Source organism: Clarias gariepinus, chromosome 3, assembly GCF_024256425.1.
Source record: "Clarias gariepinus isolate MV-2021 ecotype Netherlands chromosome 3, CGAR_prim_01v2, whole genome shotgun sequence".
Classification (NCBI taxonomy): domain Eukaryota; kingdom Metazoa; phylum Chordata; class Actinopteri; order Siluriformes; family Clariidae; genus Clarias; species Clarias gariepinus.
In genome coordinates this window covers 13,562,964-13,624,980 of record NC_071102.1, presented here as the reverse complement: position 1 = coordinate 13,624,980, position 62,017 = coordinate 13,562,964, and the positions used below count along the sequence as shown (strand labels likewise).

Genomic DNA, 62,017 nt, shown 5'->3' with positions numbered 1-62,017 from the left:
GCATGCCGGATTGCACATGTACGGGCGGCGTAGTGGTTAGCACCATGGCCTTGCACCTCCAGAGTTGAGGGTTTGCTTCCTGCTCAACTCTGGAGGTGCATGGCCATGTACTCTGGTTTCCTCACACCGTCCAAATACATGCAGATTAAGTTAACTGTCGTTCCCAAATCGCCTGTATTGTTTGTGTGTGTGTGGGCCCTGTGATTGATTGGCCAGGGTTTATCCTTCCTTGTGCCCTCAGACTCCTGGGATAGGCTTCAGGCCCCCGTGACCCTTTATACAGGATAAGTGGTATAGAAGATTAATGATGTTTTTTCCCCCCATGTGTGTTATTTATTTATTTTTAAAAACATTTTCTTATTTGTTATTTACTGGCGCTCTAACTGTATGTTTCTGTTTTGTGAAACAAAGTTTAAGATATAGACACAAGCAGAAAGTTTCTGCAAAGAAGAGACATAATGTTGCACTTGAATAATATGCCTAATATGTAGACATAATGTTGCACTTGAATAGGCCTAATATGCCTAATTCTTTAAAGTAGAGTAGATTAAAGTTTAGGAGAGTAGTTTACCCAGGACAACAGTTTGAATGATGGTGATGATCAGATTTAGCATACATTAGAATGAATTTATCTTTAGAATAATCACATCATACATGTTTTAAAAAACAAAATGCACTTTATACATGTTTTACATGTATACATAAAAAGGGTTAGAGGGTTAAACCAAAAAATAATTTATATGCATTTTTACAGTCAAATGGAGGGGGCGTGGCTTTCTAGAAATTACAGACCTTGGATTTAATTCATTGAAAACGTCTTTAGTGATATTACACATTTTTCTCACTTGCTACCCACTATTATTTTACTTCTAGAATCTAGTCCTCACTCACTCTTTATACTGTTTTATCCTGTATTTAGGGTCACGGAGGGCCTGAACCCTATCTCAGGAGACCTAGGGCACAAGGCGGGGTACACCCTGGAAAACATGTAAACTTCATGCGCACAGACTCAAGGCGGGAATTGAACCTGGAGGTGCAAGGCAACTGTTTAAACCCCCTTCACTAAATTCAAATTACAGATTTACACCAATGTGATCATTATAGATTCTTTCTAGAGTAGTATTTCAATCATAGTACATCCATACTGTATATACTTCACATCATTTATGTCACATATTCTAACCACACGCAGTAAAGCAATGGTCATTCTAGTTATTATTTTTCTTAAGTTTTTTTGCCTCAAAACATTAGGGTTCAGCTCTTTGTTTAATACTTCACAGTATCCTAAATAATATGTTTCCTATCGTTCTCCCTTTGTTTATAATATTTGAATATGTGCATATGTGTGCCCTGTGATGGGTGTATTCCTGTCTCATGCCCAGTGTTTCCGGGATGGGCAGTAGATCCACTCCAGATCCGGGTTAACCAACATTAGTGTTCATTTCAGTCAGTGATTACTAACATCACTTTGCAACACAGCTGAGAGCAGAATAATTACCTCAGGAGAGACTTAATTGAGGTAAGTGGATCCCAAAGAGTAAATAGCAGGTTTTAAATCTCACACAAGGGTCTAGTCATTTCATTGAAGTTACCTCGCAGGTATCTTGGGATATAACATCATGCATGATCACTCAGGAAATGAAGGACACACCAGAAGCGTTGGTATCGTATTTCGTTGTCTTTTTTAATTACACAGATACATATCTCAACACAGACAATAACCTGATTTAGAATTTTTACAGCGTCACATATCCAACGAAGCGCACAGTAAAGGAGTAGAGGGGCCAGCAAAAAGGAGGAGGAGAGCATGCAAGAAAGAAATCAAAACTTCTCCTGGCACAGTTCACTTCATCTAGAGACTGATAACAGGAAGCAAAAAAAATAAAAAGTTCTTCATCACACCAACCTTTTCCTACAGAAACAACGTTCTCTTTTCTGTACCAATGTATTGCACAATACAGTAAATAATGCTTCCCTAAACATGTCAAACCAAGCCTTCATCTTTAGGTATCTTTACAAAAAAAAAAAAAAAGAAAAAAACTCTAGCTATTTTAGCATTGGGGAGATCAAGCGTCCACTCCGGCTTTGCTTACAATAGCATTCTCAGTCTCATTTAGTGTAAGGTTTATATTATTACAGGATGAGCTATGGATGTCCACTGGTTAAGGGCCTCTGCTACAGAGTCCGAAAAGCTTCTGCATTTTCCTAGCAAAACATTCCACCTACTGTATACCCTTACGGATGGCATTATTAAAGTAGAAGAAAAAAAAACTCATCAAATGTCTCGTTTTAAATATATATGCAATGTAAAATGTATCACTGTTTGAGATTTATGCCTACAGAGCTCACGTGATCTTCTAGATTAAGGTGTGTTAATGTTTGGTTTCCATTTTTGCGGGTCAGAAATCTTTAGACTGGAATGTCTCCTAGCCTCGATCCCCGCACAAATCCGCTCAGAGAAGCCGTGCCTCTTGCTGTGCCCAGAAAAACACAGATATATAGACATACAAATGGTGGAAGATCCATCATCAAGCTCTTCCTTTTTGGTTCAACTTTGGTTGGAGACACAACGGGACCCAGACGAGATCATAAAATGGCACAGGGTGAACTTCATATGAACTAAATGTGGGCTAAGCAGACATGCAAAGCATAGAGTAGGAGTGAGAGATATATGTGTGTGTGTGTGTGTGTGTATGTGTTTATATGGGTGTGTATGTGGGTCCTCTGGCTTTATTCTGCTTGTGTTAATGGATTAAAGCTCTGAAATATTCAAGTACGGTGAGATCATGGATATCTGTCTCTCAAGCACACACTCAAGTCAGTGAGGTTGGCTGATGCTAGACGTGTGTCTGTTCATAATATCGTGATAACTGAATAAGCTTTTATCATTCTTTACAATATCATAAGGCTTATATGTTAATAAAACAGACACACTTACCTGTACTTATTAACACTGAATCTTCACATTTATCTTTATGCCTCATTACAAATTTGTCTTGACTGTCTATGATACCGTCTGCACTGACCGACCTTAGTGCACACAGTGAAATATAGCTGTATACTATAGGCACACGCCTAGCTGTAGCTTTGTATTTTCAGCACCAGGCTGTTGTGTTGTGTGTTCTGTCTCGTGCTTGGAGTGTGTGTTTATTTCTAACACTTTGGTTTAGAGGCCTTAGTTCACACTAGCTCATGTTCAAAAGGCTGTGATTAACCAGCATGCAGAGGTGCTTTGGTCTGTTATTTTGGATAACTATGGGAGTATGCTGAAAGGTTAATTAAAACTCAAAAAGCTGTTTATAAAATATTGCATGACCTGAGCTATGTTCAGGCAGACAGAACAGGTCAGATCCAAACCTTAAGCCACACTTTACTCTTTTTTTAAAAATCCAGTCAGACTGGATGTAATATGAACTACGAGGGGCATTCAAGTCAAACCTGAACTTCGATGGATATTGCCAAATCCCCAGTACAGTCCTTACCTCGGTTTAAAAGGTTTTCCATAATTTTTGGGGGATTAAAGTAGTTCCTGTGAGGCCAGCGGTTCAGATGTGGGGCAGGCAGTCCGATCATGCCAGAAAACCCTCTTACCTCAATGTTATCCAAGCAGAGGATTGTAATAAACATATTAATTCTGTGCGATCAAAAGTCCCGGTTTGACCTGAACACTCCTTACACATATTTAATCATTCCTATCTGCATATACGGTGCTAATGTTTAGATTTGCCCTGCTGTGTGAACATAGGCTTTCACTCCGTTTGGTCTAAAAAAAAGTAACTAATGTCTCTTTACAATGTCCTTAAAATGACATAAGCATGCTGAATGCAGATTATTTCTTCATATGGCAGCTGGTTTGCATGTCTGCTAGTGGCACGGCTCTCTGAGCACACGTAGATCTCATTCTCTTGGACAGGAGGTAGCTAATCAGGAGACGCAAGGCCAAGGATTAACAACCAGGGGGGACGAGAAAGTCACGTGTCTCTGTAGAACTGCGTAGCGTCATCATACACAGGTGAAAGGCTAGGAGAAGGTGAAAGGCTTAATATATTATTAATTTAGAAACAAGAAAATAGATTGTTCAATATTTAACGCTGCGCTTAAATTAAAGAAGCTGACATCAAGAAAACAACAACAAAAAAAAGCACCGAATAGGACAATAGGACACTGAGCAGGAAACCTTCAAGTTTGGTCCGTATTAGAGGTATGACACGTGGACAGGACGTCTGAGTGCACAAAATGTTTTCGGCCCTGTCCAGCCGACTCGCGTTTAAACCAAATTCTTTCAAGGTGACGGACTTAGTTTATTTTCTATTATTTGGCGCATTGTGAGATCATTACATGGCCCTTTATTAATCAAATAAAAAGATTCCACATTCGTTTGGAGAGAAAGCTGATGACTGCATCAGGATGGAAAAAAAAACATAGCTACGTACCGCAGTATAGACAACGAATAAAGGAGTGTTAGCTTGACTCTGGTGTCGGGTTTGGGGTTTAGTTTTAGAGGCTGACTCAGTGAGAAAGTTACACTGAAATCCATAGGAAGCCTGCCTACTGCATCACGGTTAACAACTGCGTTCACGAACACACACTTTGAATGTCTCGTAGCGTTTCGCTTTCAGCCCTCTGGCGATAAACTTTACAAGCAGTGATGCGTAGCGGTGATCAACTCCGACATTCACCTCCTCCGTTTCACCTACGTGCTCCTGATTTCACAGAGCCAGCAAATGTACAAGCTGCTGCTTTAATGCCAGACGTCAAAAAGGTAACGTTAGGTCAATTATAACGATGATGTCATCCAGTCAATCCAGCTTGTGACTGGCTAAACATAAGCACGGTCCTTTTTAAAGCATGAGACTCGGCAAAATCAGGACTTACTGTCATCTACATCTATAGATTACACAATATACAGAGTAAAACTGATGGGACAAAAAAAAAGAAAAAGAAAGAAAAAGCATGGGTCTGATGGAGTAATCACAATTGCTTTGATTTGGAAAGGAAAAGAACTGAGAAAGTATTTGTAGACATTATACTTTGTTATTTGGCAAACACATTTTTCTTTTTTGGACCTCTTACTTTTAAATACTATATACATTCACATTAAGTTACGGATGTTATTTTAAATAGATTTATATGTAGATTTATATTATAAGGTACCCTAAGGGTGGTTTCTGAGGTTCCGTTCAGTAGCTGAATTCTCTTCTCATATTGCACCTCCGTCCTCTCACCGTCTCGAGACACGAGCGATATAAATACACGAGGAGTTTCTACTCTACAGATTTCTCCATTCTCAGAACGTCTTTACATGTCCGGCCCAAACCGATAAACGAAAGAAGACGAAGAAAGAACGGTAATAAAACAAGCAAACGAACAAATAAAGTCAGGCAGCACAGGTAGACATCAGAGACAGAGACATAGAGAACCAGAAAGCAGTATCTACACAATTGATCCCTTCTTAGATATCTGCTCAGAGAGGGACGAGACGAAAGGACAGGTAGGCAGGAGGTAGAAAAAAAAACGGAGAGAAAGAGAGAGATAAAGATATATAGAAGAGAAATCAAGTCCACACTGATTTTTATGAGACAGGTTCTTTTTTTTTTTTTTTTGGATTTTTTTTTTGTTTGTTTTTTTAGCAGTCTGCTCTTCATGCTTTGGAAAAGAGAGAAAGAGAGAGAGAGTGAAAATTACAGCTCGGTGTAAAATTGGGAGAGTTTTAGAAAAAGAAAAAAACAAAATCGGAGAATTGCTTGAAAAGGCTCGTCCTTGGAGTGCGATCCTCGCACAGACGTTCTCGGTTCTTTTTTGAAGGTTGGATTATATTTTTGGCATTCGCAGTGCCAATTTTCCTTTTGAGGCCAAGAGCGCGTTCATTCCCATACGTCTCGTTTGGTCCACTCGTCCTTGCTTTCTTTCTCTCTCCGCCTATATATGTCTTTTTGCTTTGAGCAGAGGCGGATGACATGTCACTTTAACGTGTTCCTTGGGGTTGGAGCAGGGGATTGTGGGTAACTGAACCAGGAAAAAGGAAAGAAAAAAGGGGGGGGGGCACAGTGAGAGGAGGGAGGCAGGGATTGAATTCGTTCCTTTGTTTCCTTGCTGCCTCTCCACAGAAACCAGACTTGGGTTTGAGGAGGTTTTGCGTCGTTCGCGTTTGGTTACAAGACGAGTGCTTCTCCGTGAAACTTTGGCAGTGTATTAAAAAGGTTTGGATCATGTTTTTTTTTTTATTATTTATTTGGGTTCGCGTCAGAACAGAGAGGTGAGTCCGGCGTAGGTTTTTCTTGGCTCGCTAGCAAGGTAGTTATCAGGTCTTTATTCTTTTTTATTTATTTATTTATTTATTATCATTATTATTTTTGGATTTTCTTGTTAAAGCCAAAAACAAACCGGTGAAAGAAGATCGTTCATGGTTTGAAGAACGGAGTGCTGGGATGGGAGGGGAAGCCTGTCGAGTCCCCTTCTGAACAAACCCAGGAGACAGGAGACAGGAGAGAAGGGCAAAAGTGTGTGCTAGACCAGCAAAAGGAACTAACTCTTACTCCTGTATTTAAGAAGAAAAAAAAAAGTCGCATTGCTCTCTGCAGAAGAGGATGGAGTGTCTCAGGTGTGAACTGCCTCCATGCATGCTGGGTTGACCATTATATATACAGGGCTTAAATTCTTCATAAAGCCATTCATTTCTTGCAGCCTTATTTTTAAATAAGACACGCTTAAAGTCGCTGACTGCGTCCACGGTAAATCAAACCCTTCAGTTTTTTAATAAATATTAGCGCTAGGGTTAAATGAGAGCTTCAGGTAGTCGAGAAGAAGTGGGGAACTTGTGGAAGAAGTGCGAGGAAGTGTGGTGAACATTACTTTCTTCTTCTTCTTTTGGGTGCAGGTGCAGCGGCAGCAGCGGTAGCGGTAGCAGGGAGCCTGACCAGACTGGGGAAGGGTCAGAGGTCAGCGGGAGGAGGAGTCCAGAAGGGCAGGTGTGGCTGGGGTGGTGGAACGCGACACGCTGCTGGAGCTGGAACTGCTGTCTTTAGGGCTTCCTCCTCCGCCGCCCTGGCCAACCAGAGACAGAGGGCCCGGAGTGGTGCTTTCGGAGTGTGTGGGGGGAGCACTGGAAGAGGATGAAGAGGAAGAAGAAGAGGAGGACGACGAAGAGGATGGAGTTCCCAGAGGGACGCTGCTGCCTCCCGGGAGCCCTTGCAGCGTCTGGCCGCACACGTGGTGGTGTTTCTCCCAGTCCTTGTGCTGGCAGAAGGAGCCGCAGTACCGCGCCGTGTTACAGCCGCTGCACGTCTCGCTTGCCTTGCGGCCGCAGTTCCAACAACTCTGGGATAACGGAGGAAAGAAAAGTGTGTGTTAGCAAAGCGCATGCGGTATATTACATCTAAAACAGCCCTGTCTTTCCCACAGTACCCACACAAGTTATATAAGGGCCCTAGACTACTCGGGGCTTGTTTTTAAGCAGCTCATTGCCTTTCTGTCAGCCTGAATCCGACTGCACTGCCTAATGCGTAACAGCTCGGTAGCTGGAGTAAGTGTACAAACATATGTGCTGAAACACTCACCCACTCACTCACTCATCATCTATACAGCTTCATCCTGTATAGAGAGTCACAGGGGGCCTGGAGTCTATCCTAGGAGACTTAAGGTCATGAGACGGGGTACACCCTAGATAGGGTGCCGATCCATCTTGGGGCACACTCACATGCTCATCCACACACTATACTATGGGGAAACTTGGAGAAAATCCACCAAGCCCCACGAGAACATGCACACAGACCCTGAGATGGGAATCGAACCCCGACCATAGAGGTGCAAGACGTTAGTCCTAACCTAAGCCACTGTGCCGCCCTCTTTTGGTACAAAACATTGAAAAATTCATTCAACATAACTTAAATGTTTTCCAGCCTCACTGTCTCTGCGTTTGTACTCTCGGCATCAGTAGATAAAGCGGAGGAGTGGCACACTCTCATAGATTGAGAGGGAATGAAGTGAGCGTGCGATGGAGAGAGTCCCTGTGAGTGTTAGATGCCTTCTTCATCTAACACACACTTACAGAGCCTCTCTTCATCACACATGAGTGTACGAGCTATTTTCAGGACAGTGGAGAGCGTGAGTGGTCATGCTGTGTGAAGTGGGTGCAGGTAGCTATGATCTACAGGCAGGAAGTGCCCCAGTGGGGCCTTGCCGATTATGTCTTTGAGAGAGCTCGAGAACGAGACACACCTCGCTGGAGTCCTCTTGCTGGTTGATGACGGACAGCGCGTCCTCGGAGGCCTGTCTCTTAGCCTCCGCTAGCGCTCTTTCCATCTTGGAGCGCTCGGCTGAGATCATCTCGTGAGCTTTCCTCTCAGCATCGGAAACGGCTTTCTGCAGCTCAGACATGGCCTGTCTCTTCACCTCGTTCACTGCCTCCTCTGATGGGGCGGGAACAGAATGGGGGTGAGGGGGGAAAGACAGACAGAAAAAGACAGATTAGCCCCTGCAGATATCTCCTCCATTCCCCCCTTTATTCCTCGTTGAGAATATGTAAGCTCTCGGCTTGTTTTCTCATTCTGAACAGATGTACATCATCCAAGATTTAAAACATTCTGTCAGAAAATTCTTCTTAAATAATTAATCAGGTTACAATACTTCCTGCGCTGACAACAGCAGATGTTTCCGAACTCCCTCACTTTGTTCGCAAACTTGTCTATTAACCGAATTTACAGCAGTGACTGATTTTTCCCCCTCCATGAGCTGAAAGGGAACTCCCGTGTTGAAATATGCAGACCTCAGATAAGACCCAGAAGTGAGGAGGCGGTGCTCTCCAGGCGTCCTCTGTTCTACAAACGCCATTGTGCATGAGTGAGCGGTGCGTGTGTACGTTTTTTAGGACAGGCAGGTGTGTTTGGACACAGTCGGAAATAGAAGCCCGGCTCATTAGGGGCGCGTACATCACTGTTCATGGCCGTGATAATCGCTCTCCTGCTCCCCAGCCGCTCCTCATTTACACACGCTGGGTCTTATTTTAGCTCGGGGAGAAACGACCATGTTACAGTGAACGAATGTTGTGTGTTGTTGTTTTTTTTTAAGTGTGTTATGAAGGTTTACTTCTTAATGCAGTCAGTTATCACATACAGTATACCGAGATGCACTTATTTGCCTCAAGCAGGTGCTGGATTAGCATAATCGTAATGTGCGCCTTTTGTAGAGTACGTCTGATATTTTAGCAGTTGCTTGCAAATTCGTTGCGTCTTATTCACCCGGGCTACTCAATACTGTACATCAGCAGACTTAACGTAAATGATGCTGTTTTTTAGCATTGCGTCTAGCTGATCAGGCACGGGTGTCTGTTTCGGGCGATGTCAAACCCATGCTCCTAAATACCATGAGAGTAGACTGTGAATTAGATTAAGCAAATAAGTTACGTACGCAAGTGCGTGCCTGGAGTGCATTATTATTATTATTATTATTATTAAATAGCTTTACGCACCTTTATGGTTTGTTTTGAAGTCAAGATTTAAGTTAAATAGTTTAATGTTCATGTACCCCACCCACAAACCTATGAAAAATGGCATTTACATGTACAAACAGGTGACATATTAAAAATAAATAAATGAAAAACCATATGAGTACAGATATAATACTGCGTAATCCAATTAAGTAATTAACATCCTAAAGCTATAGCAGCACGGCGGCTTAGTTGGTAGCACTGTCGTCTTGCACCTCCAGGGTCCGGGTCCGATTCCCGCCTCAGGTCTGTGTGCCTGGAGTTTGCATGTTCTCCCTGTGCCAGGTGGGTTTCCTCCGGGTGCTCCGGTTTCCTCCCACAGTCCAAACACATGCAGATTAGTCTAATTGGCGTTCCCAAATTTCCCATAGTGTGTGAATGGGTGTGTGTATGTGTCACGCCGTCCAGGGTATATCGCCTCATGCCCTACAATAAGTCCCCTTGAGATAGGCTATAGGCCCAACGCGGGCGGCCCTGTTCACAGGATATAGCGGTATAGACAATGGCGTGAGTGAGTGAGACATCCTAAAATGTCTGTTCATCCGGCTGTGTCTCAATAAGTGACTAAAGTGATGTATATCTAGATACCCGTGTGTTCTGGTCACAGTCTGTTTATACACACTTGTCACATCCCAGTCAATGTCCTGCCCCCCCCAGGCTATGCACTGATTTTCATAACCTCTGTGTTTATATGTGTGTGTTTGTGCCACAGTTCTCACAGCTGGAGAGCTACTTATTATTCCGTTCGTCCTCTCCGTGCCTTTATACGCACTCTCATCTCTCTGTTTTTCATCCTGTCTCTACCTTCATCCGTTGTTTATTTTTCACTTCTTTGTATCAGCCACAACCACGATACCCACTTATCAGACTCGGCACATGTGCCACCAAGGTTAGTTTGCAAGTTTTTATTTATTTATTTATTTATTTATTTTTAATCAAGGAGTAGAAAACGATGGGGCGGCCGTTCTTTTTTAACGCTTTAATCCCACCAGGATTTTTTTCTTGTCCCTCTAGGAAACTGGTTAATCGCATGGTCCATCGGCACATCGGGCGACGGATATATATCATATATTCTTCTTTTCTGTGGCAGTTATTTACAGGGTCTGGTTGCCAGCTCAACACCTGATCATATCCGAGGGGGTGAAGGACATTGTTCAAGGGTGGAAGGGGCAACCTGTCGGCATCGCCTCTTGAACCGGTGACTTCAACAACTGAGCTAACCGTACCCTAGTTCATGGCATACTCTAGTGGTTAGCACTGTGGGTTTGCACCTCCTGGCTCCGGGTTTAATTCCCGCCTCAGGTCTGTGTGCAAGTTCTCCCAGTGCTTAGTGCGTTTCCTCCGGGTACTGTGTGTACACCCTGGGATGGATCGGCACCCCGTCCAGGTGTACCCCGCCTCGTGCCCTAAGTCTCCTGGGATAGGATTCAGAACCCTCCCGCTTGCCCCTCCTTGATCGTGTATTGACGATGAGTGAGTGAGAGTAAAGTGAGTGAAGAGATGTGATGTCCTTAAGTCCGAAATGAAAGGAGGCTGGTGGCGGAGACGAAGTGAAATTTATGAGATCTATCCCGCTGACACCGATAGAAAAGCGATCTATCTCTCGATCTTTAAAATGCACATTGTTCATACCCAGGATATGTCATATAAAATTTATTTTGTCAGAGAAACGCTTCTAGAGACGACTCTCTCGCTGCTATAAAAGAGTTTATGAGAAATATATTGCCTTTAAAAGAAAGAGAATAAAAAGATGAACTGTTGTGAAATGGCTAATCAGACACTCACATACGCATACACACATAGAAAAACACTTATAGCCTGGCGGTAGGCCGACGGGTTCAGGGTGTTCTTACTCACCCTGTTTGTTGTGCAGTTGCTTTATTGCTGGGGAGAGCGGGATGCTGGGGGCACCTGTGTGAAAAACAACTGCAATTAAAAGGGCTTTGGAAAACAGTGCAAATGCAGCATCTGCAGCGACCAACTTCCCCCCATCACCCAATATCCCCACCCCCCCACCTCCGACACGCATTCTCAGCAGCTGTGCATCACCGGGAACGTGGTGGCTTCTCTGTCGAGTCATGAAAATGTTACCCCGAAACCCAAACGCTGCAGACGAAGACTGAGGGAGCGAACACGCGCCGCGATCACCGACCCAAAGGATTAGCACTAGCATGAGATGAAATCTAACAACACTGCTTTCCATTGGCTTCCATTTACACATTAGCGCTGATCGCTAGTATCAATGCCACAGCTGCGACTCTGAAAAGCACGAGAGCTACCATTGCTTCCTCTTCTTTTCTTCCTTCTGTCCTCACCCCCTCCCTCTTCCCCTGTGGCTGCTGCTCTACGCTGCTGCATTTCCACTGCACTTTTTAACTGCAGTCGTCTTTCACAGCTGGGACAGATGGAGAGCACTCAGCCCTAATGATACCCAGAAGCCTTTGCTCTCCCAGGCCTGTTCTTATGTACTGTATGTGCGAGAGAGTGAGGGAGTGAACGTAAAAGCTGTTTAAGGTGCCAGAATCCTACCTGCCTTCCTCCAGATCTCTTCAGGCAGGTAGCCGGACGGGGGCCGATGAAGGAAGTCTCGGTGAATGTCTGTTACACGGGACGAGACAGATTCGGTAAGAGAGTGCCGTTATGTGTTTTTAAGTACAAAGCTATGACTTCAAACATACTATGGCATAAGTTTTTTCAATCACCTTTCTTCATATCCTCTACGTCGCTGTAGCGCCGGATCCAGTGGTTCATCTCTTCGCGGTCGGCCTCCTGGCAGCGGCGCAGCACGGTCAGAGAGCGCCTTGTCTTTTCCACCATGTCCATTATACAGTTCAGCAACTGTAAGAGACACAGACACGCAGGATATTTTTATTATACGGTTTTGACGGCTAAGGCTCTAGGTTGTTGATTTTGGATTCTGAGGATTCGGGTTCGAGCCTTGCTGTCGGTGGGTTGCCAGATCCCGATTATTAAGCGGCGGTCCCAATCATTGGATAAAATGGAAAGGTTGCGTCAGGAAGGGCGCGAGTGCCGAGTTGTGTGTGGATCAGATTGTGGTGACCCCTTAACAGATAGTAAATTTTTGTGAACAATTTTTTGTCTTGTTATTCTTATTCCATCATGGTTTTTTTATTCATTTTAATTAATAACTAATGTGTGTAACAGCACCTGTCAGAACAGCACCTGTAGCTATAGGATGATGTGCTGTTAAAAAGAAACAACAACTTCCTGCTGTGATTGGGGTGTGTGTGTGTGTGTGTGTATATATATATATATATATATGTGTGTGTGTGTGCATGTGCGTGTGTGATAGCAGCGAAGCCGCAAGGCTTTTAGTTCAGAGCGGCGCAGTGTTTGTGAAACCCATTAGAGCTGTCCAGGTGCGACCCTAAGTGCTTTTTGTAGGATGTGTGCATCTGCTTAAATGTGTTTGTGATTGTGATTGTGTGTGTGTGTGTGTGTGTGAGCCTGTGGTGCTGTGAGTGTTTTAGTGGATAAACACAACAAAGCAGTAACAATAGTGCCGGAACAGCTGTGCGGCCAACGAGAGAGGCCAAACCGATTCATCCTGCCCTCTCACTCCCACACCTCACTCTCTCTCTCCTGCTGTCTGGATCTACGGTACCTTCTCCCTCTGCATCCGACTACATCCGACTACATCCACTCTGCATCCGTCCCCCTTTTCTTGCAAATCTTTTTTCTCTCCATCCCTGCTAATATCCTCATTATTCCTCCTTTTCTGTTCTTTGTCCACGTCTCACTCCCAACCTGTCTCGCTGTCTCTATTTCTAGTTTTTGTTATTCCACCTTCCTTTTTATTCCCAAAGCACTCTGTCTTCTTCTATTACTGTTCCTCCATTCCTCAGTATGTGTGTGTGCATGCATGTCCCCTATGTGCACTCTCTCTCTCTCTCTCTCTCTCTCTCTCTGTGTATGTGTGTGGCTATATTTATTTCAGTGGAGTGTTTCTAATTTGGCCGAGACCCAGCACAGGCCGGTCGCTCTCCGTGACTGCAGCCCGTGTCTCAGCTGCTCAGCCCAGCTGGATCTCCTCCACTGGGTCCTTCATTCCATCTGTGCCCCTTTTTAACTCGCGCTCTATATTTGTGTGTGAAATTCTGTGCATGCGTATATGTGTGTGTGCTGAAAGTGCCATGAGTCTGAGAAGACCTTCTTAACTCAGAGCTCAGCTGCTTTCCGATCTACCTGTACACACACACACACACACACACACACATTCTCTCTCGCACCCTGCTGAGCTACCAGGTGTGTGAACATGAACAGATACGCAGACGTACGTTATCCAGGTGCTTCCACTCCTCAGCCCACTCACGGTCGGTGAGCCGGTGATCGATGACCTCCTCCTGACGCGCTCCATGAACAGCTGCAACACACACACACACACAAACACACACACACACCTGAGTGAGCATGTGGATCAGAGAAACTGCAGCCATAACTAAATCAGCTCTCCTGGTTCAGCACTAGACAGCTGCTTCCCAAACAGTCATTCTGGCTCAAGCCCACCTACAGAGCGCGATGATGTCATGATCGAAAGGACGACCGATGCGTTCAAGCAAAGTTATGACTTCGTAAGACTGGGTTAAAGGAGTTAATACTCCATCGCAACTCTGAGTGACTGACCTGTCTGTCGGTGGCGTTCGCGAGCCTCCCTATGCTCGCCGTGTCTGTAGGCGTCTCTGTAGTGGTGAGCCATGGCCATGTCCTCCAGGCGGTACTGCTGTGGTCCGGGGGCGCTCGGGTGGGCCAGGCCATTGGGGGGGTGAGCGGGCAGGCCGTTGGGAGGAGCGTGGGCCGCGATGCCGCTGCTTGGACTGAAGCGCTGACTCGGGCTTACTGTACATGGCCGTTTGGCCATGTGCTCGTTGTGCAAGGTTTCCCTCTCTCCTCCTGCCTCTTTGGTCCTGCGCAAGGACAAGGACACGGGGTTAAACTCAAGAAAACAAAGCGTCTGATTTGAGTGTCACGAATGAACATTCTATAAACCTCCTCCAAGTGGTACTGAAACATGTTCTTCCAAACCTCCCTGACTGCAGCGTGGAGACGAGAAGCCGCGCCAGAATTTCACGGTAGAGCCGCGGATAAAGATGATCAGAATGACATCACATCCGAAGATTTTTAAAACATTTGGCAAGAACTACAAACCCCAAGATAAGCGAGGCGCTAAATAGTTAGCGCTTCCCGTGTAAACACTCTTGTCTGATTTAAACTGAACATTAAAATCTTCTGCAGCTTTAATCAGAGCAGAGCCAGAGAACCAGCTGCACGTCTCCCTAATGCGTCTCTCTGTCTCTGTCTCTCCACACGCCGGGTCCAGCTGTGTGCCATATGCATGCGCTCTGGGAAGATCCCAGTTAATCTCTTTCTCTCTCTCTCTTTCTTTAAATCTCTTGCATTATTTCCCTCTCCCTTCCTTCCTTTTACATTTATTTCTTCTTCTCCTGTCGTTTCTCTTCTCTTCTCTATATCTCACGCAACATCTCATTTTCATCATCTGGCTTTCTCTATTTTCTCTCTCTTTCACAATTCCACTGTCTCCTTTTTCTTTCACCACTTTTTCCACTATCCTGCCTCTCTATATACCTTGTTCTTTCTCCTTTTTATCTCTCTTCCCATCTCTCTCACATTCTTTCTCGCTTATTGAGCTCTCCCCCTCTCCCTAGACTCCCTCCCGCTTTGTCTTTCCCTTCTTTTTCCTCCCACTCTCTTTACTCCATATCTCACCTCTCTCTCTCTCTCTCTCTCTCTCGTTCTCTCTCACCACTGCGCAGTGTGAGCTCTCTCTGGCAGATGTTCGATGACACCGGTGTGTGTGTGTGAGCCATCTGGCCGGCCTGCCTCTGAAATTAATCTGTTTAGCTCGGTGCTGCGTTCAGAGGTGAAGCGTCCTCGCCTGCTCCGACCCAGGCAGCAGCAGAGTACGTGTCTCTGTATACGCGTGCCTAAGACATGTTTAGGAAACTTGCATGGGTGAGACGTCCCAGCATCCCGGTGTCATTAATATAACGGCTAATGCTGCTCCATACGGGATTGCGTCAGGTTGGGAGAAAAAGGAGGTCATAATCCACTCTCAGTCAGATTCACTGACTTTAACTTAATGTTTGAAGAAGCTGTGTAGACGCCAAAGTCGATCTTAAACCGTTTTCCGTTTGCTCTATAACTTTATTCGTGTACACCGTACTGTGTGTATTGCGTATCAGGAAATCAGAGGACGACAGAGACAGAGACAGAGAGGAAGTGGGTTGGGGGTGGGTTAAAATATTCGCCTCTTAGTAAAATCTGGTCCAATATCTCACAAATCAAAGCAGCAGCTGGGGCTGGAGGTGTGTTTGTTAAATCCTTCAATCTCTCTCTCTCTCTCTCTCTCTCGCTCGCTTGCTCTTTCTCACACACATTTAGGATCAGAGGTTCAGAACATCACCATCTGGACGCATCATAACATATGGGCAGCAACCAGGGCACTCAAATGAGAGAGAGAGAGAGAGAGAGAGAAGAAGGATGGGTTTTTAAAAATAAAAACAGAGGCACTGTACAGTGTGTGTTTTTGCGTGTTGGTGGCCGGATCAGTTGTGTAACGGCGCTATAATGCTCACTCTTGTTTGTAGGGTGTTTGGTCGACCTCGTCATCTTACACCAAGCTCCATATCCCTCCTGAATTAAAAGTATTGGCACCCACCCCACAATGCTATCCATCCATCCGTCCATCCGTCCGTCCATCTGGGAAACTCAGAAGTCCAACTAGGGACCGTGGACGCCAATGATGATTAGCATTCTATTAATTCCCATTTTCCAGTACCCAGTTTCCAGTATTAAATGGAGTACAATATAACATTCTGTCAGCATTACCGATTGCGGTTCTTTTGAAATCTTTAAAACAAATCAATTAAAATTCCTCAAAACGCCCCCAATGCGATTGATTCTTCACCTGGATTCATTGGACACATATTAGAACCGTAAATCAGAGATGCACGAACAAAAACAGTCCTCAAAACGGTTCTAGAATCAGTTCCAATTAGATCGAACCAGTTAATGCACTCTGAGCCACTTTGAGGAAGTCCAGACCCAGTAGCATTCTACCCTCAAGAGCTACAATCATCAGTAAGTACTTGGGTACAACAGGACACTTCAGCCTTGAAGACTGGCATCTGCGTTCATTTGCATTAACTACTGAAAATGGAAGGAACATGAAAAGGAGTGTTAGTTTACAGACTCTTACAGTGTTGTGACACTTGCAATCGAAGTTCTGGTGTATCAATCGTCCTTGAGATGTTTCTGCAACTTGAATGGAAGTCCATCAGTGCCTAATGGAATTCCTCGAACATAATTATGAAAGGGGAGGCATGGTGGATTAGTGCTTAGCACTGTCTGTCACCTAACACCTCCAGGGTTTGGGTTTGATTCCCGCCTGGTGTCTATCTGCATGTTCTTTCCGTACTTGCTGGGTTTTCTCTGGTTTCCTCCCACATCCCAAAGACAAACATATAAGGCTAATGATGTTCCCAAATTGCCTGTATTGTTTAAATAAGCGTTGGAACCCCCTCTACGATGTACCCCGCCTCGTGCCCTACAGTAAGTCTCCTGGGATACGCTCCAGGCCCTCTGCGCGACTCTGTATACAGGATAAAGCGGTATAGGCAATGAGTGAGTAATCAGGAAAAGCAGACACCTGTCTATATAAGGTCTGATATACTGTGAGTCGTGAGGTTGAAAGAATTACCTGTAGAGCTGCGAGATATGATTGTGTCAGGACTTAGATTTGGGGAAGGATACAAGAGAGCACAGTAGCCTTCATCATTCTCAAATGGATGAGGTTTAGAGACAGGGACAGCTAAGTGGTAAAGGCATTGGACTAGCGTTCGGAAGATCCCAGGTTCAAACCTCACGACCACCAAGTTGGGCCCTTAGCTGTAACAATCAGTAAACTGCTTGCACTTTCCCACTCGCTCACTCCGTGTTCTCCAACAGCTCCGATAACTTACTGGTGTGTATGTGGGTGACGAGAGGGTTATGATGACATTTACAGTACCCATCTGTGTTTCCACTCTTCGTCTGACTGTAGAGATATTTATTTGGAGAAACCGGTTTACAAAGAGTTGGAGGAAAAACGGCTGTGTGTTCACCGTGGGTGGGAGTAAACAAGCAAGTGTGTGTATGTGTGTGTGTGCGTCTGAACGTACCTGTCTGGCGTTCTCCTCTTGCCGTGCTCGTTGAGCTCCAGGAGGATCTCCGAGGAGTCGAGCGGCGAGTTGGCATTGGCGTCCAGCAGCAGCTGCTCATGCTGTGCCAGGTACTGAGCGGGGGTCTGTTTGGCCAGACGGGCACAGTGCAACAGCTCCCTCTGCAGGAGGGGCAGATTGGCCTGACCAGAACACACACACAAATATAGAAGGATGAATATAGACGTATACATAAAAAGAAATTGTAATATAAGAAGAGTAGAAGGAGTGCCGTTTTACAGGTTTGCTGTTTAAAAAAAAGGGGAAGGAGCGAGTGGTGATGTTGAAATAAACCAGAAATCATTTCTGGCCCACCATGTAAGAGCGAGAACACCCTCCCCTTCCCTCCCCTTCCCTCCCCTTCTCTTCCCTTCTCTTCCCTTCTCTCTCCTTCTCTCTTTCTGACAGTGTGACACTCTGCAGCTGTTACAGATGTTCAGGCCTCTGTGAATGATGTCCTGGATGCTGCCAGTAAATCTGCCTTTTGGTGAAATATGGGCTCACACACACACACACCACACACCACACACACACACACACACACACACACACACACACACACATACACACATAGTGTCTGTCCACACTAATGCACGTCCAAATAAAAAAATCCTGAATGTGTGTTGTGGTCACTGGAACCCACAGGAACTCTAAAAAACGCTTGATGACAGACGCAAACAAAAAAATCTGCTTTCTAATAATGATGATAACGTTCATGTCTTGGTTCTTAGATTTTGCAAAGAATTGACTCATAATATACTCACTCATCGTCTATACGGCCTTATCCTGTAGACAGGGTTGTGTGGGGGCTGGAGGGGCTGTGACCTAACCCTGGCCTATCCCAGGAGATATAGGGGGGTACACCCTGGACGGGGTGCCAATCCATTGCAGGACACACATACACACACACTACGGGCAATTTGGGAGCGCCAAATCTACATGTCTTTGGACTGTGGGAGGAAAATCGCAGCCCCCGGAGGAAACCCACGGAACATGCACACAGACCTCGAGACGGGAATCGAACCCTGACCCTAGTTTGCTAAATCAAAATTCCAGTTTTTCTCAAGAGTGCGATTGTAACATGAAGTCTTTTTCTAAACACACCAGTTACTGTGTGTGTAGAGTGAAACTCTGCATGCTGGGAGGTGATGCTGATGTGGAGGCTGGAGATTTAAAAAGAAAAACGATTCCTGTCCTGACACACGCTGAGGTCTGTTTTCTCATCTCCAACTCCCTCGCTGACTCTTTCTCTCTCTCACACACTGCCTGTGTGTGTGTGTGTGTTTGTGTTTGTGTGTGTTATCTGATTCTGGCCGTCATCCATCCACCCTCCACTTGTTCATCACTCTGCCTGTGTTTCAGAATTTTCCCCATATGGTGTGCCATAAGGAGCGGCTCTTCATGCGAATGTGTGTATGGGTGTGTGTACGTGTGTGTGTGTGTGTGTGTGTGTGTGGGGGTGGGTGGGTGCTCTCACCTTGAGAAAGGGGATGACAAAGGGTCGAAGAGGGAAGTTGGTGGCCTCCTGCAGTTTGGAGTGAAACTCCTCTATGGTGAGAGTCGAATTCTGACACACACACACACACACACACGCACACACACACACAGGAGACTATTTAATGAGGAAACTTCTACACACATGCATAAAGGAAAAGAAGTATTCATACTTGCATTACATATCTTAACAACACACACACACACACACACACACACACACACACAAATAAACAAACTCACATACTCAGTCTCAAAAAGACAGAACGCCACACTACCCCCCTCCCACGGCCTCCCTGTTCCCAAAACCCACACACAACACACACACACACACTCACCACGAGTCCGAGCACCAGGCTGCGCACCCTCTCCCCTATCTCGGGTGAGATGTCGTTGCCGAACTGCTGCAGGGTGGTGAGGAAGCGTTTGAGTTTGCAGAGCTGCCGCGCTCCGCACGCCGGCGGGAGCTGCTGTGTGGGCAGCGCCGCTGTGGACGAGCCGGCCGGCCCATTGCTGAAGCCGTTGGGGGTGGACGGTGCTCCGTTAAGCGCGGTTGGCGAGTGGCTGCTCCCGTTCAGCACTGCGGACACACACAGACACGCTGGGTTACAGAAGCCTTCGTCGTCCTCGCCCTCCTCCCTCTCTCGCTTGGCTCTGAGCGGCACACGCATGCTGAAAAGAGAAAACTCGGGCACTGCGGGCAACTCGACACAGCGCCTCATCGCCGTCTGAGAGTGGCAGCATGTGTGTGTGTGTGTGTGTGTGTGTGGATAAGCATAACGCACTCACTCACACACACATGCACATACACTCCACCCAGACACTCACAGGGACACAGCTATAAGAGGAACTTGTTAAAGAGAAGTCTAAAATAGCACGCGTTGGTCGGCTTCCTCCAGCAGGTGTGCGGCTAAATCGGGACACCCGGGAGCAAGAGTCGCAGTTTTAGGGTTTAGCCTTCATCTCCTTATCCCTGTGTATCATTTTTTTTTTTTTCCTCCTTTTTTTCCCTTTTTCAGAAGAATGGACATCACAACACAGCAGGACGGCCTCTGCTTTAGCCACTTCGGCCAATAAGAACCCACGGTGACACAGGTGTCACAAATGCTTTAAACGTCCTGGACAGTTCCTTATTCTGCTTTATGCTTGATTTTAAATTATGACGTCTCCAAGTGACATCTAATGAATGTCCCGGTGCGGTCACGTGACAATCTGGGAATTTGTATAGCGACATGACATCATTTCCAAATTGGTGGTGTGCCTGGGTAGCCTTTTCTAGTTGATATACAGTACTTTGTAAAACTCTTAGGCAGCATATTATCTCTAGTACAAATATTGTTATATACTGTATGTTTATCAAGTCTGTAATATTGTGTAAAAAAAGGTACAAAACCATACAAAATGCGATATTTGCATGCCTCTAAAGAAAGCAGCATGTTACATAACATCAGTTTTCAGATGGAAACCAAAAAATAAATGAATTATGTAGAAAGTTATATTCTCCAGCATGCTCAGTAAAACCTACTGTAACAGCAGTGTTCATGTTACTACAGTACTCTGCAAATGTCTTATGTAAAAGAATTCAATAAAAGACATAAAAGAAACGGAATAACATAAACACTGTCGATATTTGGTGTGAATACATATTCAGTAGTGTTAGATACAGATGTGTAAGGTTTTTATAAGTAAAACAGCTGTTAGGTTTTACTGAGCGTGCTAGAGAAGATCCAAGAGTTCTTCTGTCACACCTCTTTTAATTTTCATGCAAAACATTCATTTTTTTTGTTCTTTTCATGTGTTCAGCACGGTGGTTTAGTTAGTGGTTAGCACTGTCGCCTTGCACCTCCAAGGTCCGGGTTCGATTCCCGCCTCTGTGTGCATGGAGGTTGCACGTTCTCCCTGTGCTTGATGGGTTTCCTCGGGGCACTCTGGTTTTCTCCCACAGTCCAAAGACATACAGGCTATGCTAGTTGGTGTTCCCAATCTGCCCATAATGTGTGTAAATGTGCGCCCTGCGCTGGATTGGCACCCCATCCAGGGTTTTACCCGCTGCATGCAATAATGTATATCTTGGGGCTTGGCTCCCGCGACCTTGTATACAGGATTAAGTGGTATAGATGATAAGTGAATAAGTGTTTTTATCTGAAACCTGTCTTAACCAGGCATGCAAATTTTATTATTATTAATTACTAAGCACTAAGCAAACAATGTGAAAGTTTTTTTTTTTTTTTTTACATATTTTTTACATACAAAGATTTGTACTAAATCTTATGTAATGATAAAGTACTGGATATTACATAGGCCTTTTTCAACTTAAACTAGTTTTCAGGGGAAATAAACAATTTCTTTACTGGAGCTACAAAGGCTAATTAGGATAAGATAAGCTTTCAGCACGCGTGTCTAAATCATTCAACGTTCGCATCTTCAGTATGTCAAGCAAACCTGCTTGTGTAACACTTCATGACACACTGACATCGAAAAAAACCCCACAGCAGCCATCTTGAAGCAGGAATAACTTCCTGACGTCACACAACTTAACGCACAAGGGTACAGTGTGTACAGTTTGCAAACACTTTGTCTATTATTTCTTTAAAACGAACTGGTTACATTTAATAAAATAGCCGTGTTTAATCTCTGCGTTCCAGGCTGCACACATGCGACTCCATCATGTGACGGTGCACTTGTGCTCTGCTTTTAGTGGCGAGCGGCACGAACAACAGGTGAAACAACACAGCCTGGCATTGCTATATAGGGTAGAGAGATGTGTCCGGCTATGCTAGAGAGATACACCCTTGCTTCGAGTGCAGCCTGTAAACACACCTCACACACACATATCCAGCCGATCAAATGTCTTCTGTTGTACTTTAGTTATTACATGAACGTGTTTGGATTTCCACAAGTCTTAATCTTACACAATACTCCGGTTGTTAGTGGTAGCGTTAATGCACCATATCTCAAATATGTAAGGTGAGGTGTACTTACTGGTAGTAGGCGTGAATGACGCATTGCGATTGGCTGCCTGGCTCACTGCAGGTGGTGGAGGTGGCATTGTAGGCGGAGTCGACCTGGGCTGGGTTTTCACATCGGCTGGTGAATCTGGCATTGTTCCGTGCTTTGTTTCAGTGCTACCTGCAAGAAGAAAGTGTGCTTAGAAATGAGCTGAACTAAAACCCGAACACCTACTTTATACAATATACTATATACAATAGTCATGTAGACGCTATACGGATTCCACATGGACATGGATCTCGATGTACAGTACATACGCATGTACCTCCCAATTCCCGCCGCAAAACAGACAAACCATACTCCCCAAGTCTTCTTAACCATTTTCTTGGTCCATGTGTAAGTAAAATTTCTAATCTGCTCATCTCTTTTTGTGACATAAACATTGCAAATATGGTTATCGTGTTTAAATAGAACTATATCAGAATTGTCAGTAAACAAACCCGTTCTCCATTCTCTGGTTCTGATTCTGACAAGGGAGGGAGTGTAAGAAAGAATATATGAGTTAACATGTACACGATCAATCCCAAAAAAATTAATCTATGTAATACGCGTAAATATTAGAGAAGGGGATCAACAGGTACTGCCCGATACGATATTATCACGATATCTAGATGACGATTCCATCTGTATTGCGATTCCATAAGTATTAGTAAGATTTCTTAATATCCAAGTTATATATTCATTTTTTGGCCTTTGTTACAATTAAACAACTAAACAGAAGTCCAATAATTCACTCAAATACAACACAGGACGTTGCGATGCCTGCCAATGTTTGAACAGTTTATAGTGCACTGCCTGTAGAATTACAGAGGAACTGCAGCATTTTACCGCCTCAAATGTAACTTAGATATAAATCAAAATATTATTTATAAATTAAAAAAATCGATTCTGGAGTCAGTACGTCGATACACAAAACGCCACACAAAAGAATTGTGATAAATAACTCGATCAATTTCCCCCCGTCTCTATTAAATATTACCAAGACAATGTATCCAAGTAGAAGAAACATTAAGCAAAAACAAACCTCTGTTACATAAATGTAAAGAATGTGGGTCATCGTGTACTGAAAATCCTGCCAGAAATTGCCATGAGATCTAACAGCTTAACTCAAAATCTTGCCCACGCCTTATGGCAGAGCAGATGATGTCATCGCTCTTGTCTTCCAGTGCTTCACTAATGGACGTGTCTTCATCTTGAGCCGTATGTGGTTCCTAGCTTGCAGTACGGCTATGTAGAACGTGTCGAGGCTCTGCGGGTAAATACGCTTCGCTTGTGTTGGAAACATCGTGTAGCACCTGTTCTCCTGCTCAGCTGCTGCTGACGGGATCCCTCACTGGCCCCCTGCAAGTCCTTGCATTGCCATCAGTGTCCTCCACCCTCTGACTGCCCCCTCTTACAAGAGCTTGACTGTCAGTGACAAGTGCAGCTGGATCTGCTGCTGTCCATCACAGAGTTTATATCCTTCACCATACACACCTCTATCACAGAGTACATCTCCAGCACAAGGGTTCCCATCCATCACATTTTCCCTCCACTGCAGAAACAATACGAATACCTCCATCAGAGTGTACATCTAATCCTGGTTTACTGCTGCGATACAATCAACAGTAGAGACACACCATCCATTAAAGAGTCCATATCTGTGAGCTCAATTCTCCAGTTTACATTCTTTAAGAATGTCTCTATCAAGAGTCTATATTTGTCATCCATTCAAGATCCAGATCCTTTAAGTTCAGTTACAGATGGTAGCATTACAGAATTTACCTCCAGTCTCTATCATTTATTTCAACCTCATCACAACCAGATTTTGGTTGATATTCTTCACTATTTTACTCTGCTGTACACAGTAGACCCTCTACATCTCTTCCTCAAACCTCATACAGAACCAACTCTTAGACAATGGAGCCTTCTTCAAAGTCAACATCCATCTCCAGCATAAAGATCTTCCCTCAAACATTCAGGCTCTACATCCAATATGGAAGTCTACCTCAATGGCAAAGCCTCAAGCACATGAGACCTCTACACAGAAGACAAAGTTATCACCAGACTGCATCCTAACCCCGGAGTCCATGTTGATGCTGAAGCCATCTGATGCTGGCGTTCATCTGGCTTGAACGTTTGGATCCCAAGCTATTGTCCACACACACACGCCGTGGCAAAGCCACACCCGGGCCTCTTCACTTCCAGGAATCATCAATGTGACAGGAGAGAGACACTGGAACAAAATCGAGATAAAAACCAACTCAAACAGCCTTGTGTTATCGCACTCCATAGAACAACCTTTGCACCTGATCCCTGCTCTTTCCTCCTGTTTTCAACCCTTTTTGCTTCTAAACAAGGGCGTACCCACTCAATCACCCTGCCTACACTGGTCAGGCGCTATCACCTTTTCCAGGGGTAAAAAGGGCAGCTTAATCACCTGGCAGTTTGTCCTCCTGACCCCTTTCCTCCTCCACCACTTCACAGGAAGAGTTAGTCCAGTTCCTGATAGAGTATCTCTGAGTATCTCGTGCACAGTCTGTCAGCATGTAAATCCGGTTGAGAGACATGACTGCTGCTGGTCACGGGTGCGCGTTCAGAGAGAGACGCAGGTTGAAACTCATTAGAGGGGAACTACAGAATTTAGACAGATGGTATTGCTATCAGGGCTCATAAACAGACAGATCTTATATGTTTTTGAGTCTACTGTATGCCTGTGCAAAAGAGTAATGTGCAATGATGGGACACTAAGCATGCTTGAAAAAGGGTGCAAATACTTATTTCAATTATGCGTGTGTGTGTTTGTGTGTGAGACTCTCCATGAGCATGTGTCGAGCAGCAGGATTTCTTTCAGGCGCCTCTTGTCTCAGTCCAGTCATTCACTGTGGATCAGCTGCCTTCTACTCCATTCGCATGTCACCTTCCACTGGGTCAGCTAGGCCTCTGACATACCCTCCTCCAACACACACACACACACACACATGCTCAAACACATGCCTGGACCGTATGGTTGTCCAGCCCAGGTTCAGAGACATCCCCCATCAGCTTCCAGCCCTGATCTCCTATCAGCAGAACTGTCAAGTGCAAAAATAACCAAACATACAGGGTCACAGCCAAACCGCTAACAGGCAGATAATTAGTGCTCGACCTTACAGGGACAACAGCTGCAGTTGGCTGAAAGGGTACGAAAAAAAGAACTTCTGCAGGGAGACAGGGGGCACTATACACTCAACACTTCAGGAGACAAACAGTAGTAGCTGATTTGGTACTGCAGGCTTTCGAGATGCCTTCAGCCACCTGTGGTGCTTGTTTGCTTCGCTCTAACACACCTGTTTCAACTCAGTAGGTAATTATAAAGTCATTTGCGAGTTGACTCAGGTGTGCTAAAACAGGTAAAGTGCTGTAATGAGATACTGCAGGGCCACTTCAGGCTCTTCACTCTAAATCTTCTTGGCACTCGCTGCTGGTCCACTTAATACCCTACGCGTAAATCTTACGATCAGTATCATCTGACAGATGTCAGAAAAAACAAGTTTTTTGGGTTGATGTGCTCCATAGGAAGTTTTTAGAATGTTCTCCATCACCTTGTCTTAGGCCGGATTTAGCTCCAGAGGGAATCATCCCACACAGAAAGCATTTTAGTTACAGAGTGCCTTGACTTGACACTTGGTCTGGTATGAATATGAGAAAGTTGCAACCTAAACAGACTAATGGTTATATACTTTAATCAAACCATTTTTAGGGTTTATCTAAACTTTAATTGTATTGTAATGTAAATTTTATTTAAACATTTTATTTATCAGTTTATTTATTCTACTAGATCTATTTCTTCTTCTGTCCCAGGTCCGCGCTGGACGCGATTTTGGATAAGGAGGCGAAGACTATCCGAGTTGGATCCGGACCAGCGTTGTCTACTATCTGGGATGTTATTTTCACTTTTTTTTTTATCTGTAGCGTGTATCCTTTGTGTGTATGTCAAAAATTTTTGCTCAGAACTGGCTTCCAGCAAACATCAACTATGTTAACACAGAGAGCCAGGTCTGGGAAGCTTCAGAAAGGCGCCATGGTGGAATCACAGCCATTGACTCGAATGGAAGCAATCAATTCTGGCAACCTCACTGCGACCGGAATTCACCGTTCCTACTCTCAGCGGGTTACACTATATGTATCTTGCAGAAGAGTTCAGTTTAAAATTTTTACATAGATCTGTTGGATCAGCTTTCTTAAGATGATCTCCTCAATAAGGCTGAAATCTGGAGTCCCAGCATGGGGTCTAAAACCAACTGCTTGAGGTTAAATGCTGGTGGTAAATGGAGTGTTGTTAGATCTTGGCAAACGTACAAGAGTAAGGTGTTAATGTTGGTGTTTGTTGATTAATTCTGGGATAAATCTAACACCAAACATTGGTGTTTCAAGGTAAATGTTGGTATCTAATACACAATCATGTTTATTAAAAGTGCTTTGGCCAGTGTCTCTTGTTAAACCCATCGCAATTACAAACCGGATACTGTTACCAGACGATGCCCGGTATTATGCCAGACCTGAAGCCAGAGTTATCTGTGTTTCCTTTTGTAAATCAACACTAAATCAAGGATACAAGCTTAACGGTCGATTGTGCCAAGTTGTCAATCTTTTCTCCTCCAGATCCTACCCTTGGGATTGTGGTCCCTGTTAGCAGCGTATTTATTAAGAACAGGACCAATGCCCCTGGGCAATAAACAGAACAGGTGTTAGAGTTAATGCCCTTGCTGACAAAAATAGCCGCAGGCAAGAATACAGTATGCGTCGTGGACGGGTGCGTGGAGCACATTCTTTGTGCCATGGCCAAATGTAGGCAGGTAAAGCCAGACCTCTCTGTCCATCTGTCACCCAAGTCAACCCCATACTGGATCACCACTGAAACACTCTCTCTCTCTCTCTCTCTCTCACTCGCTCTCTCTCTCTTTCTCTTACACACAAGCACACACACATACTGTAGATGCACAGAGATGCTGGCATCCGTTCCAGCTAAATCTGTAACAACTTGAATTTTCCGTATAGTGAAATACCTCACTTGGAAAACAAATGATTTGAAGTAGCACTAAATAATAAATTGGTCTGGTATATAAGGACTAAGGGGTCACCTGATTCCTATGGGATTTTTCCCTGTGTGTGACTGATGCTGCAAAGCATCCTGTTTAAAACACAGCCCTTAATCGGAACCTAATTTGCTCCTGAGGGGGATCCTGAACCCCTTGTCTCTACTGGCAACTGCTGCATGCTATCCCAGGGGATTTTGAGAGTGTCCAAGCCTTGACTCTGAGGGCCTGAGCTCCCAACAGTTGAAAGACAGAAAGACAGAGATAGAGAGAGAGAAGGGGGACATCTGTCCTGCTTTGCCTTCTTGTCACTATCTACCATGGGATTACAGACAGCTGTTTAATCTGACCAGCTAAAGGACAGGGCAGGAAAAAAAACCACACGGCTCTGGATTTCACTTTAATATGGCCGCGATCTACATACTCCATCTGTGACCATCTGTGCTCCGACTGTGGCTAAGGACACGAAGATTCTCACCATAAGGAAGAAAACGAGAGTGAGAAAGAGAGAGAGAGAGAGAAAGAGGATGATGATGAAGTAACTCACTCTCTAGACAGTCTGAGTGTCTAAACCAAGCTGTCAATCATCATCACGAAAACATCTGACTCCAGCATGTTACAGCATCCCATAAACATGAATCTGGCTTATTTGATTAGCCAGTCTGGATCTGACCCAACCAAACCTGCTGCTCACACACATCCCCAACGCATACACACACTCAGGCACGCAGAGTTCTAAAGTGAAGTCACACTGGGAGATCAATAAGCTGAATGGATCTACTCCGGGTGTGATGAGTTTGTAATGGACCTCCTGGAGCTCCGTAGTCGTGTGTATAATTCTCCAGTAATGACGTTGCGCCGCTTCGTCAGCCGATCACGCCGTTTTTGGGCCACTACGGAGGAAACCCGCAGTTATTTAGTGGCTAAAACAGACCAATTTGATGTTCCTCACTTTGTAATTCAGAGCTATTTGTGGAGCTTTTATAGATCGGCAGACATGTGCTTTTTTACCGAAGCAGCAACAGAAACCATTGTGTAATGACAAGGCTTTAGAAAAGCGGGATGCCTGCTTTTTTTCCCTTCTTTTTCCCGACGTGTGCGTTGTTTGTGCTGCCACTGGCTCCCATTGGCTTCCCCGCTCACTGCGTGCTACGTTCTGTACCTTTTGACTTCCACACAAAGAACGCTTCTACTGCCTGTCTTTCTGGCTGTCTCCCCCCAACACATACACACACACCCTTCACCATATGTGTTCTCTTATCCCCTCGCTCCCTCCCTCTCTTCCTCTCTCTCCCTCTCTCACTTTTGCTTGCCCGCTCTCCCGTGCTCTGTAATTCCCCCAGTCTCCAGGAATGCTGTTGTTTTTAATTTCTTCCAGCTGCTCTGGCACTGTGCCCGACCGCCTGCCTTTCCACATCTGCTCCCCGTCATGCCACACAAACACGGGCAGCACATCAAAACAGCAGGATCTTAGCCGTCCGCCTGGCTGACACCGGGTACCCCTGAACCCATTTTTCCACCCTTGTCCCTATCTACTGTATATACCCCCCTCCCCCTCTGCCCCCCAGGCTGTTTAACCCCTGCATATACTGTGTTTAAACACGGTATACCTCGGGGTATTTGTGTGCTCCGAGGCTGTCTCATTCAGAAGTCGTTCATTAAACCAGTTCTCGGACCAAGCAGATTCCTGTTTTTGTCTCATTTCTGCAACTTAAGCTAAGTGACATGCTGATCTACTTCAACTAGCTAGGTTATTCTTTGAACAGTGGCTAGTCAGGGTCAACCGCTGAACACAAACACTGCAGGATATTTCCTCATCCAAATCTCAAATCTCAATTGATCAGCAGCATATGATGCCACCGCTATGGTTCCCTGGAACCTCATACCAGGGCAAACTTCCCTGACTGCTAAAACGCTGCTAGCGCGGCAGTCTCCTTGTTAAAAAGAGGCTAAAAACCCGTGTTCCTGAATCTGTTAGCACATGGTCGATCCATATAGAAGCTTTATTTGTTCATGGCTGAATAGCGTGTTTCTCCTCCAGCTGCCGATCTGTCTAATGATACGGCAGGAGGGACATCTGCACGCTGTGAGCCCGGGCCACCGACCTCAGCTGAGCAAATATGTTTAGCGAAAATAAACATCAAGATAGCAATAAATGCTAAATCAAAAGACGAACAGACCCCAGAGAGAGAAAGAGAGAAAGAGAGAGGAAGCATGTTTGTGTGTGTCTGCGCATGTGTGTATGTGTGTGAACCAGAGCCTCGGAGACAGCCCGAGTGCAGCGACGTGTGTGAGAAAAAATGCCGAGGTCATGCAGGGCAGCGCAAATGTCAGACAGCAGTAGAGTGGGACATGGAACAGCATGGGGACCCAGCCAGGACCCACAATGCACCGGCGCTGCGAGAACGGGGAATTCAAAATTCTCAGATCACACGCTCTGCATCCGGATGTCGTGTATTTACGCCGTGATCAAAACAGTCTTTTTTTGTGACAAGCATTTTGGGTCGCATTCAAGATAAAGTCTGTCTAATTTAGAAGACCGCATAAGGGACGGGTTCCTTTTAGGCTGGGACATGTGACGACAAGAGCATCATCACGCTTTTACGTGTGACAACAAGGCGAATGGGTTGAGTCCTTCTTGTCTCGTCTTGGATGAAAAGCAGCCATGAGGCATACGGTTTGTTTCGATGCTGAAGAGTGCAGCGTGTGACGTCTTCTCCTGGGGTGCGATTACATATGGAGCGGATGCACGTGATGGTATAGAAACCTGTGAGAAAGCATTAGGCAGTTAACATGATATAAAAACTCTGAATCTGTGTGTCTAATCTCCCACCCGAATGTCTTCAGTGTTTTCTCTCCGCATCGTGTCTGATGGTTGTCTCCACCATCTGTTCCCTGCAGGGTCGACTGTGAGACAGCCGCACCAAGTCCAGCTCTCCCCAAAAAGGCTTGAGAGACAGAGAGAAAACTTCCTTTTCTGATTTTTTTCCCAGCAGCTCCTAATAAAATCCAGATGTTGTGTGTGCGAGTCATTCCCCCTTCCCAGCTCCACCGCCCCGCCTCCCTCAGGCCCAGTCGTTCCTAAATAAAGGAAAGTATTTGTGACATTCGGCCGCGGACGCCCGTGCCAAGAACAGCTCCCCGAACGGGTCCATCTGGAGAGTGTTAGGACGGCACTGGGCACTCGCTACGGACGCGGGGAAGACACGCTACGCAAACACACACTCGCACACAGTGAGCTGTTGTTTTCTGTGCTTGTCCTGATGTGAACCAAACGTACCTGTGATGTGTTTTGAGGTTTCAGTCTACAAGCTCGCACTGTTTTACGCCTCACGAACATAAACCTGCGTGTGTGCGTGCGTGTGTGTGTTTTCTCTTCTCGGTTTTCCCCGAGCGTGTTCACGCTGTGTGGAGCTTGTGTACGTCTTCAGGCCCACCATTCAGAGGCTCCAATAAAGAGCTCTTGCACACCTGAGCATCAATAACTGTCTCTCTCTCTTACACACACACATACACACACACAGAGCCCAGCAGCCACCTGGGGACCGGGAGTACCGCAGGCACACCGACACATCTGCCAAGTAACACACACACAAACACACACACACACATACAAAGTAAGAGAGTAGAGGTTGTGAAGACGTGAAACGAGGACCCGAGGTACACTGGGAACAAAGCACACGGGACACAAAGGAAGAAAAGGAAAGGAAAGGTGATGATGCGTGTACTTCTGTCAGAGCGTCAGGGTCAAAAGATGCAAACGCACTCAGAAAGCGTCTGCCACGGAGGAAAAGGACTAAGGCGTAGATCCTGTTTCTCCTGTCAACTCAAACATTTCCTAGTACTTCCTCCACACCTCACACACTCGGTTCTTACACCTCAGCGTAAACACACGAGGCTCCTCCGTGGTATGAAGGATCTGTTGTGAGACTCGGTGCTCAGTTTCGACACCGAACACAAAGGAGCATTTATAAAAATGTGTATTACAGACACGACCTTCAGGAGCTTAAACTGCTGTTTAACAAACTGGGGTGTTCAGGTCAAACCAGGACTTTTGATTGTACAGAACAGAGGTGTGAGAGTTCTAAAAAAACCTCCTTGTATTTCTCTATAAACTCCCCTGATACAAGAATGCTACGTGTTTCACTAGTGCTTGGATACCATCAAGGTAAAAAGTTTTCTCAGAGCCATGACCGGACTGCCTGCTTCTTGTCTGAAGCACTGGCCTCCCAGGAACTCCTTTAATTGACCAAACATGTGCAGAAGAAATGGCTTGCAGAGAGGTTAGGACTATATGGGGGATTTGGCAATAACTCTGAGTCACTTCGTCATTCACAGACGTACGGGCTTTCTTAAAACCTTTGCGGCATTTAAATGTGATGAGTCTCATCGCCGTACTGTGTCTATTTTACATGTCAATCAGTTTTACTCCTTCATCCATGAGAAAGTTTGACTTGTGTTTAGGGATGAGTTTCGATTCCGCTGCTGGGATGAGACGAACATGTGGGACGAGTGCTGTCCAAAACACTGACAATTCCTGGAAGGAGGCTGTGCCGCAGTCCAGTTTGCTTGAATTAGTGCTTTTCCCGCTTGCTACTTCCTGTTTATTTCTCCACCCGGCTTGTTTGGTGGAGAGCTGCAACGAGGCCTGTAGAGTTACACATTAAAGAACTACTGGAGGAGATGGCAAAGTGGAGATCCTGGAGATCCCCGTTCTGCGGGCCGAGCCGGACTCGAGCAATGCGGAAAGTCTGTCTGAGTGTGATCGGGAGCTTTGGCCTGGATTCCCCCTCACGCCCATATTACTTAAATTATGGGGAAAACTGGTGCCAAAAATTAGCGGCAATTGGATTCTGTTTACTCTGCGCTCTTCCACAAACAAGCTCCCCAATCAAAACACCTGCAGCTTCACCCAACACCAATTAGCTCATCAAGCTTTTAATTACTCTGTTAATTGCACACAGGCAGCGAGAGGGGCGGCTGGGGAATTAGGAACGAGGCCCTCCAGAGGAGCCGCCTTGACAATCCTGACAAACAAAGAGGAGTGTGTGCCAAGCAAAACGCGCTCGTTTCTCCCTGTTTCTCTCTCACACACACACACACACACACACACACACACACACACATATATACATACACACAGCGCTCAGTCGAGCGGCGAAAACAAAAAAGCGGACGTGTCGACGCCTACCATCTGTCATGTCACTCACTGTGATGTCACTTCCTGTCACACAGGTCACTTCTACTTTACTGATGGTGCTAGTACATTAAAAAAGGATTGACAGGCTAGTGCGTGTGTGTGTATGTGTGTGTATCTATCTATATATACACATATGTGTGTGTTCTGTCTGTCTCCATCTCTCCCGAGAGCGTCGCCAAGGAGTTGTATCCAAGAAACAGTGGCACGGCCTCACTTCCTGTGTGACAGGTGTGCGATGCAGGTTCTGACAGCTGTTCTTCCTCCGCATTATATCCCTCCATCGCTCTTTCTCTCACCCTCTCTCTCCCTCTCTCTGTCCAGCTGCAGTCCAGTGTTGCTCGTGTTTGCTCTGCCTCTTGCGTCATTGCAGCTTCCTGATTTATGGAGCACAAAAGACTGAAATCTGCTCCCATTTTCTCACACACACACACACACACACACACGGAGCAGCTGTCCATCATGTGATGTCCTGCTAATCTGCAGAGATCAGTACATTATTGCTTGGACCAGCACTACACACACACACACACACACACACACAATGTGCACCTCAAAAAACACGGTATATACAACTGTATTCCTCTACTACATCAAGTCTTCTGTGGACCGTGAACGGCTTTTTAATTGACAAGTTAATTGCTTTTAATAACAATGCAATTAAACCGATGGGATAAAAGAGGTTTGTGTGTAGACGCTGGTGATGTGCAGAATCTGAAGCCTTTCACTTCCACCTCATTTCTCTCCTCATTATCTGGGCATTACGCTGGGCCTTTCCAGTCCTCTCCTCTCCTCTTTCATCCGTTCTTCAGTTCGGCGTTTTCGTTTCTTCTGCTTTCTTCGCGTCCTCAAAAGTCTGCTGTACCTGACACGTGTGTAGCGTGCGCCGGTCGACACTAGCCGTTCCTCAGAAGGTGTTAATAAAAGAAGCGAGGCTATTCAACAAAACCGGTACGTTCTGTTAGACTCCGTCATCGCCGCAGGAACCACTCGGTATTTTTTGATGATTTTTTTTTATGGAAAGCAAATGTCCTTCAGCTGTTCCCTGAATGAAGGAACAATGCGTTATCGCTTTAGAAAGAGTCCTGCGCTGCAGATTAGAGTGTGTTAGAGTGTGTGGATGGGGCAGAGCTCGGCTCAGATCTGTGTGAGGGATGACGGGATCGCGCTTCTGTTTCCACCTGATAACGGCGTTTAATTTGCACAAACACACGACGGAGAGAGAGAGAGAGAGAGAGGGAATAGAAAAGAGAGACGGGGCAAGTGAGAGAAAGACAGCATGATGTTAGAGAAAGGAAGACAAAAGAGAGAAAGAGAGAGAGACAGAGAGAAAGAGAAAGATGGAGCATTCTTCAGCCCCAATCCATACACAGAACCTCATCTTCATGATTCAGTGTGTATGTGTGTGTGTGTGTGTGTGTGTGTGTGGATGCTTAATAACTGAGCTCCATCTGGAATAAGCGTTGCTCCGGCCCCTTTGATAACTGACTGCCTACAGGCGAGAGAGAGACAGAGAGAGAGTGAGAGAGATGAAGAGAGAGAGAGTGAGGGCTCTTTATCAGCGAGAGAGCAGCGCTATAAACTTCCCCAGCGTTTGATTAAGAGAGAAACTGCTACCAAGCAGGGATTATTCCAGATGTTTCCTCCGCGCCTCAGCCGCACTGTCAACTCATCCTGAGTCTCTCTGAATCATCCGCTTATCTCTCTCGCCATGCAGAACATTAGCATAAAGTTTACGAGGCCTCCGAACGATACGAGCTGCACGTCATCAGGGGTGGGTGGGGGGAATACGGGCGGCGTCACGTAGACCGATCCAGTGATATTTAACGGGTCGAAACCGTTTACGCGAAAATGAAGCATTTCAGAAGAGACACGTCTCTTTCAATAAGCTGTCACTGTCACTGTCAGCCCTCGGGCTACCCAGGGATGCTGGGAGTTGGAGTTAAAGAAAAAGTTTACACAAATAAATAAAAATCTGAGATTGCTGGTGAAATCATGAAAAGTGTGGGTTGGACGCTGTTTTAGTGGAGGCCGCTCGGTCAGCCGATCTGCATCCAATTACAGATGTGAAGGCTCCAAAAGTCCAGGCGGCTCACGATTTCAGCCTTGTCTCACTGTTTAAACTTGGGTTCCATCGTACCTGACGTGACTCGAAGCTGCTACACCTAACCCAGTTAAACCAATACAAACTGCGGCGATGACGCTCGAAGGAAAACGTGAGATGGACAGAAAACTGGATGGAAAGACGAAAGGGAGACGTCTTGAGTGCGGTGTGGTTTTCTCTGCAATCGAGCTCGAGCTCCCACACTGGCGTCGGAGTGTTTCTCATTACTCCAGATGTTTGGGAGCCGCGCTGCTCCGCGCACTGACATTCCCTCACTCCCTGGAGGAGCCGTCGTGTCACACTAATGCCAAACACATGTGCTGCTGCGCGGACACTGCGCCCTGCACGCACACTTTCCCACCGTTTTCAGAACGACAAACAAGCCCAGACCTATACACAGCACATCTGTAGCTTATAATCCCTCGCTTCTAAGTTCTCAAACAAACTAGTTCTCAGGACTGAGCCCTGGTTTGAATTCCACGCTAACTAGTAGCAGTGCTGTGCTAACAAATCAAAGCTGGTGAATGACGTTAACGGTTATCTTACAAGTAAGATGAGGCAGCCAGGTCGCTACAATGAGGAAAACTGATATTAATTTAAAGAAAGTTTGATCATGTTTGACTTACAGGACATTCACTAGAGGTGGCGGGAACAAAATCGTTTCGGCTCCGTATCGCAATTCTTTGGTGTGGCATTTCGTGCAACTCCAATTTGTTTTTAAATCATTTATTATTTTTTTATTTAAATATGTTGGTATTCAAGGTTATAATATGTTGCAGTTCCTCTATGATCCTACAGGTGGCACTTTTCCTACACCAGCAGATAGCACAGTGTCTTATGTTATCTGAGCAAAATATTTGTTAAATTTGTTCAAAATTGTAACCAAATCAGAAACAAAAATTCAAAATCAAATCACAACATCTATAAAATCATGAAATTAACAGAATCGCAAATCGCGATGTTATCGTATCGAGTGGTCTGTGGTGATTCCCCTCCCTAATACTGACACACACCTACTTATTCAATTACATACAAGCACACACATACATACACACACACACACACACACACACACACATGCATGCAAGACGATACGGTCAGCTCCATGCGATTCTCAGACAGTTGATTCAACTCAATCCTCAAATCTGTTCCGACTCCACTAACCAGACCAGGTCACATCCCCTGAGCTGTCAATCAACCTCCAACAGCCAATAAGAGCAACTTAAACTGATTAAAGCTCTGCGGCCCCCTGGCTGCTGTCTGCGTCGTGCGCCGTCTCACCCAGACTTAGCTCTTCTGTTGCCTGCTGTGCATGTATGACTTTCTCAGCTGCGCTCTCCCTTTTTTTCCATGTTGTCTGGCAGACAGACCAAAAAAAAGCGTTTTTTTTTTTTTTTTTTTGGTACGAATGAAAAAAAAAAGAAAAGAAGCAAATCTTTTTCAGCCTGAGATTCATTTCCTCACACTGAGAACTGAGAAACACGGGGCGCTCGTCCAGCTCGGTTAACGCTGGGGTAATCAGAGAGGACGCGCCCCAGAGCTTGTATTAACACACAGCACAAAATCAGGATTGAGAGAGTGTGTGTGTGTGTGTGTATGTGTGTGTGATGGAATTAGAGCTTTAGGAATGAGGTGAAGTGTATAATCTGATGGTGGCCTACAGTTTGAGAAGGAAAGAGAAGTTCGTTGACGTGGAGACTTTTGCAAACTTTCTCTCTCCCCACACACACACACACACACACACACACACATGAAGTATAAAGGTTCATTAAGTAATTATCAATACATTTTAGACACAATAGATCTAGTCTCTGTTGCTTTCATTAAAAACAGATTTATCCAATTTCACATAATTAGCCCCGCCCACTTTACCATCCCACTTCTTATAGTTAGTTGTAGCTATTCGATCTATTGTGTAATAATAACGCCCTACTGTATGTGCTAATATCATTACACACTCTAATAGTGCGATAAAAACTTTTTTATTATTTCCGTATTTCCAGTAAGAACTCCCTGGTTTGCTGAATGTCGATACGAAGCCTGTTTGCTTTATTATATTGTTCAATAGAAGCTTATAATATTGCAATTACACCCCTTAAGAAGATTCATATTCGTTGCTGAGCGTCCTGCGCTCCTAGAAGTTCCAGATATTTTCCATAAATATACAGTATAACACACACACACATACACACACTTAGATTAAACCCTCGCGGCTACTATCATACGCAATATAATCGTCATTCCATTTCACTTTACGTTCAGCTGTTAAATGCGATCCTTGCTTTCCTAGTATTTATTCCCACCCCCAGATTTTCCTGTAATTGTAATTGCGTTGATGTGTTTCCTTTCTTCCTTTCTTTTTCCAAACAGTGAGCAACTGTAAAACAATTTCCGCCTGGGATTAATACAGTCCTCTCCATCCCGAATCTTGAATATAGATGCATTCAACGAACGCAGGAACAAAGGCCGCACCTTTGACTGGCATTACAAGACACCGTGCTTTTATTCTCCGCCTAATCATGAGCAATAAAAAAAACAGAAAGAAAACACATTATTTGTTTATCTTTTCCGTCCAGACGATGCTCTATTCATGTCCATTCACACAGCTATCGCTTTAATATGAGGAAGGAAGTTGAAACTTTAATGTCTCATGCACACGTACACAGTAAGACCTGTCAGTCCAGGTGTGTGAGCATTCTGCTGACCACCTGACTGTCTCGCTTCATTCATTTCCCTCATCTCCCTCTCTCTCTCTCTCTCTCTCTCACTCTCTTTCTCTCTACCCCCTCCTGCTTCTTGACTCTGCTTGCTCCCATCCACTCGTCTCCCGCCCACAGCCATCTGCTCCTCGCGTTAATTGTGCCACGGCAAATTCCACCTGCACCAGCCGTGCTCAAATTACAGTAATTACCTCCGGCAGCACCGTTGCGGCCACGCGCACACGCTGTAGGTCAGGACCGTGGCCTCACCGGCACCACGCCCGGAGAACAACGCCATCCGTGTGCATCGAGACACGGTGCAGACTCTGAATACATCAGGCTTTTTTCCCCTGTTGATGTGAGCTATCGTGTTAAGAATTCTATAAGATGTAACACGTCCCAGACACTTGTTTAAGAGCCAGGGATGGATGAGCATTGCACTTTTAATGCCTAGGAGGAATTATTTAACAGTTACTTTATTTGTTTTTAATAAAGTTGGCCTGACAATGCGCTCATTTTAAAGTGATCATATGACAACAGCAATTTGTATAATATAGTCATTTTGCTCAGGCTTATGTAAAAAACACAATCGATGTCAAACTTTAAAATCTTTTGACAAAGTCGATCATGGTTTATCAAAACACGAACACGAAACAAGGTTCACGACGATGCTGATATCGCAAAAGACAATACCGCAGCCGTGATGAATGAACTATACACAGTACCAAAAAAACAACAACTCCAGCTCTTCACCTCTTCTGCCCACTCTTGTAACGTCGCCCTGAAAGAGCCGAAATTGATCACTGAATAATTAAATAAGCCGAGGAAGACTTTTCTAGAGAGATGCTTGTGATGTGTGTGGTGATGCTCTGTGCCGTCAAGTCAACCTTTATGCATTTAGGTTTATGTGAAAAGCAAGTACTTTAATTTAATCAAAACATACATGCTGAAACACACAGACGAGCCGGCCGTGATGCAGAACAGATCGCGATCCCAGTCCTTCGTCCTGCGTGCACTTTTCCGCTCGATAACCTCCTAAGTTTCCTGCAGCGTGTCCACTTTATATGTCCTTCGTCCTAACCTATTTAGCATATGTCCGCTCCCGATGAACCATGAGTCGGGTTAATTGAGTGCAAGGATCAGTCATCCGTCAAAAACCAGAAGATCGATGTCACGGCTCTGTCTGCAAAACTCATGAAAGCAGACCTGCGGATCAACCGCTCTGCCAATCCGGATGCATTCGTCTTCGGCCCTGTATACTTAACCGAGACGTCCGTATAAATCTGTTAATGGTGGCAGGAAGACGAATGGAATAAACACTACAATAGAGTAATGAATGGCTTGCCTTCCAAACAGGCGCTTGGAGATGGAGTGCCAGTAAAAGCTATCTAGTGTATGTGTGTATTCAACGATGTGTGTGTGTGTGTGCATGTGGTAAAGCTTTAGAGCTGCTCTGAGGCCACGCCGCGGTTTCACCTTTAGCCGTCCATCTATTAAGAGGACTACAGTCAGCGCTTCAATAATTCAGGCCATCTTTACTAGCGTCCAGTGCAGAGTAAAGTGGCAGCTGAGATGAAAACGCCCTGCATTATGAGCGCATTTGGAGAAAGTGCATCGACCGGGGCGTTCGAAGTGAGAACCACGCCGTGTGGGAGAACACGCTGCGGTTCCTGTGGTTTACCGTACGATACTGACGCTCCTTTATCTTCCACAGCTCAGGTGCAATTAACAGCTTTACAGCTTGGCAACGCTCGTTTAACATCACATAAGAGCTCGCTTCTGCGTTATGCAGCACATATTGCATCGTCTGGGAATCTGAGATCATCAGATAGCCCTCGCTGAAGCGTCTCTTGGTTTACTGTAAAGAGCTGGGGTCAGTATGAGCTTTACGTGTGGTCAACCTTTGATTACATCAATATAAACAACCAAAATTATCAAACTTTATACTGATGCTCATCTGCGAAACTGAATATAATGCACGACATTAAAAATAAACAAAAAAACTTTATGTTAACATTTTTTTGTGGGTAAGCGAAATAAGCATAATGTTCAGATACACATTGCATCTTCATCTCATTCCTCAGTTTCATCCTTAATGTTGGGCCTTATCATAAAAAAAAATAAAATAAGTTGAAACTTGCACTCAGGACTATACGTGTATACACACTGATAAAGCATTAGCCTGGATCTGAAAACTGCTCATTTTTGGTCAGATGGTACACCCTGAAGTTCCTCATCTTGATGCAGGTCAAATTTTAGTTGACGTTATTAAAGCTTGTGCAATAACCTGTTTAAACTTTGCAAATGATCATATCCAATCAAAAGCCTGCATTTCTATGCACATACTGTATATACAGGTCTTTGCATCGTGATCTGGTCTAATCACGGTTTAAGCTTCATTCAGCATCCCATAATATGTGTCCCAGCATTACAGCTCTTTTTTCCTACATTACCCAGGACATGGTCCATGTGGGCTCCTCTCAGTGGAGAGATGATTCATGAGAGCTTTAAAGTGTCCGTCGAGGTTGCTGTCGCTTTCCCGTGGAGGTACGCTGTCCCTGACAGCCTGAGCGGTGTGACATGTCATCTACGTTTTATCTCATCAATCTGAACTGATCACTCATACACACCGATACTAATGACTAGCAAACTTAGACAAAACCCAGGAAAGTTTAGGCAATGAGGAATATTCCTGCTGAAAACCAATTTCTTGATATGGAAATAATATTTTTTTTTACTTTTTATCAGATTAAAGTGAAGATTTAGAGTTTCGAGTGCAGTTCTCTATATAATGTAATTATAGCATGACTGACTAGAATACAAAAAAAATCTGTATTAGCGCATCATAAACTTTTTTTTCTTTTTAAAGTAAATTAAAAAAGAAAAAATTTGTTAGGAACTAAAAAAAATGTATAGCTGTAATGCTTGTAATGCTTATAATAATAATAATAATATCAGTTTTTGTCCCGCACACAAACATAACCACCATGCATTTATTCCAGTTATACTATATTACATTATATTATAAATTACCTAAAGATTGCACTTATTGCTTGTTTTTTTAAAATTAGTATTATTTTGTCACTTACTTTGTGAAGGTCAGTGGAAGTAAAAATTTATTCCAGGACAAACACACACACAGCTTTAACTTATGGCTTTGGAAAGCGACAAATTAACCTCCAAGAATGCGCACTTTGCCAAAAAAATTATTATTATTTTTTTTTTTCCAGTCAGATTTTCTCCTTTGGATTTCCAATCAGTCCATTAAAAAAACACTGAGGTAATTCAGTCTTCACATTAAAGGTTATTTGTTTGTTTGTTTTAAAAACAAAAAGAAACATATACATCAAAGCAGAGTTGCAACATTAAAGCCAGTCTTTGGTGTCGAAAATTTTGTTTCTCTTTTCTTCTCTTTGAAGTAGGCGATGAAGATGATAATGATGAGTAGAATTTTCTTTCTTTTTTTTTTTTTTTTTTTGCTCCAGCGGCTGCGCTAAAAGTGCGCAGGACGATCGAGGGGAAAAAATGTAAAAAATAGATTTATATATATTTGTAAGAAAAATACAAAATCAGAAAGTTTTCATTCAAAGCTGGGACTCGGGTGGTAAGGATGTGCGGTCCTGTGCTTGAAGCTCCGATGGATGAACAGACACTGATAGTGTCATGTCACTGTAAAGCAAGAACGAAATGACACACACACACACACACACACATATATATATATAGGGAAAAGAAAAAAAAAATCCGCACTAGTGCTTTTTTAAAGCCAGGAATAGATGTGAGTTGAGAATAAATGCTCCTTGGCTGAGGAGTTTCGTTCCTCTGCTGAAGATCCGTCCAGATCAGAAAGCTGTAGCTTGTCTATGTGTCGGGTTTAAACCCGGTTTATCCGCGTAATCCCGACTCAGTGAACCCGGACCAGCTGAGCTCGAACATCCTGCGGCGCTCCAGCTCCCACCATCCCGTCCGTCTCTCTCTCTCTCTCTCTCTCTCTCTCTGGGCTTGTTTGTGTTTTTATTCTCTCTTTCTGCTTCTCCTTTCTTTCCTCTCAGAGTCGGTGGTGTGAAGAAGCCAGTGGCTCTAATGGCTCCGTGTGTGTGTGTGTGTGTGTGTATATGTGTGTGTGTCTGTGGAGCTTCAGTCAGAGTTTAAAACACCATCTGGAGAGGAGGATGGGCTCTCTCTCTCTCTCTCTCTCTCTCTCTCTCACTCATACAATAAAGTGTCTCTCTCAAAAACACAAGACTTTAGAATAGTAATTAATCTAGAGGATAATCTCACAGTATTTCATCTATAGCATAGATTGCTGTGAAATGATCCTCTAGATTAATAGTATAAGCAATCATAGATAGATAGATAGATAGATAGATAGAAAGCATAATACAATGATGATACAATAATATACAATGCAATGTAAATCCAATGGTACATCATTTATTTATCACATTATGCTATCTATCTATCTATCTATCTATCTATCTATCTATCTATCTATCTATCTATCTATCTATCTATCTATCTATCTATGCTTGCTTATACTATAACAGTAATATGGTTCTTAACTTAATGGTTAGACCTAAGACATTGTTGCATTCCCTTTGCATTAGCATTGATAAACAGTATGCAAGTGTTAGAGCTTTACTCAGGTACACTTCACATCTGATGCAACTCATTAACACCAATTAATTACCCGGATGTGCAATTAAGGATGGTGGAAAGGGATTTTTTGCAGAACGTAACAAAGTCAGGTTCTACCTTGTTCTCTCTCTCTCTCTCTCTCTCTGTGTGTGTGTGTGTGTGAGAGAGAGAGAGAGAAAGAGAGAGCAGTGCCTTTAGTCGTCGCTAGGCGCCGCTGTTTCCACACATCTCCCCAGACTCAGCCACTAAACTGGCATTTGTGCACTGTGCCAAGTCCAAGTTAAACTGCCATCCTCGGTTGCGTCTCGAATGCTAGGTTATGACAACAGCGTTGACTAGAAAGTGGCAGCCGTCCAAACCTATGACCGAGCATGTCATGGAAGAGGCAGCATGTCACGCGAAAAGACAGGCTTTATGCCTCACAACTCCAAGATTGCTGCTTTGATCATGAGCTGCCTGTGCAGAGTATCGCATGTTCTTCAGTTATCCCCTTGTTGTTGTGGGAGGGCTTGTGCAATCCAATGATTAAGATTCGATTATTTGGCAGAGATTTTTTCCCTCACATATTCCAGTTAGGAAGCTGGGGTCAGAGTACTGGATACAGTGCACCTGGAGGTGATAGGGTTAAGGGCTTTGCACAAGGGCTCAACACTGCTAACTTGGTGGTGCTGGAGTTTGAACCCCTGAGCTTACAATCATGAACCCAGAGCCTTAACTGCTTGAACCATCACTGCACTGATGATCCTGAGAGCGGCTCATTGTAGGGCAACCCTTGGCAATAAGTTTGAAGGTAAGAGTTCAGGCTGGTAGATTTGTACCATCCTGATGACACACTGGTTGATTGCCTGCTCAAAACTGGACCTTAGCGTGCATGCTTGGTGCATGATGACCTTAGCGTGCATGCTTGGTGCATGATGCATGATGAGAGTTTTTTACATCCAGCATTACCCTGACCAGTATTAAGAGTTTAATCATATTAAATATTAAGGCTCATCTATGCCTGTGGGGAGCAAAGGCCATCCATCCGGTCCGATTGCACAGAAAATCCAAAGCAGCACAAATTCCTGGCCACGATGGAACACTATCAGAACACCCAGTGCATCATGTATGGGGCCCAGCGGGCAAAGAGTTCAAGGTTGTTGATCCAGCCTTCAAATTCACCAGATCCCAATCCCACCGAGCATCCATGAAATGCGCATAACAAACACTTCTGATTCATGGAGGACCCACCCCACAACAAACAGAACCCAAAGGATCTGCTGCTAACAGACATCACAGCACACCCGCAGAGGTCTTGCAGAGTTGTGCCCCGAGAGGGCAGAGCTACACAGGCGGCACAAAGGGAACCCACGCAATACTGGGCATAAAGTTTTGCATTTTAATGTTATGGATGAATAAAAGTTTTTAGGGCCCTGTGGTTGTTTTTGTAAAAAAAAAAAATTGTTGTACGTGTTTATTTTCATTATTAAAACATTTTTAAATATTAGTAATCCAGCAAAAAATGTAATCTTACCGGAAAATATCTGTAGGCCAGAAAGGAAAGCAGCATATTATGCAAAATACCACTTTTCAGACAAAAAAAGTAAACAAAACGACAGCTTTAGGATTTTGCATGCATGAAAAAAGAAGCAGGTGCGACAAAGTTCTCAGAAGGATTCTGGCTGGTTTTGCAGGATGCTCAGAAAAATTAAGCAACTAATTTCATTATAAATCTGCACAAATTGTTCTTGAGACTATATTTTAAGCAAAGGGTCATAACACAAGCTATTAATTTGTTTCAATAATTACTGTTTACTTTTTTTTGTTAGTATTTTGATAGTTGAATGTAGAAATTTTTTTTTTAAGACCTTCTTGCTCTACAGTAGTTACTTCTCAAAAGCCTAAGGCTTTGCAGAGTACTATAGGTTACATAGTAAGTATTTTACATATATGCAATACATTACAAATTTAAAACACATCCATTTGTACTGCATTGTGGGTAAAATTGGTCCTTAGCAAAGTTGAGTCAATACTTAAAAGCACTAAATCCTTAAGAAAGATTATTAGAGCATGTTTAATCGGTTCACTAAACAACAGGATAGTCTTTGCAAATTTTATGATATAGTACTACATATGTCATGATGATGTCACATGATAGAGTATAGTTACAGTAGATGTCATGTTAGCTAGTGTTCTCAGCAGGAAACTCCACAAACTACAGTATAGAAAGTAATGAAACTGATTCTTGTTATTCTTAACAGTTGTTATTCTGTGTAGCATAAAGTATATATTCAGTGGGTAAGAAATTTCCATAATGGCTTTTAATGGTTTAATCAAATAGAACTGTGCATATATATTTAAGTTTCAAGAGAGTGAGAAGGGCCATATCTAAATCTCGGATGTTATTGTCTATATATAATGTATATTCTAGTGGCTGCGAATTCTTATATCAAAGCTTAATTGATTTAAAAATTCATATGGATTTAAACAGAGTGATACAATATAAGTGCCGCCATGACCTCTATGAATGAATTGTGTGCTTGTGATTTTGGGATACAGATGTTGGCTGCTCTGGACTGCTTTGCTTTGACAGGCTTTTATTAAATAATATTGACTTGTGCAACAAAAGACCTGCATGCTCCTTTCTCATGCAGTATAAATATGGATAAAGCTAGCATTATACACACACACACACACACACACACACACACAGAGAGAGAGAGAGAGAGAGAGAGAGAGCCATCAAGCTGTATTTGAATATGAATGCAGTGAGGTGTTTTCCCCCATGGTTTGAGTTGAATATTCCTCCAGCTGTTCTTTGGCTGAAGAAAAGCATGACTGACTTCTCCTTCGTCTACCTCCCTCCTTTCTATTCTTCAGTTAATTCTCCCCATTTTGACTGTTTAACCATAGGCACACCTGCAACCTGTGTGTATGTGTGTATGTGTGTGTGCAGTGTTCATGAGTGTTAGGGAAAGATCTGATGTTGTGAGTGCAGGTGAACTGCTGGGAAACCAACATCTGCCTCCCATGTCACTCAGTCCCCCCCCCCCCCTCCCTCCATCTCTCTCTCTCTCTCTTTCTCTCAGGCAGAAACACAGAAGACGATAAATAAATGATGTCACTGCCATATCCTGCATTCAGAGTGTTAAATACACAGTCAGGTGCTCAGTGCCCTAGTAAGCTCACACAATCTGTCTCGGAGAATAGTCCAGACGAAACACAGTTTGTTCGGTGTGCATAGGGATCAGATCACAGGGCTCGGTCAGATGTGGTTGCTAATTAAACTTGCAATTGTGCCTGGGATTGTGACTGAGCCAAATGTTCAGATAATCAGATAAGACAATTGTTTTGTTAGTTTTTAACGGGCGCTATGGAGTTAATGTAGCTAACAAGTTAAGGAAGGATACAGCTTCCATTTAAGCTAAATGTGAATCGATTGTCTGAATCGTCACACTCTTAGGTTTACAAATAATATTTCTACAGTAAGGTTTCGGCTCATCTATTTTTACGCGTACCAGCACGTGTAACCTTACAGTGACACTGTAACCCACCAAGCATGTAGAAAACATGCAAAGTCATCGTTCAGTGGCTAGATTCGATCCCCCAATGCTGGAGGTGCGAGATGACAATGGAAACCCCGAGCCACTGTGACTCACTGGTTTTATAGCAAAATGAAAAAAAAAAGACAGAAAAGCTTTAAGTTCCGCGCAGAAAGCAGCTTTATAAAGTCATCAATACATATAATGAAAATGATTTATTATACGCATTTCCACTCCATATTTTTTTTAAATAGTTACAGCTTCTATTGTACACTTTTATTCCTACTGCTCAGAAACAAGCGTTATCTGCCCTTGAAAATTCTCTCGCTCCTGGCAGATATCCCATATGTGATGCATCTTTGTAAATAAATCCAAATGATCTTTAAAAAAGAAAAGAATAGCTAGGAGCAGAGATTCAAATAATACAAAACTCGAAGAGAAAGCCTGGAAAAACGGTCTCCGAAGACGCACACACAGAGAGACTTGTTAATACCCGACTGGAAAACTGCTGTATTATAAATGAATCAAGAACGTGTGCAGGAATAATCCTCATTCGGGTGGTGTGTGGTGTGGAAGAAAGAACAATGCAGAGGCATCAGAGGCTCAATGCAAAGTTGTTGTTTTTTTAATATAGTTTAAAGCTATATTTTGTTTTGTTTTTTTAAAAGAAAGAGTCAGGAAAAAATAAATGTTCTATAATATGATGATCCTGAGCTGCTGCAAGTCACCTTGACAATTCTGTATTAGTATTCACGCAGTGTTGTGTCAGAGTGTCTGCTCGAAAAGAACTTTTTATGTATGTATACATCATTCAGCAGACCAGATATGTAATCAAGCTTGGGGACTAATTTGTATATAGCAGTTTACACCCAGGAGGTGTGTGTGTGTGTGTGTGTGTGTGTGTGTGTGTGTGTGTGTGTGTGTGTGTGTTAAGTGGGTGGATAGATGTTTTAATGTAAAAACCCTCGCTTTAATGTCATGGTCTGTTTTGGATATTTTAAGACAAAAGTTAAAAGGAAATTGTACAAATATTCAGGGGGAAGTACACTGATCAGCCATAACATTATGACCACCTGCCTTAATATTGAGTAAATCCCCAATCCCCTGGTGTTTGACACTTTTTCGTTCACAGCCAGCAATAAACTTTTCATCTTAAATAGAACTTCTGTTGGATTGAACTACACGGGCCAGCCTTCACTCCCCATGAGCATCAGTGAGCCCTGGCCAGCCGTGACCCTATCGCCAGATCACCGGTTTTCCTTCCTTGGATCACTTTTGGTTTGTCCTGACCACTGCAGCCTGGCATCATCCCACAAGAGCTTCAGTTATGGAGCTGTTCTGACCCACTTGTCTATCCACCACAATTTGGTCTACATCTCATTTTTTTTTTTAAATATCTCATTACAATAGAAGCTGTAAGTGGGTGGGATATAATAAGCAGAAAGTGAACATTTTGTCTCTGAAGTTGATTTGTTGGAAGCAGAAAAAACGGGCAAGTCTAAGGATCTGAGTGACTTTAACAAGGACCAAATTGTGATGGCCAGACGACTGGGTCAGAGCAAGTGCAAAACTGCAGCTCTTGTGGGATGTTCCTGGTCTGCAGTGGTCAGGACATAACAAAAGTGATCCAAGGAAGGAAGGAAGGAAGGAAGGAAGGCAAGAAAACCCACTCATTATTAGGCAGGTGGTCATAATGTTATGGCTGATCAGTGTAAATACTCTATTTGTTTTCTAAAATCTAAACTATACCTAGATCACTTTATCCAGTGTTTACTTCTGTAACATATTGTTAGTCTTTTGGAAATTTTTTAGAAGTCTAAGCTGCAGACTTTGGCTGCCGCTGTACACACACGCACACACACACATAGACAGCTAGCTCTATCTCCAGATGCATGTAGCCAGGGCCAGAGTGAGTCAGGGTGATGGATTGGTGTGTGTCCTGCAGGGTGATGAAGAGTTTATGGTCCACTTTCTGCTCCTGGGGAGTTGCAGAGCTTCCTGTCCTGCCTGGACAGGCCACACACACACACACACACACACACACACTAGCGGTATAACACACACTGTTCAGGCTGCACATCAAATCTATCAGATGTGACTTTCTGCTTTAAATAGTGTGAGAAGTCTAATAGTATAAGGGGAATGGGAATAGATTTGCGTGATCTTATGATACATTAAAAATATTCTTGAATACTTTTGGGGAAAATAAAGATAAAACCACAAAAGAGTGGTACAGTACGTGTGTGTGAATGTATTTCTGGCAGTATTGTGAATCAAGAGTGTGTGTGTGTCTGAGTGTGTGTGTGTGTGTGTGTGTGTGAGTGTGTGTGTGTGTGTGTGTGTGTGTGTGAGTAGGTTAGTGCGTGTCTGGATCACAGTGATGTGTGTGATTGACAGGTGTGTGTTTGTGCTAGAGGACAGTGTGTCAGTGTGTGACAGCTCCACCACTCCCTGTGTAATTTGGGCTTTTGTTGCTCTGACAGCTGCAGTATACTCGTCCTGCACCATGACATCTCTCACATCTCTCTCTCTCTATTTCTGCATCTCCCTCTTTATTCCCCCACTCGCCCCACTTTTATCTTTCTTTTCCTTATCGTGGTTTAGCAATGCTCGGAACTCGGGATTGAATAAATAATAAGTTGGGGAGATGCGTGACAAATCATATATCATACATCAGGACAAAATACCTTATAACTGGCAAAAAAAGATAAAATAATTAATATTGAATAATTAAAATGATATAATTCATACTAGTCATGGAACATAAAAGAGGAAAGCATGCATCAGTCTCAATAAAGGAGGTGTGGTCTCTGTGCATCAGTCTCAGAAAAAAGGGCGTGGCCTCTGTGCATCAGGATTAGTAAAAGGGGCGTGGTCTCTGTGCATCAGTCTCAGTAAAGGAAGAGTTAAAATATAATAATAATAATAATAATAATAATAATAACAGCAACCGTTGAAATATTTAATATTATTTTACGATATTGTGTGTGTGTGTGTGTGTGTGTGCGTTTGTGTGTAGGGGCACTTGATCTTGGATGCAATAATGATCAGTATCTCTTTATTCCTGTCCCTCCATTTCTCTCTATTCTCACCACCAACTCTTAACCTTGTAACCCTCTTACAACCTCAGAATGTTTGCCCAAGACTTAAATGTCTCTCTATATCTTTATTGGCTGCCCCACTCTTGCACCTCGACCTCGACCCAGTGGCATTCAGAGCACCTGTGCGTCCTTCCCCTCCATTGTCCTTCCTCTCTATTTCTCCATTCCCTGCCTTTTGTCTCCATCTGATAGCTGAAGAGGCAGCATGCAGAGATGGGCCCCTGATTGCGTGGCATTGTGTCAGGATGGAAATGTGGAAATGATGGTCTGTCTCTGCAGAGACACAGGGATGGAGAGACAGATAGTGAGAAAAGACAGAGAGAGACCTGCAGGCCCGTTGCCCTTTCGTCAGCATCCACATTGTAAATCCTTTCGTACAGCGGCCTGTGTGTTGGACAGAGATAAGACTCGGAGAGCAGCAGCACTATTGTCCTCATCCACGCTCTTTTGCATTCACTGTCCTATTGAGTCGGCGCTACAGGCGGCCATGTAAATGATAGTTATTTTAAGGACAGGCTCTGTGAAGGAGTTTATCTAATGAGCAGATGGCCATAGGCAACGACAGACGCCTTTACACCGAGACTGAGGATGCGAATGTGGTGACTTTGCACAGGCAGATGTCCTACGTCTACTCTTCATCTGTCTATCTCTTTCTATCCCTCTTCCCTGAGTCACAGAAATTGGGAGAGAATTAATAATAAAAGGAATGTGTCTACCAGCTCCGTGACATATTAAAAGAGGACATAAGGAGAATGAGAGCGACAATTCAGTGGGATGAGAAAAATGGCAAGACAAGTAGATTCTATCTGAATCCGAATTACTCGCAATCAGATCACTGCCAATCAGAATCACATGACTGCCAATCAAAATCACACCAAGAACCAAATCACTTTAAATCAGACCTATCAGATGCAGAAAAAGTTGACTTATAATCACAGCCAGAATCCAATAACTCTGAAACAGGACCAATGTCAGAAATTGAATCAGAATTATGAATCACACCTGGCAACAAATCATTTTGAATTAGAATCACACTCTGAATGAGATTCTTTTGAATTAGAATCACTCTTGACATTAGATCACTCCGAGTCAGAATCATACCTGGCAACAGTTCACACTCAATCAGAATCACTCCCAATCAGAATCAGAATCACTCCCAATCAGAATCAGAATCACTCCCAATCAGAATCAGAATCACTCCCAATCAGAATCAGAATCACTCCCAATCAGAATCAGAATCACTCCCAATCAGATTCAGAATCACTCCCAATCAGATTCAGAATCACTCCCAATCAGATTCAGAATCACTCCCAATCAGAATCACTCCAAGAATCAAATCACTTTAAATCAGAAAAGCAATTAACTTGAGATCACACTCAGAATCTAATGACTCTGAAACAGGACCACTGTCAGGAAGGTAATCAGAATTAGAATCTCTATCTGAATCAGAATCACACCCAGCATCAGATCACTCTGAATAAGTATCACACCTTGCAACAAATCACTTTGAATTGGAATCATACTTCACAATTAAATTACGCTGAATCAAAATCACACCTGGGAACAGTTCATGCTGAATTAGAATTAGACATCGTAACAGATCACTCTAAAACAGAATCACACTCTGAATAAGATTACTCTTGATCAGAATCACAATCTGATTCAGAATCACACCTGGCAACAGATCACTCTAAAACAGAATCACATTCTGAATGAGATCACTTTAAAACAGAAATACACAGATCATTTCGAAGCAGAATCACACCCGCTATTAGATCACTTTGAAGCAGAATCGCACTCTGAATGAGATCACTCTTAATGAGATCACTCTTAATGAGATCACTCTTAATCATACTCAGACCCAGAATCAGATACATTTGAACCAAAATACCAAAAACAGAATCATTCCCCTAATCAGACCCACACCAAGAATTAGATCACTCCTAATCACAATCAGACCTGGAATTGGATCACCCTGAATCTCAGTCAGTCTAAAAGAAAATAAAAACAGGATCAGAATCAGTATCTGAATCCAGATCCCTCAATAAATCAGGGACGAAGGAAAACAGACATAAAGGAAGTAAAAAAGAGTACCACATTGCAGAGGCAGAGTGATGAAGAGAACGATGGAGACACAAAGAAAACAGAAACAGAAGAACAGAAAGACAAACAGAAAGAGAGACAGACTGCAAGCTATAGTTCAGTAATTCTCCATGCTGAACACCGCAGGTTTAAAAATGAACGCCATTATTTAGTGTGTTAGTGAACAGCTGTGGAGACGAACGCTTTCACAGGAATGTGTGTGTGTGTGTTGATGGGTAGACCCTGTGTGTGTGTGTGTGTGTGTCTGTGTGTGTGGGTATGTTTGCGCACGCGTGTATGTGTGTGTGTGTGTGTGTGTGTGTGTGTGTGTGTGTGTGTGAGAGCTGGCAGTTGGCAGTGCTGGGACTGAAGATAGCAGGGAACTGGGGGATGCAACGCAGTATCGAGTTGTGAACATCTGTTCCTCATAGAGACCGCAGAGCGAGTGTGCAGGAAACAGAAATAGGAAGGCTAACTGTTCCCTCACACACACATATGCACACACACACACACATACACACTTACATCATATATGTGTTTCCTCTTACACATTAGGACAAAATACAAAAGAATTAAGGGGTTTTATAAACTCTAGAGCTAGAATTATAATCGAGGTGGATTCCATTCTGTATTTAAAAATACAGTAGAAATAAAAATACGTAACTGAAAAATAAGTACATAAAAAACAGGTAAAATACCTGTGAAAGCTATTAAACTTGAATTTAGCTAAGAGCTGGTGATTATAGCAGGCAATGTTTTTATTTTGGTGTTGGTCTTTGTCTCCTAATGAAACCATCCATCTCTGCTTGATCACATTGCCACACACACACACACACACTACACATTTCATTTAATTCACAATCCTTCCATCCCTTAACACCTCTCTCTCTCTCTCTCTCTCTCTCTGAGTGTGTGTGTGTGTGTGTGTGTGTGTGAATCCTTGTTTGCGTGTAAAGCCTCGGCGCCCGTTGTGCTCTGTTTCTGTGTGTGTGTGTGTGTGTGTGTGTACGCATATGTGTGTGTGCGGGTGATAAGAGGATCCCGCGTGCCGACATCTCCCTTCCTCTCTTATCAGCCTGCACAGCTGTGCTTAAGCTCGAACACATCTGCTCCCTCTTGGGAAGCCCCGCCCTCTGATCACACAACTAAACTACACCTCCCATCATGCCCTGCTCTCCGAGCACCTCTCTGACAGGTGAGCAGGGTGTGACACTGGTGCGTAGCGGGTGTGTTTACAAGCAGGCCCGGTCCGTCCCGCGCTCCCGTACGGGGGTCGGGTTTGAATGCTGGTGCCTGACTCTTTATCACACTGCTACAGCGGCTGAACCTAATTATACAACACTTATCAGACAGACACGCACACAAGCTCATTACTGATGACGAACGCACGCAGACGCAGGTAATGCCAAACACTGCGTGACACACTCGCATACTGAGAAATCCAGTTAAAGCTTTCTGACATTTTGTGTGTGTGTGTGTGTGTGTGTGTGTGTGTCTGTTTGAAGAAGAAAGTCTGCTTCCTAAAGAGACACGCGCTGGATCGTGTTTTAAAGGCCTCAGGCAGCGTTCCAAAAACAGCAGCAGTGCCACTGACATTAGCCACTGAACACAGAGTGAGTGCAGAACTTTCTGAACAAAAGTTTCCTTTGAGTTTTTTCACACTTTGTCTGAATTTTCAATCCTGTACTTTTCTCAGTTTGTTTTGTGTAGAAGTCATCAAGCAGGTCAGTTTTTTTTATACTAATTGCACGAATTCCTCGAGTTCCCATAAAAACACAGTCCTGAGCCACCCCTAATTTCTACATATTTTGCTTCCAACGAGCCAGACTGTCTTATATTTGTAATGTCCTATCCTTAAGGAATAGTTCTCTAAGCTTTCCCGAGGACTTCATTTTTGGCTCTCATTTCTGCCGAGTTTTCGTCTCTCATTTTCAGTCCAGTGCCTGTACAGTACCTGACCAGTTTCAGAGGAATGTATTTTGTTTGTTAAGTCAAAAAGAGACCCATGATTCATTCGAGCATAAAACCCATCTAATTTAAGGCATGAACCAGTGAGAAACAGGTGCAGATGATGACAGATGATCCGGCTGGTGATTGGTATACTGGTGATGCTGAATGCTACCTGAATGGTCGTTGGAACAGACGAGAGTGGAAATGAGGCTGAATCAAGTGGCTACATAAACAACTTCTTTTTTTTTTTTTTTTACAATTGGTATCTTTAGACACTTTTGCAGCCTCATCTACTCATCGTCTGTTCCAACCGCTTTATCCTGTATAGAGGGTTGCGGGAGGCCTGGGGCCTATCCCAGGAAACGTAGGGCACGAGGCAGGGTACACCTTGGACAGGGGGCCGATCCATAGCAGAGCACATACTGTACACATACACACTCATTTACACACTACAGCCTAATCGGCATGTCTTCTTACTGTGGGAGGAAACCAGAGAACATGGAGGAAACCATCCATGCACAGGGAGAACCTGGACCCTGGTGGCGCAGGCAACAGTGCTAACCACTAAGCCACCATGCCACCCACTTTGCAGCCTGGCACAGTCAAACATTTGTTCTCAGTTCTTTAATTTTATCTACATTATTTAATTACATTTGTTATGAAGAATTAAGGTGTGGATCAAGACCTTTGCAAAGTACTGGATGATTTTGATGCTGCTTTGGATCCAATGATGTTCTTTTGGCTGTTCCTATTAGCATTCGCCACCCAATGCACACATATTGATTTTTGCCAAGATGCCAGATGCACTTCACTTCCTTGCTCTGAAACCCTACTGGCTGGGTGTGGAACACGTCAGGTGAGATGCCTACAAATTAGTATATATATATATATATATATGTATATATATATATATATATATATATATATATATATATATACTGTATAATATATAATATATAACTTTCTTATTTAAAACAAACAAAAAAGAACGCAGGAATGTATAGTCATCTATTATACAGTATGTACACCACTTATTCTGTGTAGGGTGAAGGGGTCCAGGAGTCTAGCCCAGGGAACTCGGGGCATAAGATGTATACACACGGAAAGGGGCGCACAAACACACACCTTCACACGCTATGTGCAATCTGGTAATGCCAACCATGTCTTACTCTTGCATGTCTTAGACTGTTCGAAGAAACTGGAGTAGATGGAGGAAACCCACCAAGCACTGGGGAGAACATGCAAACTCCATGCACACAGACCATAGAGGAGATTTTAACCCCCAGTGGTGGTGGTGTGAGCCGATATCGCTAACCACTAAGCCACCATCCTGCCACAGGAACATCTAGTATTGCAGTAATTGTGTACTGTTTATAAAAAAAAAAAAAAAACATGCTAATACACAAATGTTAATGCAGCCCAAGTCCCTGGTGGCTGTTTTCACATTCTATTTAGCACGTTCAGTTAGCACTGACGGAGGTAACACTGTATGCTAAACATGTGGGGTACCTTCTACAAACCTCAGGCAAAGCTGGTTAGCTGGTTTATCAACCAGTCCTGTTTCTAGCATTGTTAATTTTTAGGGCTTTAAGTGCTGTTTAAGGGCAGCATGGTGGCGGAGTGGTTAGCACTGTCACCTTGGACCTTGAGGGTCTGGGTTCGATTCCTGCCTTGGGTCTGAGTGTATGCAGTTTGCATGTTCTCCTTTGGTTTCCTTTTTCTATACAACAATGCTATGCTAATTGACATTCCCAAATTGCTTGTAGTGTGTGCCCTATGATGGACTGGCATCCCATCCGGGATGTATCCCGCCTCATGCCCTAAGTCTCCAGCTTATACAGGCTAAAGTGGCTTAGACAATGAATGAGTGAGTGTTGCTTTAGTTCAGTAGTGTATTGTTTCCTGATCTGAAGCTTTCGCAAAAAAATCAATAAAGATATCCGTCCCTTTGAAAAGCAATGGTTAATGGGGAGTCAATTAACTCCAGTAGTTTTTTTTTTTATTTCTTGCTATTTAATTGAATTTGACTCACTCACTTTCTATACCACTTGTCCTGTATAGGGTCATGGGAAGCCTGGAGGAGCACAAGGTGGGGTACACACTGGAGGCAGTTTCCATCCATCTCAGAGCACAGGCGTGCACACACTCACTCACACACTATGGGCAGTTTTGAAATAGCGGGTTAGCTTAATCTGCATGTCTTTGGACTGTGGGAGAAATTTTTAATTTATGTTATTTTTCTTCCATTTCATTTTGTAAATTATATATGATCATAGGTGAAAAACAGATTCATTCCTCCATGCTATCCCAAGAAATTCAAACAAAATCCAGTAAACACATGTGCATCCCATGTGACATATCACATGACATAAAAAAATAAGACCCATGTCTATATATAAAAATTTCCATGTGAAAATAAACACATGAGAAATCCCAAGTGAAAAATGAAATCACATGACAATGTTTTTACTAAATCACATGCAATGCATGCAGTATGAAAATTGATACTATAAGTGAACAAATATTAATACCATGTGACTTTTGCAAACTATAAATATCAGCCTGGTGCTAAAAAAAAAAGCCAAAAAAACCCAAAAACATAATGTATTTAACATTGACTCTATAATATGTTGTTGGAAAATAGAGATGCATTGTGTCTCTATTTCAAAGACAAAGGAAGAAAAACCTTTAGATGCTCAGCGTTAGGAAGCCCGTATTCTCGATCTTAACCTCGACTCACCAGCGTTCCGTCTCCTCTGCGTGTGTGAGGACAGTGCCAGCTGATGCACGTGGCGTTTTTCTGATGTGCCTCTTGGGCTCGTCAGCATTACCGTGGCTACTCTCGGAGACATCAGAACCCGGGAGAGCGAAGAAGCGGAAGATGAGGAATGCCTCCTGCTCCCAGTCCTTTTGTACCTGTCTCTGTGAAGTGCTGAAGTCATCTCGTACATTCCTCCACTTTGATCCTCAAAGCCTTTGGAGGAGATTCAGCACAGTGTGAACTTTATATCCAAGCCTGACAAAATTCCACACTTTTCCTGTCTTTGTAAACAAGTCTCACTTTAAAATATAAAATATAAAAAAAAAATTATATATATATATTTATATATCGGTTCATAGGAAACAGCAGAGTGGTTCTTCACATCTGAACGACTATGACAGCAGAGTGGACCTAAAGAGCAACTCCTCCTTCACGACAGTTACTTCCCACCCTCTCTCTCTATCTTTCTCTCGCTCGCTCTCACTTTCTGTCTATCTCTCCCTCCCTGATAGGGCCTGAGAACTTTGATAGCAGTACACAGGGGTCTGTTTGCCATGTTAAGCTCGGACGGCGTGTAGAGAGGGCGAGTCTGGGTATGTGGGCGTTCTCCGATCCCTCTGTGTAAGCTCTTGTTTCCCAGGGGTAGGTAATAGCCCTGCAGGACGTGATAGCCGCCGTGACGGTTTCCTCTGGCAGGAACCAGCTGTGTGAGCAGTTCACTTTTCCCCTTCCTGGCCGAACTTCTCTCTGACCACACGTTTCCTGTCTGACACCCTTTACACTCACACGCCCTTGCAGATGAGTGACTCAGACAGCAGGACATATGCTCTTGGTAAACTGTTCTTACTGATACACACGAATCAGTGGCACGAGTTCTTTGGTTTGTGCGTGTGAGCGAGACGTCTTGTTTAAATCAGACACAAAAGTGTTTACAACGTGAGCTCTTTAGAAAATCCTACTGAGAGCTGGCATGTGCTGTTTCTTCAGGATCACCAAGTGGTGCATCGTTATCCTTAGAGTAGGATGGTGAACACTTCCTGGTATTTTAACTGTTCTCAGGTACTTGCGTTTTTCAGCGGAAGAATCAAGCTGAAGACGTTGTGGAAATACAAAAACCACAGAGAGAGAGAGAGAGAGAGAGAGAGAGAGAGAAAGCCATCTGACTGATGGCAGATGTTTGGTGTGTTTTTGCATGTTTGAATGATTCCTAAAATATATATTTTTTTCTCAATGTGCATACAGATGTGCTTTAATTATAGCACCAATACTCATAATAGAAAATCATGATAAACAGCAATAATATTAAACACACTGTGGTGTCATCATTAATATCATGGAAATATCAGGCAATCAGTTGTTTTGTTATTTACGTTAGTTACGCAGTACATTACTCCCAAGAAGTGAAAAAGACTGAAGCTGAATAAGCTGAAGCTTTGGGTTGCTGATTGGATGTCAACCCCACTATCGACTGGGTCGGCACTGTTAGAGCCTAGGGCATGACCGTCAACCCTACACAACACCCTATACAACACAGTGAGGGCATGCAGCGCCGGTCCCAAGTCCGGTTAAATAATGGGAGTGTTGCAACAAGAAGAGATTCTGGCGTGAAACTTGCGCAGATCTTGCGGATCAAGACAAATCAAAAACAGCAACATGGATCACTCGATATAATCTGAATCAGAATGAAAACAATGCTGTACATGTTATAGTTATATTAATATTGTGCTTTAATGTATAATATAGTGTTTTAACCATTATATCAGTTATGAAATATGAAATATTTTAGCTGTCATGCCAGTAAAACTGAGTTTGAAAAGTGAATTAAGGAAGAAAGACAGAGAATGACAGCAAGACACCGTGTGTGTGTGTGTGTGTGTGTGAGAGAGAGAAAAAGCGTTGAGAGCTGCCATATGTGTTCCTGATGGCCACGATCTGGCTCCTGTGTGTTTGTGTGTCCATGTGTGTGTCCGTGTGTGTGTCCATGTGTGTGTGTGTGTGTGTGTGTGTGTGTGTGTGTGTGTCATGCTCCGATCTTGCCATCACAGCTGGGACCTGCTGTGGCCCTCTGGCCAGCCACACACACACACACGCACACACACACACACACACACACACACACACACATGGTAAAGTACAGAAGTGAAAGGGGATGTGCACACACAGATGTACCGTCTGTCACTGCCAAACACTCACACATGGCGGCCAGCAGAGTGGATGTGAGAGTAGTGTGTGTGTGTGTGTGTGCGTGCTTGTGGTGTGTGGGAAGTTGTCCATGTGTTACAGGTGGGACTTTTGCAAGAGAGCCCTAACTGTAAAACCACAAAATATTTTAGGGACTTTCCTTTTGTGTGTTGATGTAGAAACGCCCTGTGATTCACCAGGTTTCACGCACCGATGTCTCTAATAAAGACAGAATGACAAGAAACACTAATAAGCAACACGATTCATGGTATCACTCAGGCCACAGTAATACTTTACTGACTCTAGCACCTTTAACAGCACTTCGAATGGGATTTTATATGAGAATATACACACTATGTGCTTCAGTAGTAATGACAAAAAAATGACACCATAATGTCAGCGTACGTTAGAGAAAAAGGAAGGAACAGTGGTGTAACACAGTGGAGTTCCACATGTTCACCCATGTCTTCCTGTGGGTTCTCTGGTTCCCTCCCAATTCCCAGGACCATACCAGATTCATTCTAAATTGCCCCCAAGTGTCAATAAGGGTATGAATGTGGGTGCTTGTGCATCCTGCCCTGTAATGGACCACATTCGTACTGCATACGCCGTATCTGAAGTGCACCTCCCAAAAATGTATGACGAAGAACTTAACATGTGTGATCGGCACGCCTCGTGGCAAAGCATTTCAATCTTTCTCCTTCCACCCCTCTATTTACCAAAAAACTTCATAAATATTGTATTCTTACTTTTCTGTGTCATGATAGTTTCATTAAAAGTAACAGTACTCTAAAAGTAAGTACTCTTTAGCTCCAACCCTAAGAAGATCTGCGCAGGAGAATTTGCCATACAGTTGCAGTACAGTAGGTCCTCTACATATGGATGAGTTCCGTTCCAAGAGCCTGTTTGTAAGTCCGATTTGTTCGTAAGTTCAACAAACATTTTTAGGGTACTAATTTACTAACACATTTGGCTATACACAGTATAAAACTAACATGTTCGATGATCTTTTCCTGGTTCTTTAGAATGGGTGGTCAATGGTCAAACTAATCATTTTTAAAAAACGAGCAACGTCTGTCCTCTTTTCACTCTGTATTCACTTTTGTCTCTATTATTATTGCTTGCCGCTTTTTAGCAGTGTTAGCTTCATCGCTGCTGCTTTTACGCTTAGTTCCAGACATCCTGGGCTTGTTGGATTGCACTTGCAAAGGATGTATGCTGTCCTACTGTACATACATTGTCAGGGTTTGGTGGTTTGGCCACAGTAGCATTACTACTGCGCTGAGTCTCTGAGAAACATCACCACCAACTAGTGGTTTAACGGTGTAATTGCAGGCAGACCAGCGCACAAGTATAAATGCTCACAATTCTGTAGACCACATAGATTTTACACAGAATCATAAATTAGGCTACCTATTTCGCACAGCTGCTTGTTATTGTAAATTTTATTTTCGTTAACATTTGTTATTGGTTACAGACTCAAATCTGACCTCTGATCTTTGCGCGTGGGTGTCCATGTGCTTTGCAGGTGTCCTCTGGGTATTTCAGTGTCCTCCCACAGACCAATAAGATGAGTTGTGTGCTTGTGTGTCCGCTTCGTTTTGCCTTGAGTTACTTAGTTTAGTCTTGACTGCAGTGACAAACAGTGAAATTGAGTGTGGCTCATTCTTCACACTGTCATTTGTTTCAAAACCACAATGACAAAGATAACGAGACTTTATTGTCATTGTAGTAATACTGTACAACGGAATTAGTCTCAGAGACCAGCAGCAGTAAAGAGGATGTAAGAATAAAACATCAATGTCATTTTGAATGCCATGCTGCTGCCCTCTACCCTACTGATTGAAATGAATTGGTGTGTGAGCGACTATGACTGTATGAATAACTTAGTGCAGAGACAAGTCTCTCCAGGTGTGTGTGTGTGTGTGTGTGTGTGTGTGTGTTTAGTATTTCAGTAGTAAAGGAGCAGCTCTCTAACATGTGTGACACACACACACACACACACACACACACACACACACACACACACACACACACACACACATACACACACAGTTGTGGGTGTAATTGAGGATCTCTGACTCTAAATTTTCTTGTGGCTGTATTATCGTTAAATTTCATTAAATGTGTGTGTGCGTGTGTGTGTGTGTGTGTGTGTGTGTGTGTGTGGGTGGGTGTTTGAATATCTCTGACTCAAAAATGCGTTTTCTTGTGGTTGTGTGATGGTTAACTTCCATTAAGTGTGTGTGTGTTAGTGTGTGTGTGCGAGAGTGTGTGCGTGCGTGTGTTGGTAACATACTGTATATGTGCTTTTATGTACTATACAGTCATGTGTAAAAGTTAGTGCCCCCCTCTTTTAATTATTTTCACTGTGTAACTTTTTCACCATGTCATTACTTATTTTACAAAAATGGAGCAAAAAATTTAATTACCCCTTTAATGCTTTCACAGCCTTTAAGAGGGTAAGTTGCAGCCAGGTGGGTACTTATTTTGTACCTTGGCTGTGTATGAGTCTTAGTATGAGTATAATTTAGTTCATTACTCTTTATTGTATCTTCATACTACAAATGTTTAAACATGAGCCAATAATTTGAACTAACACTAATCTTTGCTGTTATTACACAGTACTGTATATCTGTGAGTTTTTGTGGGAATGATTGCATGTTCATGTAAGAGTAAGATAAGTACCCTTATAACAGTAACTGTAAGTATGTGTTTTTCTTCATCGTTGCCATGCACTGAAAAAAAAAGAAAAAAAAAAAGAGAAACGTTTTGGGCTGCTGAGGTGATCAGTAATCAGTCATGCGCAGCTCTACAGTGTGACCTGTACAAGCTCTGATAAGTTTATTAAAGCGTTAGCTGATCGGCTCGCCAGGCCTTTATCTGTTCTGCGCCATGTCAGCGCTATTCACGTCTACTACCACCAACACACACACTGCAGCTAATTGCAGCTTAGTGCAATGAGTCACTTCTCCATCCATAACACACATGCACTAGTTCAGAGTTCATGCATCCGTACCACTTATCTTATTCTCTTCCAGGGTACCCAGGGCACAAGACGGGTGCCAACTCACAAACTCACACACTCACACACCCTATCACATTGATTTAAAAACACGCCACATGCCTCTGGTAATCCGGTTTCCTTACACAGTCCAAAGACATGCAAGTTGGACTAAATGGCGTTTGCAAATTCCTTGTAGTGTGATGGATTGCCCCCCCCCCCGTCCAGGGTGTCCCTCATTTAGTGCACATGACCCCTCCATGTGTGAGAGAGTGAAAGTGTTAATGGTCGGGGAATTAGAGAATACAAAGCCTATGCACCATTTCTATATTTCGAAAAACATTTCTAAGTCATTTGCACATTATTCTCATGAGATAACGCTGCAAACTCTTCTGTGCCATGGTGTGCCCCTGATTATTAGCAAAGATGAAGGTGCTATTTAATTCATGCTGATTATTGTTGCCGTAGTTGTCATTATGGTACATTTAGTGTGTTTTTTCCCTTGTGTTTCACAAGTTTCTCATGTTTTTTTTAACTATCTAGTTTAGTGCATAAAAAGAAAAAAAAAACAACAACTATTTAAATTAAAGCTTGAAAGACTTTGAAAGACAAAGACTGCGACTAACAGAGTTAGAGCCATAAAGACCAATTTTTTTGCAGTTTGTAGGTCTACAACAGAAAAAAAAAACATTAGTTTGAAGTAAACAAAATGTGTAAAATACAGGGTTTGGATTATTGAACACTAGCGTAATTACCTATACTTTTACTGGGAAAAGCGTTTGTATAAATATTTAAAAGGTTAAAGCTAAAAATAAGCTGATCAGCTTTAATGCAATCAGTAATATTATTATTTGTCTGCCTGTCTTTCTGTACAGCAGAGCACTCTGTCTAACTTATTAATACAAAAAAATAAAATTTTGTTACGCCCTGTTTACACTAAGTTGTACTTCTTTCGTTCTCTGTGAATTATACTCCCTGTTTGATAAGCAGAGAGTGAATTACAGATCGAAATCGAATAAGTAAATTGGATTAAAATTCACTTATACTACTGTTACGTCACCGGTATGACTGTAATCTTAGTAAAAATATTCAGTTTATCTTTCCTAATTAATATCTATTGGTGCAGGTGTTTGTTTACATTGAGCAAGTAGCTTATCAGTTGCTTATTTTATATATTAAAGTAGATTATTAAATCTGGCACATAACTGTTCATAACATCGCTTTTACTCAACATTTTAATTTCACTTATGGGGGCAAACTTTAGGCAAATATCTAAGGATTGGCAAAGTTTCATTATATTCTGCCCGGCAGGTTTAGTGTGATGCTGTGACAAACTCTGGCTGGACAGACATACAGACATACAGACAGAAAATGTTCTAAGACTGGTTTCTAGTTCTCTAATGTATGAAACATAAAGCTACTATTGAAAGAGCGAGTTCTGACCATTGTACAGAAAAACTTTTTTTTTTATATAGATTATCTTTAAATGATAGAATTT

General features: G+C 43.4%; 1 protein-coding gene across 2 annotated transcripts; it reads right to left on the bottom strand.

Annotated features, from left to right (window-relative positions):
* Positions 1 to 1,659: 1,659 nt before the first annotated feature.
* On the bottom strand, positions 1,660 to 56,129 carry cbfa2t3 (CBFA2/RUNX1 partner transcriptional co-repressor 3). Of its 2 annotated transcripts, XM_053493319.1 has the most exons (12): positions 55,314 to 56,129; positions 22,198 to 22,344; positions 19,554 to 19,795; positions 19,199 to 19,288; positions 17,683 to 17,864; positions 14,129 to 14,409; positions 13,783 to 13,868; positions 12,187 to 12,322; positions 12,014 to 12,082; positions 11,342 to 11,395; positions 8,218 to 8,408; positions 1,660 to 7,317 (listed from the first exon to the last, which is right to left on the bottom strand). In XM_053493319.1, the coding sequence occupies exons 1-12, from the start codon at positions 55,522 to 55,524 to the stop codon at positions 6,940 to 6,942; spliced, it is 2,067 nt and encodes a 688-aa protein (XP_053349294.1). In that variant the 5' UTR covers positions 55,525 to 56,129; the 3' UTR covers positions 1,660 to 6,939. The 2 variants fall into 2 exon arrangements, with proteins under 2 accessions (XP_053349294.1, XP_053349295.1); XM_053493320.1 differs by lacking the exon at positions 11,342 to 11,395.
* Between the last annotated feature and the right edge of the window lie 5,888 nt (positions 56,130 to 62,017).

Bases quoted from the DNA above. Each gene is read 5' to 3' on its own strand.
- cbfa2t3 (XM_053493319.1), bottom strand. From the start codon at position 55,524: ATGTACGAGATGACTTCAGCACTTCACAGAGACAGGTACAAAAGGACT. The intron at 14,410-17,682 runs GTACGTTCAGAC...GTCCTTGCGCAG, and splicing joins AAGAGGAGAACGCCAGACAG to GACCAAAGAGGCAGGAGGAG. The intron at 7,318-8,217 runs GTGTGTCTCGTT...CCGTTATCCCAG, and splicing joins AGCAAGAGGACTCCAGCGAG to AGTTGTTGGAACTGCGGCCG.